The sequence below is a fragment of the Hemicordylus capensis genome, chromosome 4 (assembly GCF_027244095.1).
Source record: "Hemicordylus capensis ecotype Gifberg chromosome 4, rHemCap1.1.pri, whole genome shotgun sequence".
In the NCBI taxonomy this organism is placed as follows: domain Eukaryota; kingdom Metazoa; phylum Chordata; class Lepidosauria; order Squamata; family Cordylidae; genus Hemicordylus; species Hemicordylus capensis.
Window position 1 is genome coordinate 301,048,856 of NC_069660.1, and position 72,089 is coordinate 301,120,944.

Below are 72,089 nucleotides of genomic sequence, written 5' to 3' on the forward strand. Positions count from 1 at the left end.
ATGCAGTCAGATCCAAGTACTTAAACAAAAAGTAATCCCCTGACCTGTCTAGCTAAACTGGTCCCTATCCTTCCTAGTTAATTCCAGGTAAGGAACTCCCAGTTGCTTCCCAGCCCAAGGTTATTAGACTCCCTTTGTCCTATAGTAGTTGCTGATCAGACCTCCTCCAGAGGCGTCCAGAGAAGAACTCAACTCTCACACACCCCTCCCTTACTTCTCTACAGGCTGTTGTCCAGTAAACTCTGCCCCTCACTCTGGTTTGGGCACGGGGATTTGATTTTCCCAGGCTTTCTTCCTTATTTGGGTGGACCCACCCTCCAAGCACTTACTCTAATTGAGGCCTAGGCCTTCCTCAAGCCTGACTATCACTACACACTAGAAAAATCAAGTGAAAACAAAGTGCAGGACAAAGAAATTACTTGCACACTTCCCGTCCTGCGAGAAAATCCGCACAAAATCTTCCTTGCTCATGTATTAGCCAGAACTCTGCTTACATGAATTTCTAGATTTTGGCTTCTTTCATTTCCAGGCAGCTGTGCTGGTTTACTTCTAACCAATATGATCAGAAAGAAGTTAATCTTTTCCATCAGCTTGCATTTCAAGATGGGAAAGTGAAAGAAAGAGAGGAAGAGACTGCTGTAGAGAAGCAAAGCACAATTAGCAAGTTAAATACAATCTGAAATTTATAACTCGAAAAACTACATTTAACTTGGAAATAAATCAGATCCACCACTCTCATCTACATGTGGTTAGGACTGGGTGTAAATTTAGTAACTGGCATAAGAGAAGAATGGCAGCTGATTCAGGAAAGGGATTGGCTTATCTGTATATTTGGTTACAAAATTGATAAATACAGTCCCAACACAGACCAAGGAAACTGAGAGGCTGGGGACTATTTCTCATGGTGGCTCACTCACTTATGTTTATTATACACTAAAAGGAGGAATATAAGTAAATTAGATAACAATAAATAAATAAAAACACCATAAATGAAATTTCACAAGGGGACCCATGTTAGCCAAAGCAATAATGACTCCCATGTGATTTTTAGGGGTGTGCAAAGAGGTTCAAATCCGAACCGGTTGATGTTGAACTGGTTTGGTTTGAAGGTTTGCGGTCAAGCCAAACCACCCCGAGTTCGACTCAACCCTGGACAAATATCGCCGCCGCCCCCCCCAGTTCAGGGGTTCATCCAACAGTTTTTTTTAAAAATAAATAAATCTTTTTTTAACTTACCCCTCCAGGGGGCTTCTCCAAGGTGGTGATGGTGGAGTCCATGGAGGTTCCCCCTCCCCCGCCAGCCTTCCTTTCCCCCAAAAATTGCCTCGTTCAGGCATCTTTGGCCCTTCCCGGGCCTATTCCCCATTTTGAGGCTGCTGCACCAGTGTAGTGGGACAGGCCATGCAGGGTCCCACTGCACAGGTGCAGCAGCCTCCCAAATGGTCACTGCACTGGGGAGTAGGCCCAGAAAGGGCCAAAGTCTCCTAAACTGGGCAATTTTGGGGGAAAGGAAGTCTGGCAGGGGGAAAGGGAACCTCCATGGACCTCCTCGTCACCTTGGAGAAGCCTCCCCAGAGGGAGTAAATTTTTTTTAAAAAAAAAAAAATTTTAAAAGTTTGACAAACTCCCCCGCCCACACACACACACACGGTTGGCGATATGCACGGGCTGGCCTTGATGCACCAGCCCATAAGGTGGTTGGCGGTCTAGGCGATTGGCGATATGCATGGGCTGGCACCAGCCCATAAAACTACAGTGGCAAGGCTGCTCCGGTTGTGCAACAGCCCCAGTTGGTCCCTAATGCTGATGTAGTGCTAGCCAATTATCAAATGCTACTTCTTGGAGGAAACCTGAAATCCCCTTTCAAATTTCACTTTGATGAAATTTCAGTTCCAACCAGCTTTGAGGGAAGAGGAGTTTAGGTTGGAAGATTGTCCTGGAGAGAAAGCACTCTGTCCCCCTACCCACTGGGAGTTCTTTACCTGGAAGTAAGTAGGATGCCTCTATAGTTTTCTTTATAAGCCAATTATGAATAAATCTTTGTTGTCGTTATAGAGTGTCACCACTGGTGCGCCTAGGCAATTTTGGAGCCTAGACCTAAAGGCCTTTGGAGCCCCCACCACCACTTGAGGCTCACCCCTCATGGCCACCCTGCCACCCCTCAATTGCTTGGTTCTAATATTTGGTACTAATCAGAACATAAAGGTCCCTTGTGAAACAGATGACAGAATATTGCAGTGGTCCTTGTGTCAACAAATCTGGAGATTAATCTGCAGTGGAGCACTAAGCATCAAGTCAATGGAAGCCAAATTGGGCAGCACTACCTAGTGGTTTGCAGGCTATTTCATTCCAAGTAAATATCCATAGAATTGCAGGCTTGTTTGTGGTTCTGCAGTTTATGGTGCAGTTCCAAGGTATCCATCCCTTGATTGCCTATGCTTCTTGTAGAACATCTGGTGTTCTTCAGTGCAATTAGATTTAAGAGTTTGGGCAGGCACAGACCAACACAAACATTTTGACATTAGCAAAGATCCCACTGAGGTTATATGAAATCGCAAGCATTGTTTTGACTAGGTTTCTCTATTGAGCAGAGCGAGCAGGACACAGCTTAAAATACGAATGTTTGGAAAATGTCTGCCATTTCTGTTCAGTTCTAAACAGGAGGAAAGCAACAATGGCCAGTGCGGTTAGGTACAGATGTAAAGAGTAGGAGAGGTTTAAGATAATGTAAACAATTCAGTAAGGAGGCACTTTGGGAAATCTATCAAAATAAGCCAAGAGGAAGCTAAAAGGATATTGTATTTAGAGAAGCAAGGAGAAGCAGTCAGTGCTGAATTCTAGTGGATATCTCCAGCAGCTGCCGTGGATTCGTTATACATACATATATAATCTAGGGAGTAGTCCAGAGGGAACAAAAAGAAAATTGCTCCATTAAATTAGAAAACAAAAATAAAACAATGGCAGCAGGGAATCGAACAGCAGAAAATAGAAAGAAAACAAATTGTCCATTTTTCTTCCCTCTATTCCGACAAAGTCAAAAAGAGCCATAGGATTCTTTAGTTGGAAGACCCTCTAGAGGTCTTCTATTCCAGCTCCATGCTCAGTGCAAGACACTGCTATAGCATCTCTGACAGATGGCTGCCCAGTCTTTGTATGAAAACCTCTAGCAAGGTGGGAACCCTCCACTGCATGAGGCGGACTTCCATTGTTGAACAACTCTTACAGCTAGGAAATTCTTTCTAACATCTAGCCTAAATCTTAGGGATGTGTGGAACTGGTTCTATTCGAACCCAGTTCTATTCTAACTGGGCCAGTTTGAACTCAAAATGGCCCAGCCCCGCAAAAGGGGGCTGGTCCGAGTTTGTACTAAATCAACCCTAGTTTGAATGGAACTGGTTTGGAACTGTTTTGATGGTTCAAGGGATATGCTTGTAAAGGGGAATCTCCACACGTCTCTGAATTCCTTTCACATCCCCAATTTCAAGCATTATTCCAGAAACAGGCACATTTTTTTAAAGCCTGGCTTTTAGTAATTGTTTGAATGTTTTAAAATTGTTTTATATTGTTATTTTAATAGCTGTTTTGTGTTTATTGCATTTATTTGCGTGAACTGCCTAGAGCCTTTGGAGTCAGGCGGTATATAAATTAAACAAACAAATAAAGGTAGATACTTATCTTGGATTGTAAAGAATTCATGTGAAATCAAACAGGCATGAATGTGAGGAGTGGGGAATGGCATATCCAGTCCTTATCTGTGTTAAAATAATTTTTAGGGAGGTAGCCACACTTTTCTGAAGTTACTCTCCACATATTCATTCAATATATGGAGCAGGGATGGGAGATGGGTTGTAGTCTCTGTCCTTGATGACAATATTCTTTCCAACTCTGCCCCCTAACCGCCACACATTGGATGGATGGTCTGAAGGGCTTGCTGTGGCTAGCTGTGCACATGTAGCACGCCTTGCACACATTCAGCCACACATGTGGAGATTGGTGGCATGGCCATGTATGCGCCAATGTTGGCGTGGGGCCTGAGTGGAATGGAAATTCAATTGAATCGAAGTGTGGAAGATAACTTCTGAAAAGGGCTAGTGTCAAAACACAGGATGATGATGATTTATTTATTTATTTATTTATTTATTTATTTATATTGTTGAATTTATATACCGCCTTTCATTAAAAACAGTCTCAAGGTGGTTTACAAAAGTTAAAAAACATACAATAAAATGACAATAAGAATATTAACCTAAAAATATAAAAACAAACCAAATTTAAAATCTTTAAAATACAAGCATAAAAACTATAAACGGCTAAAAACACATAGAAGCAGCAATAAAAACAATCATGTAAAAGCCTGGATAAAACGCCAAGATTTAACAAGCTTTCTAAAAAACTGTGATGAAGTCTGAGGAGCGAATGGCCACTGGGAGAGCATTGCAGAGTCTGGGGGCAGCAACAGAGAAGGCCCTGTCCCGAGTGCATGACAGCCAAGCCTCTCTCATTGTTGGCACCCGGAGCAGAGCCCCCTCAGATTACCTCATTGAGCGGGCAGCAACCCTTGGGAGCAGGCAGTCCCTCAGATACCCCGGACCCAAACTGTTAAGAGCTTTAAAGGTCAAAACCAGCACCTTGAATTGGACCCAGAAATGAACTGGCAGCCAGTGCAACTCTTTCAGAATGGGTGTGATGTGCTCCCATCGGGCAGCTCCGGATAAAACCCTAGCTGCCGCGTTTTGCACTAGCTGCAGTTTCCAGATACGCAGACCCACGTTGAGCGCGTTACAGTAATCCAGCCGTGACGTGACTAAGGCATGGGTAACCGTGGCCAGATCTGCCTTCTCAAGAAAGGGATGCAGCTGGCACACTATCCGAAGCCATGCAAAGGCACCCCTGGCCACCGCCTCCACCTGAGCTTCCAAAAGCAGAGCCGGGTCCAGTTGTATCCCAAAGCTGCGTACTTGCTTCTTCAAGGGGAGTGCAACCCCATCCAGAACCGGTAAAATCTCTTCATCCCGATTGGCTCTCCTGCTGACCAACAGTACCTCCGTCTTTTCCGGATTCAATTTCAGTTTATTAGCCCACATCCAACCCATCACGGCCTCCAGTCCCCGATTCAGGACATCCACCGCCTCCCTAGGATCAGGTGACAAGGAGAGATAGAGCTGAGTGTCATCCGCATATTGCTGACAACTCAGTCCATGTCCCCGGATGACCTCTCCCAGCGGTTTCATGTAGATGTTAAACAGCATGGGGGACAAGACCGAACCCTGCGGGACCCCACAGGCCAATGGCCACGGAGCCGAGCAGTTGTCTCCCAGCACCACCTTCTGGACCCTCCCCTCAAGAAAGGACAGGAACCACTTCAACGCAGTACCTCCGACTCCCATACTCGAGAGGCAGCGCAGAAGAATACCATGGTCGGTGGTATCGAATGCCGCCGAGAGGTCCAGCAGAACCAAGAGGGATGCATTCCCCCTGTCTAGTTCCCGACGTAGGTCATCCACTAGAGTGACCGAGGCAGTCTCAGTCCCACATCCAGGGTGGAAGCCAGACTGAATATGGTCCAGATAATACGTATCATCCAAAACCCTCTGCGGCTGGGACACCACCACATGATCTATCACCTTGCCCAAAAAGGGCAGGTTAGAGACTGGTCTATAGTTGTCCAGGCTGCAAGGATCAAGGGAGGGCTTTTTAATAATAGTCTTACCACCGCCTCCTTGAGGCACAGTGACATCCTGCCCTCCCTTAATGAAGCATTAATAGTCACCTCCAACCATCTACCTGTACCCTCCCTGGCAGCTTTTATTAGTCATGAAGGACAAAAGTCAAGAGCACATGATGTCACCTGCCCAGGATCTTGTCCACATCCTCAGGCCGCACTAACTGAAAAGAATCCAACACAGCGGGACCAGGGGCGTAGCAAGGTTGGAGTGGGCCCACAGACAAGATTTTAAAATGGCCCCCCCCCCAAAGTCCAGGGCCTCCGCACACCCCAGGCCCCCAAGGATTTAAGTCTGATATTCCAAAATAAGTATGCTGCCTGCAAATACATTTCACTGAATACACACACACATCACAATATATAGTGATATACATTGAGTACTATACATTTGTATTACTTTTAATGCCTAGAACACACTAGAAAGATGAATTATTAAAATGGGCCCCTCGCTGCAGATTAGCAAAGGAGACTTTCAACCATGCAGGTGAACCTATGTTTGTTTTCCCAGAATTCTGAACAAATTCAGTCAAGTTTGATTGCAGGAGGTTTTTCACAGGAGGCTTTTAAAGCCCTTTAAGACACATCTCCTCTGGAATGGAGGTGCTGCATTCACATGTTGGCCAGATTTACTCTGAAGTCCCTGCAAGTTATTGGGGAGCAGTTCACACACAAGAAAAATAAAATAAAAGCACCACACATGCTTCACAATTCTCACTCAGACCTTCTGGGTTGCAAAACAACTTGAACATAAGTGCATTTATAAATGAATGAATGAATAAATAAAATTAATAAAATACTGTTCCAGAAGTTTTTGCAATTTTCTGCCATGAAACAAGCCACTTATTGGACTTTTTAGATAGTTTTTTTAAGTCAGCAAATTTTCCAAGCTGTTTCAAAATAAATATTCAGAGACTTCTCGGTCCCTCCCCCCCCCATATCCAAGCCCTATGGCAAGCAGATCCCTATATATGGGGGGGGGGGGAAGTAACCACAAAAAGGAGTTCACGCTCTACCTGGCAAATGCTGGTCTGGGTTAAGCAGGGCAGCAAGGGGTCTTCTGCTGCAGAGAACACTCTGGCTGCCTCCTCCTTCCTGGCTTGCTTGGGCCCTACTCGAGTTCAGGCTTCACTGCGGCCTACACGGAGGCCTCCCACCCGCCGATCAGCTGAGAGGCGGGAGAAAAGGAGCTCTTGGCAGCTTGCCTGCTGCTTCGATTGCGGCCAGCAGAACAAGCAGGAGAGACGGCAAAGAGGGCAAGTGGCTGAGAGGCTATGGGGCTGGGCAGGGGGCAATGGGGAGTCACATGAGGTGCCCCTGGGGTGCCCCTCCAGGCAGTGGGGCCCCCAGACAACTGTCTCCCCTTGCCCTATCATTGTTACGCGCCTGAGTGGGACCAGATGGTACCAGAGGCACGTCTGCTGGAACTGCCAAAACACTGGAGTCCAGATCAGCACGGATGTGAGCAACTTTATCAGCAAAGTGACAAGCAAACTGATCACAATGAGCTGTAGATTATTCCTCCCCCATTACCTGGGGGGATGTGTGGAGCAGTGTTTTTACCACACAAAACAGCTCTGTTTGTCTGCACTGAGCTGATGCAATGGAGGCAGAGAAAAAACATTTCTTCGCCACCCCCACCGCCACAGAGTAGTCCCTAAAATGGGCTCTAGCCCGTGTTCAGTCTTCCTCCAGTGTCGTTCCAGCCATCGTCCGAGTTGTTTCATCGCCCTAAGCTCCGAGGAAAACCAAAGAGCAGATCGGGCTCCACCAAGCCAGAGAGGGCGTTTAGGAGCAACCGTGTCAACAGCCCGGGCCGTCTCTGCATTCCAGAGATTGACCAGGGCCTCCACAGGGTCACCAGCTCTGGACACTGGAAACTCCCCGAGGGCCTTCTGGAATCCAACCGGATTCATAAGCTTCCGGGGGCAGACCATCCTAATCAGCCCACCACCCCTGCAGAGGGTAGACGGAGCAGTCAAACTAAACCCCACCAGATGATGATCTGTCCATGACAAGGGAGTTATCTCAAATTCCACCCCCCCTTCAAATCATTTATTTCCCTGTCGGCAAAAACCAGATCCAGAGTATGTCCTGCCACATGGGTAGGGCCTGATACCAACTGAGACAGGCCCATGGTTGCCATGGAGGCAATGAAATCCTGAGCCGCACCCACTGCGGGGCCTCAGCATGGACATTGAAATCCCCCAGAACAATAAGCCTGGGGGAACCCAAGGCCATCTCCGAGACCACCCCCGCCAACTCAGGTAGGGAGACTGAAGTGCAGCGGGGTGGTTGGTACACCAGCAGAATCCCCAGCCTATCTCGGAGGCCCACCCTCAAGGACAAACACTCAAAATTCTGAGATTGCCTGACTGGACATCTGGAAACAGGGAGGATCTCTCAATAGATGACTGCAACGCCCCCTCCCCGACCCTCGAGGCAGGGCTGTTGCATGATCTGGAAACCTGGAAGACAGAGCTGAGAGAGACTAACCCCACCCAACTCATCCAACCAAGTCTCCATCACACATACCAGGTCAGTATGCTCATCCACAATCAAATCATGGATGAGAGATGTTTTTGCATTGACTGACCTGGCATTCAGCAGCAGCACCCTAATCCTCGAGGGAGTGTTCTCAGAGCTCACTGGGGTCAGAGGGTTGGGAGAAGAGCTGGAAAAAGGAACAGGCCTCAGTTGCCTGGACCATTTCCCCCTGTAATGGCCTGCCCAACTCCCACCACCATACCTCCCTCTGCCCACTAACTGTGATATTGCTGCCCCCACTCCATCCCCACTTTTCTGCTCTCCCAGACACATCTCCCCAGCCTAACCAACCACACCTCCTTGGCTTGATTAAAGTAAAAAACCAAATCCAGACTTATGCAGTCTTGTGTTCAAACTATTTCTGACTTCTTTGTAGCAGGAAGGAAGGTCTTCTGGGCCCCCGGCAGCTCATCCCACAGCTGAGAGCCACAAGGACAAGAGTCCTTGTGCTCTCGCCAAGAGGCTTGCGCCCTTGGGCCAGCCTGCCCTATATAGGAGCAAGCCCCAGCAGCAGCCCTGAGGAGATCCAACACACCTGGAGGAAAGGTGGGGCAGAGGCAAAAACAGCACAGTCAGTGCCCCACCCAAGCTCATGATGATGATGATGATGATGATGATGATGATGATGATTTGTCCAGAAAGGATTCCCCTTTACAAGTAAAGGGCTTTTCCATAGTAAGTATGGTGTGTATGTGTTTGTGTAAAAAGGTATTCTTTACCTTAAAAACAAGCTGCCACTGGTGGGGACTCCAGGGGTGGTGGAGGGGGCTCCTCCAAGACCTCCCCTTGCCAGCCTCCCAAATGACAGGCCAGTCAGCCTGCAGCCTGTTTCGGGCCTCTGTGCATGTGCAGCTGCTATTAGAGTGACCTCTGCATGTATACAGAGGAGTGGTGACACAAATGACCTCCGTGCATGTGCAGAGGTCACTATAATGTCGGCTTTACATGCACAGAGGTCCGAAATGGGCCTCAGACTGATCTGCCTGTCCTTTGGGAGGCCGGCGGGGGGATTGGAGGTGCACCTGCCTGCAACTCTGCCATTCCTGCTGGCGGCGTCTTGTGTTTTTTTTTAAGGTAAATAATACCTTTTTCCTCACCCCCACACCCTTTACAAGTATACACCCTTGAGCCCCTTGAGCTGGATGCGAGTCGGGGTTTCAAGCTGGTCTTAGCTCAACTCAAACATGGACTGGCTCCCCTCTTCAAGGTGGTGCTTCAGTTTGAGTGTGAGCCTTCACACCAAGCCAGCTCAAACTCGCTTTGAGTTGGCCCGCACACTCCTATAGGTCATGCAATATGCTGAAGGGAGGACCAGAGAAAGAAATACCAGAAATCTAATCACATTTAATACATCATTCACGATAGCAAACATAATATTATTTTTTTAATCTTTATGTAAATTTTGGATTTTCAAAAGGGAGAGCTCAGACTCTGTGTATTTGAGCCAAATATGATCACTGACCGTTTTTTAATAAACATTGTGACAGAATAAAATATTAGCTTTCTCGCAGCTGAGAAAACTATATAAACCTATTACATCTTTCAAGAAATGTAACATTTCCAGTTAGCTTACAAGTAGAAGCATGTCTGGGGACCAACAGCTGCACTAGCAGAATATATTCAGTAAGGTAAATACATCTATTAGCATTGTTGAATCTTAGTATTTTGGAGTTATTTTTTCTTTCCTTGGGCAATAAAAAAAAGTGTTTGCTATTTTGTTCACATTCTACCAGTATGGTACTAGTAGTAGTTGAGTTTGTTGTTGACCGAGGAAAGTCATTTTGTGTAGATTACACTTATAGAAAACGTCAATAAATTGAATATATGTAATATAATTTTTCTATTAATGTGCTTACAAAAGCTAAGTAAAAGAACAGTTTGAAATTTGTAGAATTTCAACTTCGAATATTATTCATTTTATTGTATAATGAACATATATGGTAAATTTAAATCATAGTAAATTTGAATCTGAGAAAGATCTGCTTTTTGTGGGCATGATATCATGTTGAAACTATTGATCTGATTATTGAGTATTAAAAATCGATTCATAACAATAACAGTTAAAATATGGGGATTACATCCAGAATTTCTTCTTAAAAAAAAAAGTGTGAATCTTTTCCCCAGCATATTCTGGTGTAAAAAGTAGTGCATTCAGATAATTTATGTGGTAGGAATGATTTTGTAAAATTTGGTATCTGTAGGTAATTAGGAAGTATGACTTTTTTCCTCACAAATACACCCACAAACTCTTCAAAATTTGTTTGTTTGTTTGTTTGTTTATTACATTTATATACCACCCCATCTAAATGGCTCTGGGCGGTGCACAACAACAAAAACTAAACCCACAAATCAGTCCTTTAAAAACAATCCTTACATTATTTTAAAAACAGCATAAAACCATTAACAGTTAAAACATTTAAAACAGTTTAAAAACCCTGGAAGACCAGGCCAAACAGGTAGGTTTTAAGGGCTCTCCTGAAGGCCAACAATGAAGTCAAACTACACATTTTTGCCAGGAGTGCATTCCACAGCCCAGGAGTAGCTACAGAGAAGACCCACCTCTGAGTCGCCACCAGAAGTACTGGTGTAACTAGAGACAGACCTCCTCAGATGACCTTAATGTGTGGTAGGGATCATGCAGAACAAGGTGCTCTCTAATGTAACCTAGACCTAAGCCATTCAGGGCTTTAAAGGTAATATCCAGCATTTTGTATTTTGCCTGGAAACATATCGGCAGCCAGTGCAACTGTTTTAAACCAGGCATAACATGGTATCTCCAGGTCACCCCAGAGACCAGTCTGGCTGCTGCATTTTGAACTAACTGAAGTTTCCGAACTACGTACAAAGCAGCGCCACATAGAGCGCATTGCAATAATCAAACCTGGAGGTTACCAGCTGATAGAAAGCACTCCAGGCCATAGTCTCCACCTGACATACCAGGATGGGGCTTGGATCCAAGAGTATTCCCAAGCTTCCAGGAGGATGTAACTCCATCCAGCACAGGAAGATCTAACTCATCCCTCAAATTCTCATCTCCTACAATGGATTCAGTTTCAATATGTTATCTCATCCAGCCCATTACTGCCTGTAGGCAGGCATTTAGGGAATAAATGCCATTGGAGAGGAGGAGGAGGAGGAGGAGGAGGAGGAGGAGGAGGAGGAGGAGGAGGAGGAGAGATCTGGGTATCATCAGCATACTGATAACAACCTGCACCAAATCTCCTGATGACCTCACCCAGCAGTTTCATGTAGATATTTTAAAACACTGGTGGCAGAATGGAGCCCTGAGGGACTCCCTATTACAGCTCCTGTTTTGAGGAGCAACTGTCACCAAGCTCCCCCATCTGGAATCTACCTGAGGGATAGGAGTGGAATCACTGCAAAGCAGTGCCTCTATCCCCAGCTCCCCCAGGCGATCAAGAAGGATACCATGGTCAATGGTATCGAATGCCACTGAGAGACCCAGAAGAACCAGCAGAGTCACACTCTCTCTGTTGATTCCCTGGTAAAGGTCATCCATCAGGCTGAGAAGGTCATCCATCAGGCTGACCAAGACTGTCTCAACCCCGTAGTCAGCATAAAGCCAGTTTGAAATGGGTCTAGATAATCAGTTTCCTCCAAAACCACCTGTAGCTGATCGGCCACCACTCTCTCAATCACCTTGCCCAACCATGGAAGACTGGAGACTGGCCTATAACTATCCATCGCTAAGGGATCCAGGGAAGACTTCTTAAGAAGCTGTCTAGCCATTGCCTCCTTCAGGCACCCTCCCCTCCCTCAGTGATGCATTTATGATATTAATTAGGCCGCCTCCAACAGTCTCCCTGCTAGGTAGAAGTAGCCAAGTCAAGCAAGGAGTCAGAGAACAAGTGGTAGGCTGCACCACTCCAAGCAGTCTGTCCACATCCTCAGGAATCACAGACTGAAACTGATCCAATCTGACACTGCAAGAGGGATTGCTGGACACCACCTCCATAGACTTTGCAGAAATAGTGGAGTCCATAGTGGAGTCCTCCATAGACTTTGCAGAAATAGTGTATCGGCCCCAATACAGGAAATTTTAACCACATATAATCCATTAAAAGCATTACAGCAGAACAAAGTCTCTGGGGACTGATCTAAAACAGAAGGAACAGAAATTAAACTCCTCACAACCTGGATTAGCTCTGTTGAATGTGAACCTGTAGATGCAATGTGTGCAGACCAGAAGTGGTTTTTTTGCCGCACACACCGCGGTTGCATAAACTTTCAAATGGGTCCTATGCATGTCCTATGTCAAATTCAAGCCAAGTTCTCCTCCACTCGCATTCCAGTCACCTACTTTGCTGCTTCAGCCTCTGCTTATAATATATAATAAATGAATCTTCCTGTATTGTAATATAGCAAAGGTAGCCATTCCTCATGAGTAGGTGTCCCCTCTCCAGTATCCCAGGCTACTTGCCTGATAATCTGTAGCAAGGAGGAATTACTTCTAGCAGCCCAGCTTTTGTGAACTGGACAAGAATTGGTGCTCTTTTTTCTTGCAGGCTATCCATGTACCCTACATGACTATGCTTGTTATGTACGAGCAGGTAAGCTAAAAGACCTTGTTGTGGGCCACTTTTGTACATCTATTTGCAAGGCTTAAATTGATTTCCCATATACTGCAGTACTTAGTCTATCATTGTGGACTCTTCCAGTACATCAGAAATCAACTGATGTCAACTAATCCTTAGGTACGATAGTTATCACCCATACCATCTTAAGAAAACTCCCCAATATTCCCAGATGCTAAGACTTCGGAGAAATTGTATCATGCTTGTCCAATAACCTTTTTTTCTGGCAAATAGTCCACTTTCTGACTCCAACTAGAATTTATTTCTCTCTATGTTTATTGCCAGTAGTTCCTTACTGGCAAATAGTTTGTGTGAGACTTTGATTGGAACTTATTACTCTTTGTGCTTATTGTTAACCTTCAGGGGTCACATCCACATTGTATATTGGGTACTACTGTAGATGTATATAAAATAACTTTTTAGTATCCTCCTGAAGACTTTATTTTAATTTCTGAAATCTTCAAACGGGTGCTTGAATAAATAACATTAAGGCTATTCACATAACCGGAGGCGGGGCAGGTGGGTGGGCAGCGTAAAAGGCTGTGCTGAACTTACCTTCTCCCCAGACCATCTCCTTGCCCTCCCTACCACCTCCTGGCAGTGCAGCTTGGCCGTAAACTCAAGTGGCGCTCCCAGGAGCCACACAGCTTTCTGGAGGTCGGGACAATGCATCCCAGCCTCCAGGAATCCCACAATGCACCATATGATGAGCGCAGTGCATTGGGAGATTCCCCTGTCAGATGGGTTCTCTCGGTGCCTATCTCATTCTCTGCTCAGTCTGCAAGCAGCCCGAGCAAACACACAATCCTGGCCACTAAGTTAAAGATGCACTCGCCAAAAGTCAGGTCCAAAAGGTGAGTTAGACGCCATGGCAGTGTTGGGATCCACTTCAATCCTGGTGATGCACCCGAACAGCCTAACCCAGGCTGGGCTGCCCTAGCTTGGGTTAGGCTGCTCATACTTTATATATTTTGCCCTAGTTTTAAGTATTTTACCAGTTCTACAAAAGTTGATTTGGTCCATCAGCCTGTTTCTGATTATAGCCAACAAGGAGGAGAGGGGAGGGGTTGCAGCAAGCCAGGGGCCACCATTGGGTCTGTGTAGGCTGCCATTGGCCCCCAGGTTGCACAATGAAGAATAGTGCACTAGCTAGTTGGGAGCTTGTGCTCCAGACTAGTGTTGTGTTGATGCAACATGGTGCGCTAGCACAACCTGTGACACACGTCCTGCTATGGAACCTCATTGTCAGTCTATATGTGTTGCAAGGAATGATGCAAAGCTACCTCTCTTTGTGCAAGTGTGGACGGAGAGTGCAAGGGATTGAGCATCTTTGAGCATCTGCTCAGCTACTTCTTCTTGCAAGTGTGCATCTTTGTTCGTTGCACTAGTGCAGCCTTATTCTGGATGTCAGCCACTGCCACTAAGCATGGAAGTTCCATTTAGCTGTTCTGCCTAATGGCCTTAGATAGACCTCTTCTTCATGGATTTGTCGAAATCCTTTTCCAATCCCTCTAAGCCAAGGGGCCTCACCAAATTCTGTGACGATGAATTCCATAAGTTAATCATGCATTGAGTGAAGAAGTACATTCTTTTTTCTGTCCTGAATCTGCGGCTGATCAATTTCACTACATGACCCCAAGTTCTAGTAGTGTGAGAAAGCGGGGGTGGGGGGGCTCTCTCTCTTCACTTTCTTCACATTGTGCATCACTTTATAGACCTTTGTCATTTCCCTGCTGTATTTGTAGAGCTGAAATGCTTTAGCCTTTCCTCATATGGAAAGTGCTTCAACCCTTTGATCATTTTGGTTGCCCTTCTCTGGGGATCTCCTGCTATTCTTGTTGAGAGGACAGCATATTACTCCAATTAAAATCTTATGAATTTACTGACATCTCTGGCCCTTGGTTCTGGCTTCACGTCTTTAGTTTCTTATGAAAAATTGGGTGATGTTTGTCAACTCCTCTGTTTCTTATATATCTGGGAGGTTCAGGGTTGCATATGGAGGGGCAGTTTCCAAGGTTCACTCCTTGGCATCTCTAGTTGAAGCATTCTAGATGGACCAATGGTCTGACGATTCAGTCGAAGATGGCTTTATAGGGAAATGCTAGATACAGGTTGTTAGAATTATAGAAGCAGGGTTCAGCATTATCAGAAGAAGCGCAATTACCACTAGGCTCACTTAGTTGTAATTTCTGAGGAAGCAAAGAGAGTGCTTAGAAAATGCTGGTGATTATTTGTGTTTCTTTTAATCTTTGCCCTTAATGGCTCACAAAATCCTCCCCCCCCAAAAAAAGTATAGTCTTTATGGTGGCCTCAGTCATCCATCCAGGAAGACATTGAGGCTGTTCTCACGATCGGCTAAAATCGGGCTAGAGGAGCCTAGCCCAGTTTTAGCAGACCATGAGAACCACCGGGCTCGCAGGTGAGCCCGGTTGCCTCACAGTGGGTTGCGTGCTTCTGCAGCCCTCCCCTTAGCCCAGGTTAATGGAGGAATCACTCCGCTAACTGGGGTTTCTGGATTGTGTGTGGCTCATGAGGAGACCCTGGACTGGGAGGCTAAAAAGCAGCCTCCCGGCTCAGGGATCTCTCTAGCATGCTCTGCGCGCTTGGGCAGAGCATGCTCGAACTCCCAGAGGCCGCATGCCCCCCGAATCCTGCAGCCCCCACCAGCTCCTTGACAAAGTCAGCAGTCGTGTGGGCGGCTGGTCTGGCCACCCGGGGAGGGCTGAATGATCGTCTGCGGGGAGAGCGGGCTTAGTCCGCTCTCCCCACAAACCCTCTGGAGGCGGGTCTCACCAATCGTGAGACCTGCCTCATTATATTGCAGTCGAAAGAGGCTTTTAAAAAACCCTGATATGACTGTTTGGACACATGTGTATGATTTTAATTGTATTTATTTATTTAATGCATTTATTTAGTTTTAGTTTTAATATTTTTAATATTGGTTTTCAATATTTTCAATGATTTTAATTGTAAACCACTCAGAGACCCAAGTTTTGGGTGGTATAGAAATATTTTAAAATACATACATACATACCATCTCAGCTTGCATCTCTTGGTAGTTTACATCCTAAAGAAACATAACATTTTAAAACCAGCAATCAAATTTAAAACAATAATAAAAGCTTTTAAAGACAATTTAATATTTTTAAAACAATTTATAAATTGTAAGCTGCTTTGCAGAGGGAAGAGTGGTATATTAATTGTATGTGAACTCCCACTTAGGGGCGGGGGCATTGGCAACACATCTAGATAGAAGCAGATTTTCTTCCCTTTCCCAAAGCTTAGTAAGAGCACAGAGCATTTCAGAGTTCTGCCAGAATCAACTTTTCCTAGCCAGGCGCTTAAGCTGAAAAAGTTGCTAGGAAAGGTTGATTCTGGCAAAGCAGTGGGCTGCATAAACCTGTCAGCTCTTCCCAATGTGGCCAAAGTAGGAATGCCAGCCTTTCAGCTGCACTAGTTCTTCTCTTTCCTCTTAGCACTGGCAAGGCCACCAGTCAATCCCAAACCTACTAAAACAGACATCAGAAAATGTGCTTATTTCATCTTTGGAGGTTTTTTTTTTTTTTTTAGTTCTATGATGCTGGCTGGCATCACTTGCATGGAATTAGTTTTGTTTTTTACTTTATAAAGGGATTCTAAAGTGTAATAATAAATGCATGCTAACAACCATCATATACCTCCTAAGGCTGGATTCACACAATCACAAAGATCCTGGTTAAAAAGTTAATGAGGATTACTGTGGAGCTGATCCTGAGAGCCCAGAATTTCAGGGTAGTCTTGGTCAAACCACTCCAGTTAACCAGCAGTTAACCAGGATAGATTCAATCCTGATCATCTATCCTGGTTAAACATTGGTTAACCAGAACAGTTTGACCAGGATTGCCCTGAAATTCTGGGTTCTCACAATCAGCTCTGCTGGCCTCACTTAATCCTCATTGAGGTAATTCATACAATCAAAAACTGAGGCTGTTCTCACATGTCGCCTAGCCCAGGCTAGGGCAAACTAACCCGGGCTAGGCTGCCTGTATGGAGCACTGGGATCAGCGTGAACCCGGCACTCCCATCCAGTCTAACCCCACTTCCCAGCCTGGCTCTTAGCCAAGGTTAAGGGAGTGAACACTCCCTTAACCCAGCTGCCAGGATCATGTACAGATCCGTTTGTCCATGTGTTCAGATCTGTTTGTGTATATGCTATATAGATTGTCCATGCACTGAACATAATAGCCCAATTCAGACATTCTACTGTACGAGTGTACAGGTGTCTATACACTTATACACATGTTTGTGTGAATGACTATACCTGTGTGCATTTTAAAAGTGAACCTAGATATAGACCCTTCAAATGAATAGTACAGATAGGAAGTGTACTTTGGTACCTGCATTCAGTATAACATGTGAATGACTGTACCTGTGGATTGATCTGTACCTGTGTACACTGTACACTCATTTTATAAGTACTGAACATAATGTGTGAATGGGCCTAATGTATAGCTCTGTACAGACAATATGTTGTAAATATGTACAGACATCTGTACACATGCACATGATTTTGTTTGAATTACTGTACATATGTTTACTTTAACAGGAACCTAGGTACCGACCACATCAAATGCAGAATAGATATAGGAAATATACCACTGTATGTGCATTGAACATAATGTATGAACACTTTTATGCACATATATATCTCTGTATGAATGAACACAAATTGTGCATGCACTGAACATATTGTGTGATTAGGGGCCATGAAAAGGGCTTTTGTGGAACCTCTGTGTTCTGAGAAGTAGTATACAGTACCTCTAAACACCACTGTTGCAGGTCAAGACTTGAGCCATGGGGGTTAGTTTTGGCCTTCACCAGGGTTGTTCTTAGAGGTAGACATAGGAACATAGGAAATTGCCTTATACCAAGTCAGACCTTTGGCCCTAGGGGTATGCACAAAACTGGGTTGTCCAGTCCAGTTTGAATCTGGACTGGACTCAAACTGGACCAGGCATCATTTTGGCACCCCTGCATCCCGCCCCCCCGGTTCAGTTTGGTGGGGGTCATGATTTTTTTAAAAAATAAATTTACTCACCCTCTCGGTGGGGGGCGGGGTTGCTGCCGTGGCCCAGTTCAGTTTGGCGAGGGTCATGATATTTTTTAAAAATTAATTTACTCACCCTTGGGGTGGAGGGGTGCTGCCGTGGCCACGGGGTGGGGGGGTTTCTCCGGAGGTATCCCGTCCCCCAATGGCCTCTGTTAATGCCCAAACTGTGTCTTCGGCCTGCCCTCTATTGCGGTGGCCATTTTGGAGGCCACCACACATGCTCAATGGGCCTCTGCATGGCCGGGCGACCCAAACAGTGTGGGGGTGGGGTGGGGGTGTTGGTCCGATATCGAACCATTGAACTGAACCTGTTCGCACATCCCTAATGGGTCCATCCAGCTCAATACTGTCTACTCTGACGCTAGGGTTTCAGGAGAAATTTCTCCCAGTCCTACCTGGAGATTCCAGGGATTGAACCTGGGACCTTCTGCAAGCACAGCAGATGCTCTACCACTGAGCTATGGCCCCATCAAGGGACAATCAAGGGGTATCAAATGGACAAGCCAGTATGTGGCCCAGGGCACCTACCTGAAGGGGGTTCCAAGCTGATAAACTAACTGTGATAACCCTGATAAACTAACTGTGAGGTGGAGGGCAATAAAGGCATTCCTCACTCAGGGCACTATTTATCTTAGAGCTGCCCTTGGTCTTCATGCCAAGCTTGTCAGTTTTCCGGAGGCATCTGGATCTATATAAATATCATCCTCATCTAATGGGGCTGAACATTTTGGAAATGGAGTATACTTTTTGAATGAAGGAGTAAACCAAGGAGAAGGATGAATAAGTAACGTGCCAGGCTGCCTCTGCCTCCTTTCCTCCTTGCACAAAATGACCGGCTTCTCTAAACGAAGCTGGTGGTGGCTTTATGATTCCTTGCATTATTCTTTTAATGTCATGACCTTTGTGTCAAAGTGAGAGGCTGGTTGTGGATTTTTCTTGTCCTTGAAAGCTATACTTTCTCTTGAGACAAAGAGCCTCTTTTATATCAGTGTTAGGGTCTGCCATGAGGTGGGAGCAGCAAACTGAGCAAGTCTGGGCAGTGCGTGTGCTGACATTTTTCATTCCTCATGTCCCAGAAGTATTTTTCTTTCAACAGGCCTTCTGTGTGAGGAGGAAAAAGGAACTTTTTTGTTAGTTCTAGTCCATCTGAAAATTCCAACTAGGTTCCTAATTTCCCTTTTAAAAGCTGCTTGGGTCATGCAGAAATATTTTTCACACACTCTTCTTTCCTTTCCTTTCTTCTTTAACAGTGGAAAAAAAAATGCATTGTTCCTCTCGGCCTACCAACAAATAGGACCATTAGGAGAAATTTCTCCACTAGAGTCCAGAGAAAGCCACATAAGCTATTTTGCCACAAGAGATGGCTTATGGCCATGTACCTCAGCAATGCTCAAGTGGGCAGATTTGGCCCTTGAAAATGAAGGATTTTGAAGTCCCCCCCTCCCCTTTGTAAACACTAATGACCTATTCATGAAAAGAAGGGCAACAATTTTTCACAAAAGGAATATTCAGATGCCAATGTCAGCAGGAGAAATGATGTAAATCAGTCTGAGAGGAAATCAAAGACATTTTGAGGAAATAAAGACATTCTTAGCAACAATATGGAGTCTAATTTTATTACTTAGGGTCTTATAAAAGGTCTCCATGGGAGGCTGCCTGAGAACCCTATCTAAGCCACCTTGAGTGCAGTGGAAGAAAGGCAGGATATAATGGTAATAAAATAAATCTCTTAACTTCCTAAAGAGATATATATATGGATTTTGGACAGAAGAAAGCCCTGTCAAACAGCAGTAGATTCAAAGTGTGGACTATAACCTTGTTAGGTAAGTCATCTTTGGACATAACGTGGAACTACAGGTCCAATGGACCCACGGTTTTGCTCCCCAACTCCCCCTGCTCTCTCACCTGCATTTGGACGTCCTGGAGAGTGTCCTCTCTGCAGTCAGTGAGACTGCAGAGAGGCGAGGGACTGGCTGTATGGACTTCCTTCTTTTGTTAAGGACAACCCGCACAACTAATAGCAGCCTGAGTGAGGGAGGAGCTTCCTCCCTCAACTCCAGCTTGGGAGTAGGCTAACAGCACTGCCAGTGGTCGGACGTAACACTGGCACCGCCAAATCAGAGGTGGAGGCCAGGAAACATTGAGATAACTAAAGATACAGAATTGAATTTGGGGAGGGAAACCACAGATCCATTTCTTGCTGTAATGGTGGTTGCCTTCATTTGGATATATGGGACCTCCAGTTTCATGTTACATATTATTATTATTATTTATTATTTATTCAATTTTATACCCCCCTTCCAAAATGGCTCAGGGCAGTTTACAATTAAAACAAAACCATTAAAATCATTTAACAATTAAAACACAAATTATAAAACAGTATAAAACAATAATTAACAATTAAAACATCATAAAACAGCAATTAAACAATCACAATTTAAAAACCCTGAAAACATTAAAACCAATTACAACTATTTAAAAACCCTGGAAGGCCAGGCCAAACAGATAGGTTTTAAGGGCTCTCCTGAAGGCCAGTAAAGAACTCAAATTGTGGATTTCTGCTGGGAGTGCATTCCACAGCCCAGGAGCAGCTACAGAGAAGGCCCGCCTCTAAGTCACCACCAGACTAATCGGAGGTAACTGGAGACGGACCTCCTCAGATGACCTTAATGAGCAGTGGGGATCATGCAGAAGAAGGTGCTCTCTAAGACATATGAATGCGACTGCAGTGTCCCGTCTCCTTGTACCACTACGTAGATTCTTTGCTTGAAGCCGGGAACTGCAATGTGAAAATGCCCCACTTCAAGAACCAGCAATATTGACTCATGGTCCAAAACAGGGGTGACATTCTGTCAGTGTAATGTGGGCAGTTTTAAAGGCCCACGATGCTGTGGAACAGGGCTGGTTCACTGCTACCTAAAATTGTGCAATTGCACTTCCACGATGGGCCATTGGAAATATAATTTACACTTATATAAATTTATTCCTGTGGGACATTTTCCTACAAGTAGACAGGGCTTTTGGAGGGAGGGGGCGAGGTGTAAAAATGACTTCCTCCGCCTCTGCATCCAGTCCACTGCTCAAACAAGCCTTCTGTGCAGGGATGCTGAAGACGTCTGTGGATAATGAAGGCTGTGGATCATCAGCCACTGTCTACAATGTCAACAGAAGCACAATTGTGCAATTTTAAGTAGGAGTGACCAGCCCTGTTCCACCGCCCCATGGGCATTGTTTTAGATTCTCGAATCTGTGCAGGTGGTTCAGAACAGCCCACATTACACTGCACAGAATGTCTGCCAGTAGCTCCATATATTATTTCCCTGCATTATTAAGTTCTACAGAATTGGCCTTGTTCCTTGGACTGAACTTAAGTTTGTAATAGCCCAATTTTAATGGGAAATAAAACTAACCAAGCATGTTTGTAAATTAATATGCCTCATCCCCTGCCCCCTCCAACTGGGATGCTCTCTCTCCTATTGTGATTTACATCCTGCTCCATCCAGTCACCTCTGTCAGCTCATAGCGGATGTGTGTCCCCTTGCACAGTATACAATTCCATTTGTGAACACAACCCTTGCAAAATTGGACAATGCTGCATGTCCGGATATGATGATTCAACTCTGGAGAATTTTCTCTTGGCGATTGCACTTCTTGAAATGTCAGGATCTATAAGGACTGTTATATGGTATTATTACTAATGAAAAATAAACTTCAGAATAACATAGAAGAGCTTATGTCAGAAATGGGACATGATATTCTTCAGTTATGTGTTTCCTGTCTTAACCTCCAGCCCTGGAAGGTACTTGCATCCTGACTTGGACAATTACAATTTCTCTACAATGAAATAAATGTAAACTTTTGATTTGTGTTTTTATTGAATAATCTATCTGTTCTATATTGTAATGCATCCCCATTGTAGTGAATAGGAGAAACCACAGGGATGCAGCTTGTACAGCTGCCAGTTGGGGCAATAGCACCACTGCTTCTGTGTATACAGCAGAAGCTCTGCTGATGTCTTCCATCCCCAATAGTATTGCACATCATGGGGTCTTCCACACAAGCGAAAACTGTGTTCTACCCAAGTTTGGGAGCTGTGCATGTTCCCAACTTTCAGTTGTGTGGAAGCAAGGTAGGAGCAAAACCTGGGGAGAAGTGATTGTGGAAACAAAGTAAGAGGAAAAACTACCCAGGTTTCCCTCTTACCTTGCTTCCACACAATCACTTCTACTCAGGCTTTCCTCTTACCTTGCTTCCACACAACCAAAAGTTGGGAGCCCATACAGCTCCCAAATCTGGGTAGAACATACTTTTTGATTGTGTGAATGACCTTTATAATTGTGAAAGAAATAAATTAGCCTGGTCAAATTATGCATCTCCCCTGATCTGATCCATCAGTTGGAGAGCAGCAACTGTGTGTAGAGTGTCTTTTAGGCTCTGTACATACACCAAAGAGGCACCTTGAGCCCTTTCTCATGATCCGTGAGAAAGGGCTTGAAGGGGTGGGGGAGGAAGCCTCAAAAAGCTTACCTCCCCTGCAGGTGATCCTCACTGTTGTTCTGGGCACAGAGATCGCCTGCCTAGATGTGCAGCTGCCTCCTCAGGCAGCACGGAGGGTTGTGTTACTGTCCAGGCCTGATTTATATACCAAATATGCTCATTAGCTAGCATACAAAATTAGGCCTGTCCCATAGTGTCACCAAGTGACCAAGTTCTTTTATATAGTGACCATGTAGGATCTGGGCGCAAGGAAGAAAGGAGATCAAACCACTCCTAAAAGGATTCAATGGGCTTTATTGAGTATAAAAGAATAACAACATCAATCTAGCTGAGCAGAAAGCAGAACACTCTATCAATATTACCAACAGTATTTAAACAGAACATCCTAGCCAGTACAATATTCAACCAGTGTTCCTAACTAACATGTGTGTGTGTGTTAAATCTTCCTAAAGCCTAATATACTTCAGATATAGACAGGAAAAAGTGGGGGTAAGGAAAGCTGAGGACTGGCATGGTTTGGGGAGATCAGGAATTAGTAGAGGGATGAGGGGGAGGGAGAAAAAGGGGAAGAGATGAAGGGATCCAAGGCTAGTAGGGGCAGCATATTACCAGGATCAGAGGCGTTGAGAGCGGTAGATCTTTCAGCTGAAGGAGCGAGGCCTTTGGCTTTGGATCAAGCATGCAGTTTGCTCAGAGCACAGCTGAGAGTCAGAGCACCATGGCTGGGGAAGTCTTGACTTCTCACTGCACAGTAGAAGTCACAGACAGCTCCTGTCCATATTTGGCAGCAAACTCTCACTGCACAGTAGAAGTCACAGACAGCTCCTGTCCATATTTGGCAGCAAACTCTGGGATTGCTTGTGAGCAGGTCTTGCATGTAGGCACAAGATTGCTTGTAGGCACAAGACTCCCCATAGGCAAAAGACTGCCCATCTGCCATGTCCAGAGACTCCTTCTTATAGTAGTTCCATCCTCTGATGTCCATTGGAGTCTTCTGGATCACAAAAGGCATCTATCCCTGCTATCCTCTGAATATTGTCTTTTAATTATTCAGCCAGTCCAGAGAGATCTTAATCTCATCTTCTGTTAGCTGCTATCTTGAGGAGGGGACATTGCCCAAAGCAAATCTGCATCTCTGGGTTGCAAATGGGCCCCTTCTCTAGCCTGGTCCCAAAAGGTGTTAAAAGTCAGGAGTTAGTGAGAGAATTAATTCTATTTGTGTGAGACAGCAATTACATTATTTCTTGTGTACCTCTATCTAGTATGTAATTATAACAAGAGAATATTTAAAGTAACATAAAAAGGGGTACATGTGTGAGATGAGTTAATCAATATATTTGACTAAGGCAGAAGCATCCTGTCAGTGAGCAAAAGGGATAATTTCAGCAGTGTGAGACTGGTAATTAAGCCTGACCCATTGTGTCTCTTGTGAGTTCCACAAACACTGATAAACAATGCTAGATTACCCCTGCCTCTACAAATCATTTACCAGGCAGTCATGAGATCTGGGCATCATGTTCACCTCAAGTTCAGGCATTTAATTGAACTCTTAATATAAAATGAAATCAGACACAGGCCTGAACTCCACATACTTCTGGGTTGGTACCTTTAAGTCTAAAGTTGGGGTACATGAGCCCCAACAGTTGTGGGCCCAGAAGTGTTGCCCCAGCCCCTGGAATGCCCATAACGCACTACTCCATAATGCACATAATGTGCTGCAAGTGACCAGGGCTGGTAAATGATCAAAACAGGGAGCACTAGCTTTCTTAACTCTGTTTTAAGAGGGTTGCTGGCATGGTTTGCTGCTGAGGGGCTTGGTTTGCTGCTGTTTGCTACCCAAGCTGCCGAGGCGCTTGGTTTGCTGCCGGGTTTGCTGCCGAGGCGTCACTGGGATCAGGTGCGATCCTGGCAGTTCTCATGCGCAGGCAAGACTGCCTGGTTTTGCCTGCATGCGCGAACAGCCTCCTTGTGTGATTTTCACAGTTTCACCCATCGTTCACCTGTCTTTTCTTTGGAAAAGAACTGGGCCTTTACATTACCACTTTTCTGGCAGCTTGAGAAAAGGGCAGGTTCTTCTGGGAACGCAAGGCCTGACCAGCAGCTGGCACTAGGAACATTGCATGAGGTCCCTGCTTGGTGGGTTTACAGAGGGTAAGATTGCACATGGAAGTGGCATGGCTGCTTTCAGCAGTGTGTGTATGGGAAGTATTATTGTTTACACAGTCAGACAGGTGTTATTGACTGGTTTGTTTTATCCAGACCTCAAGTCCTTCCCAAGGACCTGGGATGCCAGAATTTTATTGTCAGTATTGTTTGCTGTTGTTATAGATATCGTCACAGAATATAGGCTGTTCCCAGTAAAGCTGCTTTTTGTAATTGGCTGATGGGGATTTCTGTGGCCCCTATGGTGTTTTGTTTGTTTGTTTGTTTGTTTTTGCATTTATATACCACCTTTCGTTAAAAGACAACCCCAAGACGGTGTTGAGGTGCTCTTCAAAGTCTTTTGGAACTGCACCCAGGACACCAATTACCTCTGGGATTATTTTGGTCTTTTTCTGCCACAGCCTTTCAATTTCAGTTTGTAGACCTTTGTATTTGGTGATTTTTTCTATTTCTTTTTCTTCTATTCTGCTATCCCCTGGTATTGCTATGTCGATTATTTTAGCTTGTTTTTCTTTCTTCTCGACTACAGTTATATCTGGTATATTGTGTGTCAGACGTTTGTCTGATTGTAGTCGGAAGTCCCATAATATTTTTACATCTTCATTTTCTTCAACTTTTTCAGTTTTATGGTCCCACCAATTTTTGGCTACAGGTAGCTTGTATTTTTTGCAGATGTTCCAGTGTATCATCCCTGCTACCTTGTCATGCCTTTGTTTTATTTTATTTTATTTATTTATTGTTAAATTTATATACCGCCTTTCATTAAAGCAATCCCAAGTTGGTTTACAGCAAAAAAAAATTTAACACAAGATGGTAAAAAAGACACAATTAAAATATTAAACAAATCTGATTTAAAAATTTAAAACAAAAAGCATAAAAGCAATACAGATTATAAGGAGCAGCAGCAGAGAATCAAATAAATGCCTGGGCAATAAGCCAAGATTTTACGTTTTTTCTAAAAGCTGTGATGGAAACTGAGTTGTGAATAGAGAGCATTCCAGAGTCTGGGGGCAGCAACAGAGAAGGCCCTGTTCCGCGTGCACAATTCTTAAGCCATTAAGAATGGCAACTTGAAGAAAGAAACTGAGGGTTTAATACTGGCTGCACAAGAACAGGCACTAAGAACAAATGCAATACGAGCAAAAGTAGAAAAATCCACAACAAACAGCAAGTGCCGCCTTTGTTGTTGTTATTATTATTATTATTATTATTATTATTTTACATTTATATCCCGCTCTTCCTCCAAGGATCCCAGAGCGGTGTACTACATACTTGAGTTTCTGCTCACAACAACCCTGTGAAGTAGGTTGGGCTGAGAGAGAGTGACTGGCCCAGAGTCACCCAGCTAGTATCATGGCTGAATTGGGATGTGAACTCGGGTCTCCCCGGTCCTAGTCCAGCACACTAACCACTACACTACGCTGGCTCTGCTTGGAACTTGCATAAAAACATTGCCCATCCCTCACTTTATTGCTCTATAAGAAGACCCTCCCCCTCCATCTAGGGCAACTTTCTATGTACTATACATATGTACTGTATGATACTTTGATCAATTCCCTTGAAATAGTAACATGTGTGAGCTGTGAGTGCACATGTCTTTCCCCCTCATTTTAAAGTAATATTTGTAGCATGTGTAGAGCCTTGGTCAAGGAATGGTGTCCAAGAGCACCAGGAAGAGGGAAAGACTTTGTGCTCAGGGCATACACACACATCCTTATAACATGAGGAGAGTTGGTTGGATGAAAATCCATCCAAACAGGCCCTATGCCAATTAGAAGTGCTGGATATTGTCAGAGACTCTGAGACCGAGTCTGCTCTGACTGGCAGTGGTTGTCTAGGGTTTCAGAAATGGCAGCACAGAGTTGGCTAACGTTGAAATAGGCAGAGGAATTTCCCCCTGAGATCCACAGCTTGTGGTGGGAAAAACAGAACTGGAATCTGCAGGTTACACATCACTCTTCACACTGAAATAATTAGTGGAATTGCATGCAAGTGCTGGAGCACCAGAAGTGTTTGCAATGTATAAGGTTCCTCTTTTGGAAGGTCAAAATCCTGGCTCATTTAGGGCCTTTGGGTGTTGATTGGTCCAAGGTTTGGCTGAAAAGGTCAAATTTGTTTACCGCTTAATATCAAATCCCAGTTCTGCTGAATCAATGGCAGGCCTCCCATGGACTCCTATGAGATTAGGATTTGGCCCTTAATAAGCAAAACTGCTCTTTTCATAAGTAAGGGGCGGATGCTATTTCTAAGTCCAAAGAAGCTGATTTATGTGTTGCAAATATTAGCGCAGGCTCCACCCTCAGATATGAGCCCTGGCTGCAATATTTATAAGGCTCTGAGGTAGAACAGCACGGGCAGAAATCACTGTCAAGACATGTGCAACTGGGGAGGAATGTTTTGATCAAGTTGTGCTATAGCTTCAAAGTAAACAACCCCATCACGTACAGTAGATCAAAGGGTTAATGATAAATTAACCTGATTTTTATTTTACCTTTTGGAGAGAACTAGCACCTTCAGGTGGAGGAGTTTGTACAGGCACCATGATTTCCCTGATCCTCACACCCTTTTCTAATGCTCCAGTTTGTGTGATAACAGTACTCTTTTTCTGTGCTGCTTCAATCTGTGCAGTTGTGGGGGCCTTGAGAATGAACAGCACTCGTGTGGAGTTTCCTGTGACACCTCTGCAAGAGCGCTACTCAGCTGGGATCCTGCTGATGACTTCGGATGCTTCACAGACCTCAGGTGCTCATGCGTGGGTGTCTGCAGAACAAATAACTTCGGATGACGCAAGCAAGTGAGCCAAGCCATATGTTGCAGAGGAAAGCATCCTTGCCTTCTCTCCATGATGGTTGGCCAATGGGACCTGTAGGTCCAGTGCCATGTGCCAACACCTCCTCAAATTTTCTCTCTTCCACTACTTTCCCCTCAGTGACACCAAACAAATTTCTGCTGACACACAGGATGGGAGTCTGACCTGCACCACTGGCTTTGATCAACATTGCAACTGTGAAAGAAGCTGCAGCCATGGCTTCTCATTCCTCTGCTGGTGGGCGATGGGACTGGGGTGGGGTGGAGGAGCAGCACAAGGGTCCCTGGAGTTGCATATTCTCATAGTCTAGGGAAATTAAATATGTGAGTGTGAGATGACTGACCTCTGGTTTTGACCTGGCAACTATATACCACCTCGCCCCCAGATTGGAGTATCCTAGGGATCGCATCATTGCAATGGAGTATGCCCTTATAAGCATGCAAATCACTTCTGGAGGTTCAAGCTGCTAGCAAATCCTAAATGTCCATATGATTAACAAAGGAACTAAGCTTTCTGCAGATGGATGCAACAGGCTTGCCTCACTTAGCTGCTACCTTTCCCCAGATCTCACCTCACCCAGCCTGAATCTGTATCCTTGCTTTGCTTTGTGTAGCTAATCCACTAATCCCTATAAGGTCTGAAAAGGAAATGTGGACTGACCCCTTCGCATGCAACTGGATGTCCAACTTTGGCCAGAGCAAATGAGTAAAAGGACCAAGACCATCCCCCATCCCCACACATCTTCATACTCCTCACTTGCTGGGGCTGAGGACTCCAGAATGTCATGCCACCTGTACTGGAAGGGAAGGGAAGGAGAAGGGAAAGGGAAGGGAAGGAACATTTCAGGAAACATCCAGTCAGCGGTTTTCAAACTTAGCTCACTAAACTATAGTTTAGCTCACTAAACTATAAACTATAGTTCAGTAAGCTACTGCAGGCTATAGTTTAGGTTAGTAGTCTTTAAACTCTCTCCTTTGAACAAATGCTTTCTATACCAGCTTGCCTGCAAAGGAAATCCTGAATGGCTGCTGCGGCATCCCTGTGCACTACAGAGGACTCTCAGACACACATTCAGTTCACATGGGACCCTGGCCAGGGCCTGTTGAGCCTTGCCCCACATGAACAGAGAGTGAGACCTAGAACAGGTGTAGGCATCAGGCTTGTGGGATCTACTTCCTTTTTTAGTAGAACCCCAAGACTCACCTGCTGAAGCTGGTGCAAATAGATGACTTGGGGGTGGAGCCAGATGCAAAATGGATGGAGTGGGTGGAAGCAATTACCTGCCACGTCCCTTGAGTCATACACTGAGATATTATTACTTTTTAAAATTATACTGCCTTTCATAATGCATCTCAAGGTGGTTTACATTATATGCATATACAAACACAAATCTGCATCTCAGTTACTACACATCAGGGATTCTGATTAATTTAGAAAGAAAGAGCAATGCTGTTATTGTTAAAAAAGAAATCCTTGCCAGTCTACTAGTAGAGCCCACCTCACCTATTGCCCATTGCTGCCCTAGAAGACTCTTGTTGCTTCCCTGTGTCAGTATTTTACTGGGGAAGATTGGTAGTAGTGGGCAATCTTTTAGGGAAACCTATTTGCCATTTGTAATCTTCTCACTGAGGAACACCTGGTTAACTTTCAAGGAATGCAGGGCAGAGCTGTCTCTAGTTTCGCAGGGACCCCCCATGATGAATCAATAGCGTTCAGGGCCTGACAGAACTAGAAGAGTTTCTGTTGTACAACAATGTGGGGGCCCTTGGAAGCTGCCCCCGCCCCCAGCTTTGGACATCCCTGCATCAGGGTTCCCCACAATAGTTCGAAAATCTTTGGTGGGTGAACAGAATGGTCATCTTGAACAGAGAAGCTAATGAGATTCAAGATGATGAGACGATGCATAGAATTTGTCCAGGTTTAGCGTGGAAGCGTGTTTATTCAACTGAATATCAATAGCCTCACTTGTTCAGCAGTTTTCAATATCCCACAGACAATTTTGGAGACAAAATACCAGTTTGTATACAGCTGTGCTAATAGCTGCTGCTTGCAATCAGGGGAAGTCTGCTTAGATTCCAACCATCTGGAAAGATTGCCGCCTGCAGCAAAATATCTTTCCCGTTTCTCATTGTGGGGGACAAGTAGCATGCTTTTCAGGAACTGTGCTTGGGGGAGAAAACAGATGTCCCCACAGAAAAAGTGAGGAGCATTATAGGCAAATGGGTGTCAGAATTCCATTAAAGAAGACTGGATCTACCTTGTCCCATCCAGAGTGTTCAAAATGTTAAAGCACATGAAGGACATCTAGTTACAAGCCCACTCCCCACTTTCCAGGGTGGCAGTGGCGGCCCGTGAATGCGCCCCGGGGGTTGGGGGCCTCAGGAGGCACCTTTAAGAGTAAATGAATTGGGTGCTTACCTCCACTCCCGCCGCACCTGAATGCCATTCACCTGGCTGCTGGTGGGGGCTCGGCTCCATGGAAGCCAGGTGAGCGGTGAAGGCAATTCCCCGCCGCAGGGGCTGCTAGGAGGCACGCTGCTTCGCAGAAAAGCATTCAGGTGCGGAGGGAGTGGAGGTAAGCACACAATTCAACTACTCTTAAAGGTTCCTCCCATTGCCCCTCCAGCAGCATGTTCACGGGCTGTCCCTGCTGAGTGGTGAGAAGTTCCAGGGGTACAGTGCTGCTTGGATTCTGCCTCCTTTAGAGAAAAGATCACTGGAAGCTTACAGGGTTTCTCTAATATTTGGTTTGTTTACAAATATACAAGCTGAGCATAGGTTGGAGATGAAATAGCAGAACACTCCTACAAGGATCTATCTATCTATCTATCTATCTATCTATCTATCTATCTATCTATCTATCTATCAAATTTGTACACTGCCCCAGACATTCGTCTCTGGTTAGTTTATATCAGGTAATTAAAGGGGAAAACCTGTACCCCAAGATGCTTCAGCTTCCTACCTTGTTTCTCCATTCCAGGCTCTCCAAAACTCAGTCTGTGCTTGTCATATAACTAGCCTGAAAGTTGCTGTTTCTTTCCATAGACCAGACATATACCTGGTTGAGGGTGGAGATGTGCTATTTCATGCATCAGTCCTTCCGACGAGGGGAAAGGTTGGCTTGCATCATGTTTTCTCACACTTGGATCCCCAGAGGTTGTTAGACTACAGCTCCATCAATGGCCTTTGAACACTGTGGCTGGGGATGATGGGAGTTGTAGTCCAATAACCTCTGGGGACCCAAGTTTGAGAACTACAGGCTTACAAGACTTCCCCCTCCAGGGTGATTTCTCAACCATTAGCTTACCTTAAGACCCATCAACTGTTCAATAGCTAGTGATATGTCTGATAAAAAAAAGAGTCCAGCTAAATTCATGATAGCAAATCTGCTGAAATATAGAGATAGATGCCTGTTTTCCTTAGAATGGTTTCAAAAAAAGCCAAGCTATTTTCCCATCCTGCAAACTGAGAAATGGTTCTGTTTATTCTAAACCAAATCTGAGTTAAAGCAGATTCTGTTCCAATCTGGGACAATCAAAGGCATGACGGGGTCCAGTCCATTCTCCCATCCCAATGAATGTGCAAATCTGCCTGTTTCCCTCACAAACACAAAGTAATCTTACGCAGATTTAACTAAGAGTTTATTCAGAAACAACTCCGTTTTATCCTTCTTTTCCTCCCTTTTCCTTTCTGACTCTACCTGCACCCACCCACCCCACACACTCTACAGGCTCCCCACTGGGATAAATTTCTAAATAACAAAACATAGAAGAATACTGGACAGAATACAACATGCAGCTCTGGCAGCACTGGCTGGAGATAATAAGGGAAGGAGATCTCTCTTGAATAGACTTAATCCCAGCCACTAGGCCTGTGAGAAGCTTCAGCCAAAGCAGATCACTCAGCACAACGCTCCTGGCATTATGCAGAGTTCCCACAATAGCACTGCATGGTGGGAACACTGAGAGGAAATGGAGCCTTCTCAAGCCCCAGCGCCATTTTGGAAGGCATCCAAAGAATGCTGGAAAGGGTAGACCTTTCCAGAGCCTTTGCCATAGAGCTCTATGGGGAGAGTGCTGGTAAGGACTGCATTTCCCAGCGCTCTGTGCATGCCTTCCAAGATGGTACCAGGGCTCGCGAGGGCTCAGTTTCCCTTAAGGTGCCCCCACAACTGATGTTGGGGAAAGTGCAGCACTGCACAGTGGGAACAGTCATCTCCATGTCATGTAGCTGTGTAGAGTATTCTGCTTTGGCTGAAGCTTCACACAGGCCTACCAGCCTCCAAATGGAAGTCCAAAATTATGTGGATAGATGGATATTCTTTATTACAGTCATCAGCCAAATAATCATCATACAGTTTGCAGAAGACAGTAAGAGCCTACATCAAAGTAAGCATCTCTTTGCGTATTTTACAAGCTATAAAGCAAAATTTAGTAACTTTTAGAGAAATGAAATCTTTGTAATCAGACAAAAGGTGCTGTAGATAAAACATAGCATGGCTGGGATAACTTAATTAAAAAGATGAGATAAAACTATTTCGGATATCCTTATAAAATGAACAGTAGAGCAAAATATGTGCAGTTGTTTCAATGGCACCTGTGCCACAAGGGCATAGCCAAGCAGTATATGGTATTTTCTTAAATTTCTCATCTAGTACCATGGTAGGGAGTGTGTTAAAGCAAGTGTAAGGGTCATTGCTCTCCTGAATTTCAAAGCTGTTAAATGGTTGAAATAGCTTGCAGGTCTCGGGGTGGGGGTGGGGGGGTTGATTGGACAGAAATACACCTTTTAGAAGATTGGCTAGATCTAGATTTCCCTTTATAGGAACATAGGAAGCTGCCAAATACTGAGACAGACCATAGGTCCATCTAGCTCAGTATTGTCTACAGACTGGCAGTGGCTTCTCCAAGATTGCAGGCAGGAATCTCTCTCAGCCCTATCTTGGAGATGCCAAGGAGCAGCAGCATAGCTATAACTGAGCGAAAGGGTTCAAAGAACACGGGCCTCCAGCTCCTGAGGGCCCTCCAGCTCCACCCTTCCCTATTTTCTTCATTATCTCCCTCACTCTGGGGGACCGCCAGAGAGGGGGATGAACAGGGCCCCCTCTGCCCTAGCTACGCCCCTTCCAAGGAGGGAACTTGGAACCTTCTGCTCTTCCCAGAGCAGCTCCATCCCCTAAGGAGAATATCTTATAGTGCTCACACATCAAGTCTCCCATTCATATGCAACCAGGGTGGACCCTGCTTAGCTAAGGGCACAAGTCATTCTTGCTACCACAAGACCAGCTCTCCTCTCCTCCTTCAACATCCAATACTCTCTGCTTAAGTGTTCTTTTGGCCTGATCAGGGCTCATCTTAAGTTCTTCCTGTCAAAATTATCAACTAAGGAGACTAACCCTACTGGACGCAATAATAGCCTTAGCCAGTATGCAAAGACACACAGACAAAGCTCAATCTCTACTCTAATTACCCCAGCTTCCCGGAAGACTACACTGGGGACACAGCGCAGAACCTGGTATATAGAACTTAAAATTTTAGATTGAACTGATTCCAATAAGCTACAGTTGTTATAAGGGCCAAGCTGAGCTCCATATAGGAATTGTGCCCTAGATCTGGCCAAGAAATTATGTGGGGGAAACGGAAATAAATAATTTCAGTTATATAAATAAACAATAAGTTGGGAATTTAAGGTTCGAAATTTGACCAGCAAAATATTGGTCAAACACTAGTCAAGCATTTAAAGGAGGGCTGTCACATACAAAGCCCAGGAGCCCTTATCAGACCTTTGGAGGCCCAACCACACTGATATTCTACAGCAATTAATGAACCACTGTGCCTATGAAATGATGCTCTTAGCAAGGTAAAGGAACTGACAGCAGCTGCTACATTATCCTTCCTCCATTCCACAGAAATTAGCAATGCAGGCATCAAGGAGTATGGAGAGGATTTGCCTGAAGGAGTGTGGGTGGACTTGTATCCTAATCAGCTTTCTTTTGGGACTACTTTGTGCATGACTTTTGCTTTGCAGACATGGTCTAATTAGCATGCTTGTCCCAAAGGAATATCTCTTCCATAGGTTTCCACTCGTTATGGACAGAAATCCCCAAATATGCATAAACCATGTAAATTATTAAACAAACACATACACACAATATTAGTAATTAAGATTTGGCCTTTCCTTTTCAAAAATGTGTGGAAGGAGAATCACATCACATAAAAACTTCCAAATTCACTGTTCTGGGATCTATTCATTTTTCCATTGCTAAAACTTTCCGTGGAAATGCTGGCCAATATTTTGTGTTTTGGACTTTCTTCTGCTTCTGCTATATCCAGCTTTGGGTAGTTTGTTAGAGTGGGCATTTGTTTGTCAGTACCTTATACAGTTCTGACCTATAATCACAAAGACAAAATAATAAAATAGCATCCATAGATTTGCTTCATCAATTCCCCCTTCACCTGTATAAGTAAAGATTTTACTTCATGCAACAAATTTTCTCTTCAGACATATTTTACGGCCAAACTAGATATTTTGTAAAAACTCTGTGTTGGCAACTTCTGATGTCCTTTTTTTAAAACCTTCAAAGCAGCCTTGGATGGAATTCAGTTTGCATTGGGGCTGAGATGTAATGCGAACTGGGTATAAATTTTCCATGTCCTCTATTCAAATCACCCCTGGAATTGGCTGCTTTTGGCTTTGTGTTTGTGGGGGGAACTTATTGGTATAATTTTGTTCCTGGGAATTACCTTCTGTGGCTAATAGCAACTATGGGGAATGTGTGAATGATTTGGATCAGGTCCATGATGTGAAGGCAATGCTGCCATCTCGACAGCCCTTCCTGCCATTTGGAGCTGCTGTGGAGAGGAAGAGGCAAGAGCTATAGGCCTCTTTGCTATGTGCAGCCTAGTGGAGGAGAAGCCCCACTCGCCTGTCACTGTCATCAACAGCTGTCTTCCAGGCAGCCATTTAACAGGAGGTGCTTTTGAGGGTGAAGGAAAATACAAAATGAGATCTGCTCATCATGTTTGGTCATCTCAGAAAGAGAGCTAAATAATGTTACTGTTTTATAAGCCTGAGCACAGACCAGAAGTCAGAGTCGGGTCCCACCTGACCTTTTCCGACCCCACAAATGTCAGTTCAGGGTTCTTTGGACCCCTATGAAAATTGGGGTCAGGTTCGGGGTTGGGGTCAGGATTGGGTCAGAGTCAGGACAAGCAGCATTTAACAACAACAACAACTGTGCATACTCACTGGAACCTGGAAGAAAAGTAACACAATACCAGAGAGTTGCAGAGGAACTGATATAACAACCGAGAATACAAGAGGAAGTGATGCAACTTCAAAAAATCATGTGAAATACCTGGAAATTGACTGGTGCTCGCTGACAGTGAGTTAAGAATGGGCCAAAAATTTTTTAAAAAACCTTTTAAAAAATTAAATATGCATGGGGCAGGAAGGCAGGGCAGAAGATACCCCCCTCCCACCCAGTTGCAGCTGCGACCACAAGTTGGAGGGGGGCACCTCGCCACTATTTGTTGCTCTGGAGAGTCCCAATTTTTTTCTGGAAGCAGTCGGAAAAGTCTGACCTGAACTGAGTTATTTAAGTTCAGATACAGACTCTTTCCAAACCCCTCCATTTCTGGTAAAATCCAATAAAATGTCCAATTTGACCGATCTGACTTTGCACAGGCCTGCTGTTTTAGTTACTTCTTGTGAGCTGCCTTGAAGAATTCAACGGGTGGAAAAGAAAGGTGGGATGCAAATGCCAGCTGACAGAATGAGGAAAGTTACTCCAAGTGCCTCTATTCAACGCCAGCGCAGAATTTCCTTCATTGTCTTTGAAAAAGGCAAATCCGATGCTAGGGATTAGGGGTGTGCAAACTGGTTTGAGCTCAAACTGGGTTCATGTTGAACCAGCCCAGTTTGATTGGTTCGGGCTCAAACTGGCCCAGCCCTCGAAAAAAAGGGGGGGCCGTTGGAGTTTGGCCTGGTTCAACTTGTAAAGGGGAATCCGGTAAGGATTCCTCTTTACAAGCATCAGGAGAATCCTATCGGGTTGAATAAGGTGGGGGGCAGGGGGAGGTTACCATATGTACTACTGTGGTAGCATGGCTCCTTGGCGGTGGTGGGCCAGTGGCAGCACCCCAGGCCCCACCAAGGCTCCTCCCATCAGTAGGGGCCGGCGGGGGCCCAGTTTGGGGTCTCTGTGTATGCATGGAGGTCACTCTAATGACGCAGAGGCCTGAACTGGGCCCCTGCCAGCCCGCACTGATGTGGGGGGTGGCGCCGGTGGGGCCTAGGAGTGTCGGTGGGGCCTAGGGGAGCCGCCACCACCACTGAGGAGCCATGGCACCACCACGGCGCGTAAGCTCCCGCCCACTCCCCCACCTACCCTGTTCCAACCCTGTAGTCTTCCCCCATTGCTTGCAAAGGGGAATCCTTACCTTATTTCCCTTTGCAAACACTAGAACCCGGTTGAACCAGTTTGAACTGGTTTGATCTGGTTCTAGGCATGAACCGAACCACCCAGAGTGGTTCTGTGCACACCCCTACTAGGGATCATTAGGAAGGGGATTGGAAATAAAAATGCCAATATTATAATGACCGTATACAAATCTATGGTGCTGCCACATTTGGAGCACTGCGGACAATGATGGTCACCGTATCTTAAGAAAGACATCGTAGAAAAGGTGCAGAAGACGACAACCCAGATGATCAGGAGGCCTGGAGCACCTTCCTTATGAGGCTAGGCTACAGCATCTGGGGCTCTTTACCTTGGAAAAGAGGCGATTAAGGGGAGATATGATCGAGGTGTATAAAATGTTGCCTGGAGTAGAAAGAGTGGACAGAGGAAATTTGTTGCTCCCAGTCCTGGCATTCACCCCTCTTCCTCGTCTGCAGTACACCTAGAGATTTGTTTGCTGCTGCAGGCAAGGAAGAGGTGGATAACAGGGCTGGGGCCAGGAAACGGATAGGACCAATGTTTCCCAGGGGAATAGGAACTGTCTGATTAAGGAGCTTAAGAGGCTATTTGTCAATAATGATGCACCCATGCTGGACAGGAAGCAATGGCTGCAAGGAGGAAGCTGCTAATTAAAGACACAGAGGCCCGGAAAAGCTGCAAAGGTGTTTTGCTCAGCTTGGCACTGCAGGTGCATTTTATGTCGGGAGTCCCAAAATGGCCACATACCAGATCTGAAACAAGACAGGAGGACAATGCGGGAAACAGGAGAATGTAACTGACTGGCAACAATATGATCTTGATTCTCCTAAATGAATGAAGGATAGCAATTCCAGAATAAATAGCTTGTGAGAAAGCAGCCATAATTTAAAGGGAGAGGGAAAACCAGGAGATTTTGTGTTAATTATTTTATTTATTTTTTATTTTTTACATTTATATCCCGCTCTTCCTCCAAGGAGCCCAGAGCGGTGTACTACATACTTGAGTTTCTCTTTCACAACAACCCTGTGAAGTAGGTTAGGCTGAGAGAGAAGTGACTGGCCCAGAGTCACCCAGCTAGTATCATGGCTGAATGGGGATTTGAACTCGGGTCTCCCCGGTCCTAGTCCAGCAGTCTAACCACTACACCACGCTGGTGTTAAGATGGGCACATTTATAAACTTTAACTTGAATTGATCAATTTTTTTGTTCATGCAAGCTCATTATTCTTGTACCAATCTCTAAAAGGGATATTTTAGAAAAAGAATAAATGAATAGATAAATGAATGAATGAATAATGCAAAACCTATTCTGAGCATATAAGCAGGATCATAAATAGTTGCAGTCCTATGCACACTATATTTATTTATTTATTTATTCATTCATTTAACAAACATATTTTTATACCGCCAAAAACTTACGTGTCTGGGCGATTTACAACAAAATAAGAACAGAAAGTAAAACATTAGTTAAAACAGAAACAAAAAGTTTAAAACTTTTAAAACTTTGAGAGTAAATCCTGTTGAAGTCAATGGGAGGACGTACTTCTGAATAAATACACATAGGCCTGGGCTATTATGAACTCAGGGAGAATCTGAATGGTGTGGGCATGCCCAGTGGAAAGTTGAAATGGGTGAAATCTTGATCTATGGAACTCCATGTGAGCATCTCTGAGCTTCCTAAAGAGGAGTGGGATATCATGGGGCAAACAAATGAATGCAGCAATACCACCATTGAGTGATAGTGGAGGAATTCTTTCCGGTTTGGGAACATTGATCATATCTTGACATTTGTGCTTATTTTTTCAAGACTGTTCTAAAACCGACAGTATGTCTAAATATGGTCTACAGTGTAATTGGCACTTTTAAATTCATGTTCACCTCACAGCCTTATTCTAATTAGCTCTTTAGTTTAGTCTGCTGGAAAAGTTTAGATGTACTGAAATGAACTGCATGATTTTCAAGTCGCAGTTCATATGCTCCGACAGTCTTTATTTTGGGGGAACAGACCCTAGTTTTTGAGCTCTTGTCTCTGCTAAATCACTATCACTGTTTTCTTCCTTAAAGAAAAGAAACATTTTGGGGATGTCTTGTTAGCCTGTTCTTAGTATAGGTTGCTGGAGTTGTCATTCTGGAGCACCCTCCCCAGGGCTTCTAGAAGGCAAATATTGGTCGAGAGGGTGGATACCCCTTGTCTCTAGGGCATCTACTTACACAAAATTCAAGGCATCAAGAAGCACACAGCTTGCTATTTCATCCACTGTAGGCGCTGAAGTATATATCGAATTGCAATAGAATATCATCCGACAATGATGTTTTTAAAATATATCTTACACACACAGACACTGCCTGCCCATACGACTGCTCACAGCCCCAAAGGTGTGCAAGCCACGTACCCATATGACCAGCATTGCCAGGAGTATGGATCAACAGAGGCCAGGACACGTGGCCTCCAAGTATACCACAGTGCACCGCATGCTGAGTGCAGTACACTGGGGGCTTCCCCCAGGGGACGGGCGCTCTAGGCACTTGTCTCTGTGTCAGTGCAAGCTGTAATCTCCGTGAGCTATTGCAGTCTCCACGGGTAATTGCAGTCTCCTCAGTGCAGGTAAATAGAGGCCGAGACTCATTGTCCCGGCCTCTAGAGATCCCACAATGCACCTTGTGACATGCATGATACATTGGTGGATTCCCCCAAGAGACAGACGTCCTAGGCGCCTGTCTCTCTGTGAGGTGAGGCTGCTTGCACATGAGCAAGTAGCCCAGGTTAAGGGAGCACTCACGCCCTTAACCTCGGCTAACAACTGGGCTAGGCGGCTCTGCCCCGCCGGGATCAGGATATTGAGAACAGCCTCAATATCTTGGTTTTTAAATCAGAATAGGATACCTGATGGTAGCATATATGAATACAACAGACAGGTTAAAGCTTAAGCAATCCCCAAGCAGTCCCCAAACATTTAACTGATTAATTAGGGGACTGGCCTACGAATGTGTAGGGGGGCATGGCCAAGTAATCTAGGAGGTATGGTGTACAGTTCTGGCTGCAAGATTGCCAGAAATAGAAAGCAGGTTATATAACGTGCATGCAGATTATTCCAGATTACCAATTCAGACGAGCCAAGGAAATCCTCAGGCAATGGTCTTTGGTATGTGAATAGAGGCCGTTGCAAATATGTTGCTATTTTCAACTATTTTTGTGGAATTCTGTGATCCGTTCACTACGACCACCTGCTTCCAGAGACTGTTAACCCACCCCTAGCTATTGCTGATCTATTCAGAGATTTTTCTTCTGTCAGTGTACATCTTAAACATCTTTAAGAATATCCACAGAGCACTAAGAACGGCCAAGACTAATTCAATAAGGCAATGGCATATGCAAAGAAGGATTTTTAATAAATCCTGCTCTTTATGCCTACATATTTATCAAGCAAGACAATATCTGCTGGGCTTTTCATTGGAACTTTGTGCTGAAACTAGAATGCCGTGTAGCAGCATTTAATAAAAGTCACAGCATGATCCTTTTAACACAAGGGCTTCAGCTTTGCACGCATAGACAATGCAGGTCAGTTTCAAGCTGAATTAAGCAGCTCTTAATGGCGCACTCTTCCACCAATGCATGCATGTTCATACTATTAAAGTTCACTATTTTCAGGATTTGGGGATAAAATCAAATTTCTTGGCTCTCGCAGGGTGGATAATACTCTTGTAGCAAGGAACAATTCCATAAAGGAGGGCTTCCCACTCTTGGGTGCCAAGATGTTGTTGGAGTTAGACTACTACTCCTGTCATCCCCAGGCCAGCCACAATGGCCGAAGGGAGTTATAGTGCAACATCTGGGGGTCCAAGGTTGAGAACCCCTGCTAAAGGGAATGCAAGTGTTCTGGGTTGCTTTCAGTACCATGTCTCTGTCTTGAAGTCTGTGAAGGATAATAAAGAGCAGAGTAAGCACAAAAAGAATTTTTGTGGCACCTTTAAAGGCAAGCAGATTTATTGCAGCATCAACTTCCATGGACTAGAACCCACTTTACCAGATGCATAAGGCGTTATCTGCAGTTGGCAGATATATGCACAGATATAGAGAGAATCTGTAGTGATGCCAGAAGGACGTGAAATGCGGTGCGGTCTGTAATACTTCTCTGCGAAGCTCAAATGTACACAAGGTAAACACAGCGACCGTTCATAACAGTGTAGGCTTTCTAGAGAGTTGTGAATGGTTGCTGTGATGTTATAATTGTATACTGTACTTCTCAGCTTTGCAGAGTAATATCACATACTGTACCTCTTAGACTGCAGAGCCTTGTTGCCCAAAGTTTTTGTTGGCCAACATGATGGGCAGTGGTGCAATGCACAGCACTACCAAAAAGCTCAAGGCAACTTTCCTGGATCTCCTCCTCAGAGGCAGGATGCCTCCAAATACCAGTTGCAGGGGACTAACAGCAAGAGAGAGGGCATGCCCTCAACTCCTGCCTGTAGGCTTCCAGAAGCATCTGGTGGGCCACTGTGCGAAACCGGATGCTGGACTAGATGGGCCATGGGCCTGATACAGCAGGGCTGTTCTTATGTTCTTCCCTATTTATTTTCACCTTTTCAGGTAGGCTAGGATCAGAGAGAGTGAATGGCCCAAAGCTACCAAGGGTGTCCACTAGGGGGCATAGCCACCATTGTGTGAACGGGTTCAAAGAACCCGGGCCGCCAATGAAAAGGGCTGCTGAAGGCCGCAGTAGTGTGTGCCTCGGGCTCCAAAGGAGCCCAGAGCGAACTACCCCCTCCCAACCCCGGGCTGCCAAGAGCCCAAGCAAACTTTCTGTTTGTTATTTCAGGAAGTGCTGGCTGACATCACATGCAAAAAGGGGCGTGGCCTGGGCTGCCGAGAGCCCAAGCGAGTTCTCAGCTTGTTATTTCAGGGAAAGGGGGAAACTGCCTATTGAGCAGCCAGCGGTGCCTGAAATAACAAACAGAGAGTTCGCTCGGACTCTTGGCAGCCCAGATGAGGGGCGGGGGGAGTTCGCTTCGGAATCCTCTGGAGCCCGAGCCACGCCCTTGTGTGCATGACATCACATGCACGGGGCATAAGTGGAGGGGGCTGCCAAGCGGGGCCAGACCCAAGCCACCGTTCAGCTGACTCCGCAGCTGGTGTTCACAGGACATTTTTTTGTCGGGGGGGGGATCCTATTGGGAATTCTCTCTGGTAGGAGAAACCCTTTTTCATTATAGCAGAGTGCACAGAGGCACAACACAGCGGAATTTAGTTAGGCATGTGTGTATGCTGAGAGTAAAGTAACCTGGAGCCAGTTCATAGTTTCAAATCAATATAAATGATATTTATTAGAGAACTCCATTCTAGATAGGAAAGTGAGGAGTTAGGATCTCTAATTTATCTAGCTAGCTGGATGCAGATGGATTCTGCATCTCTGCACACATGGTGCAGGGAGAGAGGAGCTTGCATGTTGCAAGGTAGAAGGAACAGGAAGAGAAGAGAGAGAGGAAGAAGGAAGTGGCTGGAAGGAAGGAAGTGTCCCCAAGAGTAGCAATCTACATTCCAAAGGGATAGTGTCAGAGCAGTAAAGAAGGGATGACCAATGTCTTGACCCTCTAGCCCTCTGACTCATTAGTCTGTCCTCCACTGTTTTTGAGACAAGAGACAGCACAAAGTCCTTCACTTCCAAACATCCAGCAATCCAATACCCCCCTCCCTGAGAGTATGCCCCATTGAATTCAGTGGTAATTGGCTGGATCCGGGGGGATTGCCCTCCACTCTGGATGCCCATGAAGGCTACCCAGAAAGCTCCACCAGGCTTTGAACTTATGCCTTTCCACTCTGGTATTTTAACCAAGCCACCATGCTAGCTGTAGATAGGATTAGGGCAGTCCTGTCTCAGAAGACATTCTACTCTCCTTATGGGTAGTTTGGGCCTGAGACTCAGACCAGGGACTCCACAAACCACAAGTGAAGGCCAATGATGCTGGGGCCTTGTTTAAACCGGCAGCAAAATGGCGGTCGCATGCTACAGCAGTGGAACAGGCGGTGCCACTTCAGACTATGGGTGGGTGACACATTTTTGAATGCTTTCCTGTATTAAAAACATATTGCAAGAACAAAGATCAGCTCGGCCAGGATAGAATCATTCTCTTTGCTGTGCTGGCTGTCTGTCTACCTCCCTCTTTTTTATGTGGAGAAGCATCTAGAACTAGAATCCATCACCTGAGTGATGCCTCCATTCTACAACCTCAGCATTTTGCCGCCTGATTCTCACCCCCTTCTCCAGCACATCCTGGCCTCAGTTCCCACCCTTTGGGTTGGTGTTTAGATCAGGCAGGGCTCATTGCCAGGCGAGAGAACTCTCAGCAGTTTCCTTTGGCATTTTGCAAATACCAATTACTCAGACAGAGGATTCCAACAGAACCCACACAGTCTGGGTCAACATGAAAAGCCAAACGTGTGCTCCACCTCTGGGGCTGAGTTTGAATAGAGGCCGTATATTTTAGCTTCACAACTGATTACCTCCTCCTGAATACCCTGAAAAAAGAAGCCCTTTCCCGAAGATCTGAATATCAAACTAGCACACATACACACCCCACAATATATAGGTAACACAGGACTACATTCCTGGGTTTTTGTTAGCCATACAGAAGGTAGCTGTAAGCACTTTGTTTCTTCTGCCTTAGCTTCTTCCGCCAACAAAACACAATATGGAGATAATAAGACTAGACTATATTGTGTCGGCAGTAGAATCCTTAACATTACCTGGATTCAATAGTGGTGGGGGGAGGGTTTAATGATGGGCAATGCACATCTAATTCTGCCCACTCCCAACTTCAAGGATGCTGTCACCACTATTTCTAATAGTTATGCTTGCAGCATTAAAAAAATGGACAACAGCAACTTTTCAGTACAACAGACTAGCACTATTCACACATAGACAATCTGTGTATGGCATATGTACATATAGGTCTGTATTCATGTACAGTTACTGATGCATTATGTTCAGCACAGTACAGTAGGAAATGCGCAGGGTTCACTTCCTAGCTGCACCCTGTATTTAAAGTGACCTGTACCCAGGTTCACTTTTAAAATAAATGCTTGTACGTTCACACACAGAAATGTACATCTATACAGGCACCTTAACATACATACGTCTGAATAGGGCTGATCTGTCTTTCACATGATGGACACTCAAGATGCAAGCAGCCAGAATGTGCAAAGTTTTCTAAAAACTGAGGAAGAAACTATTGGCGGAAGAATGTCCTGAACATAAAGCAGAGGATAAACTACCACATCCAGCCTTTCTTTTTGTTAAAACCTTCTTTATGTTGAAACTTTCTACTTCTTTTCTTATTTTTTTCTGTAGTTCAGTATGTCTTGTAGGGATGTGCGAAACGTTTCGGATACAAAACGTTTTGTACCCAAAACAGCCTGTTTCGGGTGTTTTGTAGATAAAACAAAACACCCATTTTCCAGATCCAAAAGTTTGTATACAAAACAAAACGTCCCTGTTTCGGCTACAAAACAGTTTGTTGTTTCGGACCTCCATTTTGTGGTGATCTCTGAGTCAGTCTCCATTTTGTGTTTGACATCTCTTTGAATTTCCCACCCTTCCAGCCTTCTGATCGGTGACCTAAATCATGGGCTGACCTGCTGACAATTCCCTCCTTGTTCCCCATTGGCTCTTTTGCTTCTTGCCACTCTTTACTGACCCCACATTGGCCAGGGGAAGGGTTGCTAACCCATGGGGTGCTGGGTTCTGTTGTTTCTGTGGTGTTCTGAGTGTAGATTCTCTGGTAGCATATGAGAGTGGATTCTTGGTTTTCACTGAAAATCTCATATACTACCAGAGAATCTACAATGAACACCTCAGAAACACAAAACCCAGTACCCCACAGGCTTGTGGGTGTGGGGGTGGTTGGCACCCTATGTGCACTACACAACCCCTCACTCTGGGCAACCCCAGTGCCCCCCAAGTGGAATTAAGGGGTTGCTGAAACCTCCATTATTCCCTATGGGAGAAATCTTAAAAGACACATAAACTTCAACAATTCACAAAAGATTTGCCCAATGGAGAGGAGAACTGGTCTTGTGGTTGAGCATGACTTGTCTCCATAGCTAAGCAGGATCTGCCCTGGTTGCATATGAATGGGAGACGTGATGTGTGAGCACTGCAAGATATTCCCCTCAGGGGAAGAAGCCGCTCTGGGAAGAGCAGAAGGTTTCAAGTTCCCTCCCTGGAAGCATCTCCAAGACAGAGCTGAGAGAGATTCCTGCCTGCAACCTTGGAGAAGCCGCTGCCAGTCTATGAAGACAATACTGAGCTAGATAGACCAATGGTCTGACTCAGTATATGGCAGTTTCCTATGTTCCTAATTCTTTTGAGATAATTCTGGAAGTTTCCTTGCCCCCATTGGGCACTACCACCCACCACACTCTGCTCTGGGTCATCCCTTTCCCCTTGATTTGAAGCGATACATTTGCTGGAATCCCCATTATTCCCTATGGGAAAATTCTTAAAGATGTGTAAACTTAATAAATTCACAAAAAATCAGCCCTTTGCCTAATTCCTTTGAAATTTGGGTGGTAGCTTCCACCCATTGGACACTACCAGCACCACCCACTCTTTTTGCCCTGGTACCCTTTTTAAAAATCCAAATAGATTCGGATTCAGATTCAGAAAATTCAGCTACAAAACAAAACAGGGCTGATTCGGATTCAGAAAATTTGGGTACAAAACAAAATGGGGGTGTTTCGATTCAGATACAAATTGAAACAAGAAAATTCCAAAATGCACACCCCTAATGTCTTGCTGATCATGAGTGCATGGAAGGGAGTGTGGAACTGTAGTTTCTGTCACCAATCTACAGAAGACAAAAGCTCTATTCAGACATTATGTTGAACGTTTGCATGACTGTTCAGTGTACACAGCTACAGATCTCTCCATAAGTACAGTTATGTACACATTATGTTGAACACAGGTACAGCAGGACACTTCCTACCTGCACAATCAGGCCCAAGCTGAGGGAGGGGTGACCGATGCAATCACCCCAGGCCACATGCTTGGACCAGCCCCACGATGGCGCCAGCAGCGGCTTGCTCGGCAGCTTTGCGCCATGTGCCTGCCTCGGCTCCTGGTGACAGTAGCACTGCAGCAACTAGCCACAATGTATGCTGGTGGGGGGAGGAGCGGCTGTGGGGCACAGCACACCAGCAGTGGCCAAGCAGGTGGCGAGCACCTTGCCTCTCCACTCATTCGGCAGCCTTGTGTTGCTGCATGCCCACCTCAGCTCCCAAGGCTCCCCTGTACCGGCAGGCTGAGGAGCTTGTTGGTGGGGCGGGGGCTGCTGCTCTCCTCCCTCTGCTGATTGGCTGAGCCGGGCTCATGTCCTCGCCCCCCTCCTACAGCCTGCCAGTGAGGAGAGGGGCAGGGCTTTGGGGTGAGGGGGAGCAGCATCTGCGTCCTCCTCCCTGCTTCATCCTTCCCTCCGCTCAGAGCTGTTCCTCACCTCCCGCTTCTTCTCCCTTGTGGGACCGACAAGGAGGAGGACGGGGCAGGGAGGCCAGGTAAACAAGCTGTGGAGGGGGAGCAGCAGGAGGAAAAGGAGGAGGAGGACCCACCTCCAGCGGAGCCCTCCTGGGGCGGGGGAAGCAAAGCTGAAGCGGGTGGGCAGGAAGGCAGGCAGAATGTGCCCTACGTGGTTAAGAATCGGATCTGCTAACCTATCCCACGTAAGTGTTTTGGAAGCCTGCTGCAGCCCGTGAATGGCCCTCTGCTGCAGCCCGTGGTGAGAGGCCCTCTGGGTGATGGTGCGAGGCTCCTTTGCTGTTGTCCTTTTAGGAGGAGGAGAGTGCCTTTCATATAAAGCATCTACCCTAGCAAAGAAAGTTGTGGGCCAAGGGGGAGGCGGTGTGCAGCTTCTCGGTGCCCCCCCCTTATAGAGGACCTTCCTTGTGCGCTCCAAGGAGTGCATCCCCAGAGAGGTTCAGCTGTGTGCCCCGTGGGTTGGCGGCCTCTCCTCACCCTGCTCGCTCTCGGGGACTTGGCTTTGACCTCAGAGAAGCCCTGATTTTGTAGGAGCGAGAGGGATGGAGCAGGGTTGTTCTTCCCTAAATGTTCCCCATCCATTTCACTGCCCTTCTCTGCTTCGGGCCAGTTTGCAGAACCAATTTGGATCCACCATTAAGTGAACTGTTTGAACCATCCTGTGTCTTTCCTGTTAAGCGGGTCTCTTGAATCATGGCAAATGTGTTTATGTTTGTGTGCCTGCCACCTCGTTGCCCCCATTGGCCGGATATGGCCGCAAGTCCCCAATGTCCCTGTGCGTGCTGGCATGTGCACGTGCACATCGCCGGCATGCACGTGCGCATGTTGCCGGCATGCACGCATGCACGTTGCTGATGTGTGCAGGCGCATCAAGGACTTCTGGCCATATCTAGCCAACGGGGGCAACGGGGCAGCAGGGAGGTACGCTGCCACCCCAATTAGCTTTCTAAACAAAGGACACCGGTGGGGGGAAAGCGGTGGGAGGGGTAAGTACACCCTCCCCCATTCTTAAAGCGGCACCCCACTGCCTTCGAACCGGCCAAACCGCCGGTTCTTTGAACTGGTTCGGAGGCCCATAAAGGGCCTCCGAACCGGTTCCATGCACATCCCTATTTATAGCTACGCCCCTGATCCAGCACTCCTAATGGTAGAACTGAGTCTCTGGGATTTAGGACATGTTGCTGAGCATCAGATGAGTTGTGGGTCCTGCAGTTTGGATGGCCTCTTGCCCTTTCGTGCTTCCTCTCAAAATGAGCCCACTGACAGAACCAACCTCTGTGTCACAAACACGGAGATAAACAACCCATGCTTCTCAATTGTGTAAACACGCCTTCATTTAAATGATGGCTGGAGCCCTAAATATCCAATGTGACAGACTCTCTCCCTCTGAAAATAGGGTTTAGATCTGAAAGACCTCAATTACAGCAGCTTTTAGAAGAAAACAGTTTATAGAATGCTGTGGGGTAGCGAGGGGAGCAACCCTTGCAAATGTCGGGTGAGCTCATACTCCGACCTTCATTCCAAGTACTTTTGCACTGTAATCAGGTATATTGCATAGCTCTTGCTGCTGGCAGTGAAGAATGCCACAGGGTAGAAGCTGTTAGATAGCAGCACAAAGAGTGTGAAAAAGTCCAGTTAAAATTAAAAAAAAAAAATTGGAAGACAGTGAATATACTTTGGCAAAAACAATTAAACTTGGGTGTGCTCTTATGCTTGGATATGGAGCTGAAGGAAAGCAAAATATCTTCTCTTTTTCAGTGAAATGTGCTATTTGAAATTGCTCATGTGTTTAGATTGTTGGCGCTAATGAGATCTTTTTGACAATAGGAATTGTGAACTCTGACATAATTTGGTACGTTACTGGAGAAACTGGACCAAACCTTCATGAGGTTTTCTTTGTTTGCTGTGGAAAGAAAATGTGCCAGTATAGAGTTACCCAGGGTAGGAAAGATACTGTCATGGCCAAGTTGAAGCCTTGGGTGGGGGTAGCCAACTCCTGGCCTGGAATGTGTGCTCTCCTACCTGAATCGCTGAAGTTCAGTACTTGATCTGAAGCCTAAAATGCAACAGGCAGAAGAAGGACACCAATTGAGGAGCAGGGGGGTGTAGCTTAGTAACAGAGCATCTGATTTGCCTGCAGGTTCAATCCTTGGTATCTCCAGGTATTTTTTCTTTTCTTTTAAAAAACATTTATATATCACTCTTCCTCCAAGGAGCTCAGAGTTATGGGTGGGAGAAGCTCCTGCTTGCAGCCTTGGAGAGCTGCTGCCAGTCAGTACAGACCAGACCTGCTCAACTTAGGGCCTCATCTGTTTTTGGACTACAGCTCCCATAATCCCCAGCCACAATAGCCAATAGCCAGGGATTATGGGAACTGTAGGCCAAAATCTGCAGGAGGGCCAAAGTTGAGCAGCCCTGGTGTAGACAATACTGAGCTAGATGGACCAATGGCCTGACTTGGTATAAAGCAACAGCGGCATAGGGAGGGCATGGGCACCCCATGTTCTCATGGGCAGCCCTCCCATGGTAGCAGCAACCTCTTTACCCTGGAGGTGGACTCTCCCAGTAGTGGCAATGGTGGTGGCAGGCTCCTACTACCTGTGCTACAACCCTGAGGCAGCTGGGAATGAAAAGTGCATTCATGCATGCCCTTGTCCCCACTGGCCTCAGGACCATAGGAGGCCCAAGTGGCCGGGAAAGCAGCAGCAAACTAGGGATCCCTATTGCAAATATATGAGATAAGTTGCCAACACCTGCACAGAGCCTGAATCCAATCAAGAAAAGTTCGTAAGACAGTACACTAACAGGAGAGGTGCTATTAGAATGGGACTGGTCATCAGCTCATGTGATAAAGCCATCTTAATCTGAAAAGCATGAACCTTGTTTCCAACTTCCCTTCCAAGTACAGTTTGGCTCATGAGTATCATGTTTTATGCAGAAGGGCCCATTTTCATTTTCCACTGAGGTAACTCTGTCCAGGCCATGTGCACTGAAAGAATGACCAGTGTTCCTAAAGTAGGCTATCAAGTGAAGCATACATGGTGGGTTCCTTCCATTTGGCAAAGGCAGAGGTGTAGATGGCCTTCCTTGTTCATAGCATTCATGAAAAAAACATTGCTCCACTTGTCCACTGCAGCCAAACTGCACAGAGTAGCTCTCAGCATGACAGTAAAGAAGATAAATCAGTCACAATATTTGGAAATAACAAGAAGGGACCTTTATAATATTGCACACAATGAACATTTTCCAACCCGGGCCGACACACAGATGCACAATGGACTATTTGTTATGTTTCTAAAATATGATTTGGAATCTCTGAATAAATTACTTTCTGCAAGGCAATAAACAAAAAGAAAGACGCACATGGGATTGATTACCCCCCTGCCCCCCTGAAATGCTTGCAGATTCTTGAGTTGGCTGCTCCCTGGCAACTTTCGTCGCAACTGTGCCAGCAAGGACCCAGATGGCTTGGCAAGAGCCGCCATGTTGGGCTGGGGCTGGCATATGAACAACGGACTCTCTGGCAGAATTTGGGCTTGTTCTTTTTGTTAGTCAGAGCTTTTAAAGCAAGAGATAGGAAGCAATGGCAAATCTTTTTGGTGCGAGTGGGGGCTAAAGGGGTAGGACAAAGATGACAGGCCAGGGAGGGGTGGGAAAGATGTCGAGAGATGACCCCCAAAGAAGCTAAACCTATTCTAAAATTGGAGGCTCAAGTGCTGGTAGTCAATGTTTGCTTACTTGTTTCTTAATTCGCATTTATATGCTCTCTCTCGCTTTCTTTTTGTTTTGGTCATGTCATGAACCTCAAAGCGGCTCGCAGCCAAATAATAAAATAATCAAATAGTTCAAAAATAATCAAGGCCATTAAAAACATACAGCATGATGAAACAGCAACTGGAAACCACCGAAAACTACAGCTGCAGGAACCCAGACATTATAAATTAGTCTAAACAATTAGTTCTAAGGAACTAACGGAGCCTACTTTCCACTGCTTTCAACATCGAAGTCAAGTTTGTATCAGAGGGTAGACGCATGAGTTCTAAAGGGGTGGTGATTCTAATTATTATTATTATTATTATTCTATTTCTATACCGCCCTTCCAAAAATGGCTCAGGTCATTTGAGTGGTCCTTATCTGGACCAGCAAAGTGTTCTGCTGTTTTCCAATTCAATCCAATGCTCAGCTTGTGTGCATTTTTGTAAATCAGCCCAATGTTACAAAGACACCATAAGATTCCAGTGACCTCTCTCCTCCAAGATAAACCAGAACATGAGCCATGCTGCACCTGTGGAACTTCCCACTGTTCAAATTCGATTCGATTTTAAACTACTATGGTTTAATAAAGTACTAGTCTCTCTTCCATCCGTCCTTCTTCTCCCTCATCCTAGATTGCTGAGCTACTTCAATTAGAAAGAATGAAAGCAGTGAATGCTATAGAGAGAATGAAGGTAGTGAGGAAGAGATGAAGCTATCAAAAAATTATTAGACCTCCTGTTATTAATAGACCACCCAGCATGGCCTACAGACAGAAAGAACAACTATATGAGCTGTCACCCTAGGAGAAGGGGTGTGTCCTAGAAGGTACCAGAAGCTAGTAGCCACCAGCCATAAAGCCATTAAGCAAGCATCAAGCTACTCAAAAGCCAAGAGAAAGAGAGAGTTCTCCATGCATTTTACACAAATATTCCCATAACAACATTTAGCATCTGGGAATGAACTATTAATGTAGAAGGCCACACCTTTCAGTGTTATTATTTGTGGTTAAGAATGACAAAGCAGAGCTTTTTAGTCCCATATTGACAAAGTTTGAGGATTACATAGTTTAATTGTCAACATACTGTACATATTGTCTGAGAAGGACCATTACAATTTCTCTGGAATATGCCCATCAGTGCTTGGCAAGATCTGTAAGAATATTCTCTGTTTAGGGCTGCCAATGTTCACAATCTAGCTAATAATTTCTGGCTTTTGTTTTCTTTAAAGTTTCTGCAGTTTGCATTGTGGGAATTTCAGCACTGATTCACTTAACTTATGTTAAGAACACTCATGCCGTTTGCATTTGGGGCTGGAGCATTTGGTTCACAAAGGGCAGATTTTGTATGAGAATAAGAAATGTGCCCATAAGTGTACACTGGGACCGAAGTCAAATGCTAAGAAGCTAGAGATCAGCACAAACAAAACAAGCAAAACTCAAATTCTCTTCCATCTTCTTCCTCAGCAACAATATATATATTTGTATTGATGCTATATTTTATTAAATTTGTTTTCCATATTATATTTTACTGCTCTCTCGGGAAGACAATAACATTACAGAAAAATGTGGTGTAACAATAGGAACCAATTTGGCTTATAAACCTGTATCAATATATAGACCACCCAGCACAGAACCAAAATGTTGTGCAATGAGATTGACAAATACAAGCCAAGGAAGAAAGGGCGGGGGGGACGACCACCCTAGTAATGAACCAATCAATCTTTGTTTCCTAGCACGGAAAGTTTTACTCTTCTTCTACTGTTCTTACTAGCAGTAATAAAGCACAACGTTCTCTAGAGAGAATAATGTTCTGAATAGAGAACTTTCAGTTCAGATTCGGGGTGACACAGCAAAAAGGTGCCCTGAAACTGCTCTTCATATCACCTTTCCCCACTGCTGCTGCCTATTTCTTGATGATAATGCTCCTCCCACAGGTTGTTGGCTGCCACAACCTCCACAGTTGCTCTTTCACTACATCAACAGATAGTATAATTGAGAGGGGAATTGTGGGGAAATAAAAATGGTAGTTGCCAGCTAGCAGGAGAAATGCCAGCCAGTAAGTACAGCCGTAGGGGTGTGCATGGAACCAGTTTCTGCAGTTCAGTTTTAATTTGAACCAAATTCAAACTGGACATGGGTTCAAGAACTGCTTCCATTGAACCAACTGCTGGTTCGGTTCAAAATCGACCTGAATTCAAACTGGTTCTCCTATAGGGAATAATGGGGAACTCAAACTAGCCCATTTCCCCCCTTGGGTAGTGCCTAGGAACCCTAAAGTGGGTTTGGTGGTAGGGCATGATGGGTGCTACCTACCAAAACAATTGAACAATCGGATGATTTTAAATGATTTTTTGAAAATGATTCAGGGTTGACCTACTGACCCAGATTTTTTTTAATCATTAGAAATCACCCAGTTGCCCATTTGTTTTGTGGGTTGGCTAGTAGGTAGCACCCATCATGCCCTACTACCCAACCCATTTTGATGTCCCTATGTGCTACCCATAGGGAATAATGGGCTGGCTCAAGGCCCCCATCATTCCCTATGGGTGAAACAGCGTACAGCCACACAAGTGAGAAGGGAATCTCCCAGCACAGAACACAACACACAGCACACAAAACACAGTCCAAAAGACAAACACTGACCTAGACTCTGCCAGCCACAGTGCCAGGTGCCCACACTGCATCATTGGCACAAGTTGCTCTCTCACATGCTGACACACACACAATTATGACTCCATTGCAGGAACAACAGCAGCAGAAGAAGCACCCTTTGCAAGCATAGCCATAAGCTGAGCTCAGCTAGAACAAGCTCTTCAGCGTCAGCCACATTGTTGTCCGTCTGAGTACACCTGACCTTGCAATGCAGATTGCAGACCAACAGAGAGCAACTTCCAGTTCAGCCACATTTCAGTTCAGCTCTGGGCACCACCCAGAGCCTTTGGATGGGGCGGTCTAGAAATGCAATAAATAGATAATAAATAAATAATGCATTTTAAGAGTAGTGCACCTTGCAATGCTATTGCAGAATCAGATTGCAGAGCCAAATCACCAGACCAGAGTAGTGAGTGAAGCACAAGGCCAAACATGGTGCTTGCAGCAGTCACCAAGACAGCTCACACAGAGAGAGCTGCCATTGTCCATTTCTCATCATCTCATCCCACAAACAAACCCAACCACCACAACTCAAGTAAGGCAAGCATCCAAAGTTCTGCCTTTCTCCATCTGAGATCCAGCAAAACTAGCAATAAGACTGACTAATAAACAGTGTTGAGAAAAGAAAAACCGCAATACTTCCCTCTGATAAAAAGTCTTCTTTCTTCTCTTCGTGTCTGGAATAGGTTGTCCTCAGATTGTCTGGGCCCTGGCTGTGCTGACAGCTTGTCAGGCTGACACATGTCAGGGCACCAGTCCACACTCATCATGGGAAAAGCAGCCTGCACTCATCATGGTCGGAAAGCAGCGTGCATCCCACTACAGCTGGTCTACAGATCTGTAGTGAAGTGCAGACCTGTGTCAGGCCCTGCTGACTCCAACAGCCCTGACACAACCTCCCTGCATGCCCAGTACAGGGAGGGCACCACCTGCCTACTGAAGCTGGTGTGTGAGGAGAGCTGGTGGAAGCTGGCATTCTCGACCATCTGAAGTGGCTGGTCATCCAGAGTCATCATCTCTCCAATGACCCAGATAATAAAGCATGACTCACACACACACACACACACACACACACACACACACACACACACACACACACCCTATGTGCCACAATAGAAAAAATTGCAAATTGTGGACGATGCAAGTCATTCAATGGTACTAGAGAAAGACATGCTGTTCTGGTAGCTCCAGGTCTTAACACTCACATCACTTTCGGAGGATGAATGCAACTGAAGGAAACCCGGGCGGGTGTGCGGCTGGGGGAGTCAGCCATGTGACTTGCCTCTGCCCCCCCCCACAAGGCAGTGGGCTTCCAGACAACTGTCTCCCCTTGCCCTATTATAGTTATGCCCCTGCTGAGGGGGGGGGGATGGGGGAGGAAAAGGAGGGATTTTCAAAGTGTATTTAAAGCCAGGCAGTGACTGCCTGGCTTCACTCTGCCTCTGGATTCTGGAGGAAGAGAGAGAGCTGCTTTGCCTTGCTGTATTGCTGCTGCCTGGCTTGCCTTGCTCTGCTACTGCTGCTGCCTTGCCTTTGCTGGACCCCGGCTCTACTGATCCCCTGCTCTGCTGATTCCCTACTCTGATGACCCCTGAGCCTGCTCTGCAGCTGTACCCTCTTGCTGCTGGCTTAACTTGATGCTGGACCCCCGGCTGTTCAGTGCCAGTGTGTGCTGCTTGGCCTGATTGCCCGAGCTCCCTCCTGGTCAGACTACAACTGAAGACGTCGGACTTGGACTCGGATTGGAAGTTCCCCCTCCCCCACCACAGAGTTTGGTCTTAGGTTAGAGTACTTTCTTGTAAATAGGGCCTAGTTTGAGGGAAGGGATGTCCTCCAGGAGGGTGTAGGGCAGAGCTAGGAGCAGGTTCAGAGGGAGGGGTGAGGCTGGTGCGGGGCGAGGGCAGTGAGGGACCTACTCTCCAAGTCGCCACAGTCCCCCGAGAGGCCGTTGCACTCAGGCTTACCTCTCTGGTGCCACCTGCTCGCGCAGCACAGCCACCTGTGGTGGCTGAGGTAGAAAGCAGGGGCAAGACCTGTCAGGGAAGTATCTCTTCCCTTGGTGGAAGCAGAGGAGGAGGTCTCGTCAGCTGCAAGCCCAGCAGCCAGATTGCTCTCTCCATCCTCCTCCACACTAATCCCCCTTCCCAGAGCGACCGCCGCCCAGTCTAAGACTGAGGAGGAGCAGGAGAAAGTCATTCCTCTTGCACCTGGACCTTCTCAGCCCTGAACGGAGGGCTGTGGGTATGGTAGTGGTGGCCTCCAGCAGGAACCAGCAGGCCCAATAGTACCACCACCACCAAAACAGTCCAGGAGCAGCAGCAGCACTGTGTGGGACCACTTTGAGCTCTGCCAAGGTGATTCTACATATGCACTTACTGCAGGGCACATGTCAGTTAGGGCAAGGATGCCAAGCATCTTGGGATGGCGTCTATGTGGAGGCACTTTGAACAGTGTCATCCGGGTGTCCTTGCTCCGGCTAGCAGTGCTAGGCTGCCTGGTGTGCCCTTGGCTAGCAGCTGCAGGGCACATGTTCCTGCTCCTGCTCTCAAGCACAGGAACTTGCCAGTCATGCAGTGGGTGCAGTCGGTGGGCAAGCGGTCTGGTCACCCAGTGTATGTGTGTGTATGTAAATTTTTCTATGCTTTTTGTTACCACTATTCAGCCTCATTTAAGATTTCTTTATTTCAGCTGAGCTTCGGGGGGGGGGATTTTAAAATATTGTCTCTGGGCCCACTCCAACCTTGCTACACCCCTGCCCCCCCAGCCAATGGGGTTGGAGCTGCCCTGAAAACACTCTGATTTGAATGATAACAAGCTGACCAGGAGAAAGGGGTTCATTAGCCAATCGGAAGGCAGCGACAGAAAACCAATCAGCAAGGGAGAAAACTTGTAAATACACCAGACAAAATGATAGCCGCCATGCTGTTAAAACCATTGAACTGGTTCAAACCGATTCAGTTCTAACCAGGCTCAAGTTTGAACCAGTCAAACTGGCCCAGAAGCCGGATTGAATTGATGTGGTCCCGCACACTCCTATACAGCAGCTCTCACAACCAGCTCTGAAAACCACCAAAATAACCTCCCACTTTCACTTTCTGCAAATTGGGTGACAAAATGAAGGAGGCATTTCAGCTCTGCGCTGGTTGGAACAGTTTATCTCAGGGAGCACTTGCTGCCATATGAAGCTCCCCACAGTTTGAGATCAGCCAAGGAGGCCCCATTTCAGATTCATCCTACTCAGAAAGCAGATTGGCCTTCATGAAAAGCAGGGCCTTCTTGGTTGCTGTGGAACAGCCTTCCACAAGATATGCATTTGGCTCATTCCTTGGTGGAATCCCTTGTGCCCTGAAGGGCAGCATGATCTGTCTTCTGTCATCAGTCAGGGCTTCTGGGCTTTCTGCCTAAGTCTGCTGTTTTAGGAGGAGTAGGAGTTAATTTGTTTTATAAGTTGTCTTGAGGATCATTTGATCAAAAAGTGAGGTCTAAGTCTTCTAAGCAAAGAAAATTGTGCAAATTGAGTTTGTGCAAGGTGTGAGCATGAAATGCTCGTAAGAGAATTGGTCTAGAGTAACCCAGGCCAGATGACTCAGAGAGAACTTGAAGGTTAAGTACAGAGGTGAAATTGGTTTACAATATCCAGCACTTTACATATCCATCTGTTACTCAAGGAAGATTACTATGCAGGAAATAATCTATGCGATATTTAGGGCTGGTTCACACAGTTGCAGAAATGTGGATCCCTGCGGCATGCACATTCACATGGAGCGATCAATCAAACTCAGAAAACCTTATTGAACCCTGACTAGTGATGCACCAAATCCACATACAGCCAACACTGCCAAGCCTAATGAGGTCTAAGATTACCAATGTGGGCTTCATGTGGGTTTGGCACATTGCTAGTCAGGATTTGAGGGAAATGTCCGAGTTCACACAATCACTATCTGAGTGTGTGCCATGAAGATGTCTAGATTCCTGCAGAGCCCATATTCCCACGATCGTGTGAACCAGCCCTTAGTATTTTCTATTGTGATTAATATCTTCTGTACTTCCTGTGTACATGTGCTGTGATTTCTCTTCTAAATTATCAGCATATTATGCAATATGAATCCTTCTCCTGGTCTAACTTATTTCTAAACCAGCTAGAGAGTGTCATGGTTAAAGCGTGGAAGTGCTGAATTTGAATCTGCGACATCTGAATCTATAGTCCGATGCATCGCTTGACCGATGGATTATAACAATTATAGAGCCACAGTAAAGTGATTTTTTTTGCAGAAATATCAGTAAGAATAACAATACAAGCTTGGGAGAATATATAGTGCCTAAAAGTAATCAAAGCCATTACCGATGTGGTTGGGTTTTTAACCATGTGGTTGCAGTGCTGGAAACATGATGTGATTTATTTTTCTACCACACATACTAACATGTGAGGAAGGTCGGGGGCTTTATCAAGTGGCAGTCTTCCCCACATTTCCCATGTGGTTGGTTGGATGTTTGCCTGCTGATTAGTAATCTGTGGCTGGTTGAGTGGGTAAGGTCTATTCTCAAGCTACAGAGTTTCATCTACAATCTACAAACAATGTGGTCTTTCATACCACCTCGGCTGGGAAGGAGGGAGGGCTGGGGGGAAGGCAGGATCTCACCCGCTTCCCCCCACAGACAAGCAGTGACGATCTGTGTCCCAGGTACGCCATGCACCCACACAAGAGTGACAGAGTGAAGGATGTAGCTGGGAGCAGGAGGACGTCCCCACTCCCACATTCTAGGGAGTGCTCTGCCTTGAGAGCACTGGTTGCTCACATTAGAGCAGCTGCCACTCTCGGCACAGCTGCTCCTCCCTCACCCCGGCTCACTGCAAGAAATGGTGGCGGGCCGTGGGGAATCCTTTTAACCTGGCAGCGATGATCAAGGTGGTCACCTGAAGAAGGTTAAGCGAACCACAGGTTCCCTTATCCTCAGCTAAATGCTGGGGTTAAAAATCAGGTTGGACAGGCAGGCAAGATTGGGCTCGATCCCGGCGCTGCACACGAGCAGCCTAGCCATGCCTCAACATGTCTTCTGTGAACAGCCTCAACCTGTCTTCTGTGCTTTTTCTCATGGTTTTCAGGTCTTAATTTCAGATTTTTCTGTATTTTGAAAAAAATAAATATTTGTAGTTATTGCAAGGTTTTCTTTTCTTTTTTTAAAAAAATTGCTTTTGTCTTTTGAGGTTTGGGGTTTTTTTTAACAGTAAGGAACCCCAGTCATTTGTATGATGTTGCAGCTCCATGTGTGTGGAATGATGATGGGGCTAGGTTGGGTGTGTGTGTGCAATTGGGTGTGTGTGTGTGCAAGTGAACATCATAGGTTTCTTTGCATAGAAAACACATGTGGATAATTTAAAATTAGACACCATAGAGAACTTTGCAGGCGTAAAAGTAATGCAATACTCTTTTTAAATATCCAGATTTTCCCCTGCCCAAAGAGAAAGAGAACAACTACAAAGAATGAAAAATGTGTTGCTCTTTGAAACAATGCCATTGTAAGTAAGAATAAACTTTTAAGACAATGGGAACAGAACAGCCCATCCACTTCTGTAAACTAAGAATCAAGAAGGACAAAACGCTGTAGCAGTGCATGGAGAGATAAGCAGGACAACTGTCTTCACTCTATGGCCACCTTCAGACATAACGCGGAATCACGGGTCCAATAGACCACACTCCTTCCTGCTCCCCCTGCTCTCCTGTCCACATTTGGACAAAATGAAGAGCTCCCTCTCTGCAGTCTTGCTGACTGCAGAGAGGAGGGGGAACTGGCTGATAGGGATTCCTTCTTTTATGAAGGACAGCCCAGGCAGCCAATAGTAGGTGGAGCGAGGAAGGAGCTTCCTCCCCTCAATTCAGATTGTAGAAGGGGGAAACTAAGGCTCCAGTGTTCAAATGTAATGCTGGCACTGCTAAACTGGAGTTGAAGGTGGTGAAACCTAATGATAACCAAGGGTACAAACTGGAGTGCAGGAAGGGAAACGGTGGGTCCATTTTTCTGCTAAACTCTGGTTGCCCACATTCAGATGTACGGTTTCCAAAACTAGAGGGGGAACATAGGAAGCTGCCATATACTGAGTCAGGCCATTGGTCCATCTAGCTCAGTATTGTCTACCCAGACTGGCAGCAGCTTCTCCAAGGTTGCAGGCAGGAATCTCTCTCAGCCCTATCTTGGAGATGCCAGGGAGGGAACTTGGAGCCTTCTGCTCTTCCCAGAGTGGCTCCATTCCCTGAGGGGAATATCTTACAGTGCTCACACATCAAGTCTCCCATTCATATGCAACCAGGATGGACCCTGCTTAGCTAAGGGGACAAGTCATGCTTGCTACCACAAGACTAGCTGGACCTCCACTTCCATGTTAGGTGCAAATGTGGCCTATAGCTACTGAAGTAGTCTATATCTAGGAGTGGAGCAATAGCAACCACAGAATACCTCAAAGCCAGCCAATGTGATCAGAATTGTTGCACTTCAGCATATATTTAAGAAACAAGCACACTTCCCACATGGAAGCCACACCAATGAATAGTTCATTCGACCCAAAGCACCCAATAAATGGCTCAGAGCCCTGAATCTCATCAGCCAATTCCTTCTTGAATGGAGGATGGATGATTGCCTCTGCTGCTGCTGCTCCAACAGCAACCATCACTCTCAACTATCGTCACACGTTATGTTCAACACTCGTATAACAGATGTACACAGGTACAATCATACACATGTTATACTGAACGCAGGTACAGAAGGCATTCACACAAACACGTGTACGAGTGTACAGACAATGTCTGAATTGGGCTTTGTTTTATAGCTGTTTCCCTCACAAACACAAAGTAAATTTATGCAAAGATTACTGGGTAGAATACAACACGCTTCTGCCTCCTCCCTAAAAGATGCTGTGCTGGGGTCAAAACACAAGCTTTAGACCTCAATATAGCACTTCTCTCTCCCCAGTTCTCCTTTGGGGAGGAGTCAGGTGTAATTTTTCTTGGGGGAGGCATGATTTAATTTAATTATCAAAAGAAGGCTGCGGGCCCAGGGCCCAGAACGTTTAGGTACCTAGCAATTCCTCTGACATTGCATGTCTGTACAGGAACTCCCCAAGTTCCAAACACCCAACTTACAAACACACTAGTGGGTCTGGGAGCAGATCATCCGTGCCTCTAGTTGGGCCCAGCCTCCCCGCCCCCATGCCAGCATTCCCGGCTTTCTGGCTGGCTGGCTGGCCGCTCCCCCTCACTTTCCACCCCCAGGTCAGGCCATCCTTCCACCACTGGCCAGGCTAGGCTGGCCCACTGCTGCTTCCTCCATGCGGCCAGGAAAGGGCCCGCAGCCGCATCTCCCAGTGGGTGGGCCAGGGCCAGGGCATCCCGCCACCACCACCTCGCACCTCTTCTTCCTGGCTGGTGGGGCTTCACCTGCTGGACCGCTGTCTCCGCCTCCTGGCCACCGCCATTATTCCTCTCCGCTTCAATGCTGGAACGCTCACGCGCTCTAGAGCACCTGCATGCTAGTACTTGATTGCCCCCCTCAGCCCTGCCACAGCCCACCTCACCTCAGAGATCTCCCCAACCTCACCTGAGCTGCACTCCTGCTCCATCCCATTGCTTCCATCCCCCTCACCCCTCTTGGTCATGGCTGCAGCATTGCTGCTGCCTATTGGCCAAGCTGCAGCCCCAGAGACCTCCCCACCCTCACCTGAACCCCGCTCCTGCTCCTCCCCACAGGAGCAGCAGCAGTGGTTGACCGGGCCGTTCCTTGCTGCTGCCACCACCATGGCCGCTCATTCCCCTCCGGCCACTGACAGGCCTGGGCCTGTCCCTTGCCAGCCTGTCTCTGCCAATGGCCTCGGTAGCCCCAAACAGCAGCAGTGGTTGACTGGGGCCTTCCTTGCTGCCAATGCTGCCATGGCTGCTCATTCCCCTCAGACTGCTGACAGAACATCTTCCAACCACTAATAGTTGCATTCCAACTGACCTTAACCATCACAGGCTCCTCCTCCCTATCTGCATATGGAATCTCCACTGCCCAATCACCACAGTGCCACAGGCTCCTTCTCCCTATCCGCATACAGAATCCTCAATGCCCCATCACCATGGTGCTTCTGCTCTCACAGGCTCCTTCTCCCTATCTGCATATGGAATCTCCCACTGCCCAATCAGGTGCTTTAGCAGGGGCGTGGCTTGCCACATCCCCACATATCCCCCTGGTCCATCTACAGGAATTAATCATATAGATATTCATACAAACAAAGCTCCATGACATATTACATGCAGGAAATCCCCAGCATACTAATGACAACCCTCACATACAAACAAGTCATCACTCTTGGGAATTATATGCATTCCAAGTTACTAACATCCAACTTACAAACGGACTTCTGGAAAACAACCAATTTGTAAGCTGGGGACTTCCTTTATTAATCTAAAGTAGGCTCCAGTTGAGCCACCTTAAGTGGGGCAGCGGGGACATGCTTGACTAACAAGCAGAAGGTTGCCGGTTCGAATCCCTGCTGGTAATATATCAGGCAGCAGTGATATAGGAAGATGCTGGAAGGCATCATCTCATACTACATGGGAGGAGGCAATGGTAAACCCCTCCTGTATTCTACCAGAGAAAACTACAGAGCTCTATGGCTGCCAGGAGCCCAAATCGACTTGATGGCACACTTTACCTTTAGGCTCCAGTTGATTATCCCTTCCACAACTAGAGCATCACCACAGATAAGGGCCTGTCTCTGGTTACCAGATGTTAACTACAAGAGGCAGGAGCTCCTGAGAAGGGCCTCAGTGAAGTTAGTAGGTAACTGACAAGTTCATATGGGATCAGTTAGCCCTTAGGAACATAAGAAGATGCCTTATACTAAGTCAGACCATTGGTCCATCTAGCGCAGTACTGTCTACACATACTGGCAGAAGCTTCTCCAAGGTTACAGATAGGAGTCTTCTCTCAGCCCTATCTGGAGATGTCAGGGAGAGAACTTGGAACCTTCTGCATGCAAGCAGGCTTATGCTCTTTCTAGAGCAGCCCCATCCCTAAGGGGAATATCTTACAGAGCTCACATATGCAGTCTCCAATCCAAACCAGGGTGGACTCAGCTTAGCAAAGGGATAATGGTAGCAATTCATACTTGCTACCACTAGATCAGCTCTCCTCTCATAAACCTTCAGATACCTTAGTCCCAAGCCATATACTTACAAATGATTTTGGACAATTTCATTTCATTTCTTGCTGCACTGTACCCACCCATTTATTAATGTCAGTAGGGCTAGGTGTTGGCAGAGCACAAATTTACAAGTTGATTAAAAAACTCAACTTTCACTGGCTTCCAATTTACGTTGCATCCGGAAACGAATGGGAAGTCACTTTTAAAAACCCAAAAGAAAACAGCTGCACCTGCCTCTGATTGTCAAGTGATTCAGGTTTCCTTGAGCCAGCGTAGTCACTGACCTAATTGTTTGACCTTTCCCTTGGTTGGGAATTTGCTAACATCGAGCCCTACTAAAATGGAGAAATGGGTGGGTACACCAACACATGAAATAAAATCATTTACTCAAGGGGGCAATCTGTATAATCCATTGGGTCCCCACCCCGTTCATATGAAGGTTTGTAGAACAAAATGGAATTGGCCAACTTTCCTGAAAGAGCATTTAAGGGCTGGATAAGAGATGTCAGCTTATCCCTGGGAAATATTTTACTCCAGCCTTTTGGATAAGTATAAACATATTGTTGGATAATTAATGAATCCAGATGTTTTCACAGTTCAAGGAAACCCATTGTCTGGCTGATTCTCGTCACTGGGAATTGACAACCCCATCCCTGCCAGGAAAAGGGAACTCTGTGAAACAAGGAGGCGGGAAGTGATCTCCCAAATCAAATAGGTTCGGCTTCCAAAGATATTTGCTCCCCAAGTGGCTAAAAAATCTGTCTTGGAAGCATAAAAGACTCCCAGAATTTTCCTTTGGACTCAATCATACTCCAGTAAATTGAAATGATGAAGAGATCATGCAGGGAATAGCATTTTACCAGTATGGACCCATAACAGAATGTTGCAGTATATCCCTGGTGTTTGTTGTTTTTAAAAGGTGAATGTTGTGAATTTATTGTGTGACTATAGGCTCGTTCACATGAGTGAAAACTGAATAGGTAGGACAAGCACCGGCAGTGATCATCACCTAGCCTCCTGCATGGTAGGAGGGCTTTTCCCTCCTGATTCCAGATCAACATCAGATCAACATATTCAGTGTGCAACTTTCTCCATTATTCCTCAAGAGATATTTCATATGCAGTTATTTTTATATTGGGGGTGACCTCCCACACCAAGGGCTTAAAGGTACCAAACCTCTTCCCCCAAAAAACACAAAGCTGTGAAATGGATGGTGAGAAAACTAAGGTTTTAGACACGTTACCACCCTCAGAAGCAGGAGGGGTTGTGATTGTTTTGAGGGAGTATTTTTTAAGCTGAGAAATTTCCCACTCTTTTTGTTCAAGTCCTCTTTCCCCTCCCTGCTATCAAGTTCCATTAGCTCCACCCCTCTGGATTCTGCTGAGTGCCCTCTGAGAGAGAGCCCACAAACACTCTGCTCCATTGAGTTACATTGGGACAGTTTGGGGTCTTCTGTCCCCTTAGGGGGATATTTTGGGTCAGATTTTTGTGAAACTGGTGTCTGTGAATATGGCAGTGGGTGCTCTGAACCAGGGTTTGGAGGCTGTTCTGCACCGGATGGGGGCAAACAAGCTGAAACTTAATCTAAATAAGATGAAAGTGCTCTGAATTGGTAAAAACTGATCATCCAAGCAGCAAAGTAAATCTGATCTTGGATGGGGTCACTCTCTGTCTGAAAGACAAAGTCCGTAGCTTGGGGGTGTTTCTGGACCCGACGCTGTCCTTGGAGGCACAGGTGACAGTAGTGTCTAGAAGTGCTTTTTACCAGCTACAGCTGGTACGCCAGCTGCGACCCTACTTGGAGAAGTTGCATCTGGCCTCAGTCACTCATGCTTTGGTAACATCCAGACTGGATGACTGCAAATGCGCTCTACATGGGGCTGCCCTTGAAGACAGTTCAGAAGCTTCAGCTGGTCCAGACATGCTCCTGCAAGGATGCTTGTTGGCGCAAGTCACCTCATGAGTGTCACACCCATCCTGCAGCAGCTTCATTGGTTACCAGTTCACTTCCAGGCTTGATTCAAGGTGCTGGTGGCCACATTTGTTGGACCACATTTGCCCATATGAACCTGCCAGGGCCCTCTGCTCAGCATCTCAGACCCTGCTCATGGTCCCGCCACTAACAGAGGTCCGGTTGGTGGGGACTAGAGCCAGGGCCATTTCAGTTGTGGCCCCTCGGCTTTGGAACGCCCTCCCTCAGTGTTTTTTTAAAAAAATTAAAAAGACATCTTTTAAAAGAGGCCTTTAAATGTTTTATCTGCTGCTTATATCTGGTAGGTTCCTTAGTTTTTATAGTTCTCAGTTTTCAGCTTTTTATTAGTAACTTTTAATTTGAAACATTTTTTTTAAAAAATGTAATTTTAAATGTCGTTTTAGCCTGGTCATTAAACTTGTTTAACTTTATTAATCTTTTATTGCACCTTTTATTTTATTAATGCTGTGAGCTGCGCTGAGCAGTAGTGTACTGGAGGGATGGGGTATGAATGTTTTAAACAAATAAATAAATACATACATTTGCAGGCTAACCGGGGTCTGCTGGTACCTATCAGCCACAGGAGTTGCAATTATGCTTTGATAAGGATCAGAATATTTCCAGCTCTTTTGGAAATAGATATAAGATTCATGCCTTACACTTTTCCCCAGGATAATAATGTAATGAAATCCTCATAATTTTGTTTAAAACTGGTGATGGAGGGGAAGCTTCTAACTTCCAGGCTTCCCTGCTTACTTCTTCAAGCCTCTCACCTGGGCTGGTCATGTCTTTCATCTTGGTTGCTTCCGCACTAGACTGCTTTAGGACTGCTGAGGTATTGCTTTTCCCCAATCCGCTGGAAGCAGAATTAAAATGGGGGCACCACATCGCAATTAACATAGCACTGTATCATCTAATAATGCCGTCCCCCAGGGCCAAAGATCTTCTGTCTCACTAATCCTACTAGTCTTACTCAGTAGTCCGGTTCAGAAAAGATCCCCAACAACACTAATTGGTAGCTTTCTTCTTGCAGTTTCTACCCTTTTTATTGTTTTCTGTTCAGAACACCTGGGGTGTTATTAGTTGCCCTTGAATTAATCAGCTTCTGTTCTAAGTGTGGGCTTTAAGTCCTGGTTTCCATTAATAGTTTCCCCCTCCTTCAGGTGCGGAGCGGGGTCAGTAGCAGCCCGGGTTTGGCTACCGCCGCGGCCCCCCTAACACCACTCCCTGATGTCAGACGCTTGGGAACATTTAGCCACGGCCCCTACATCTGACGTCAGTTTGGTTTAGTTCCCAAATGGGGCCGCGTGGTCATGACTCAACCATGCAGGGTGCCACTGTGCATGCACGGCAGCCTCCAAAATGGCCACCATGCTGCGGAATAGGCCCGGAAAGGGTTGGAGAGGGTTGAATTACCCAAACTGGGCAGTTTTTGCATAAAGGAAGGCATGTGGGGGAGGGAGAACCTCTGTGGACCCCTCTGCTACCTTGGAGAACCACCACCCCCCAAGGGGATACCTTAAAAATATAGATATTTGTTTGTTTGTTTTTTTGACGAACCCCTGCACAGGGCGGGGTGTGTTCGGTCTGGGGTCAAGCTGAACCGGGGGTGGTTCAGTTCGACCCTGAACGTGTGAACCAAACTGGTTTGATATCGAACCAGTTCTGATTCAAACCTGTTTCCATACCCTTGGTGTAAGACTATCGATCCGGTAGATTTTAAAATGAAAACTTAACTGGTGTTATTTGCTCTCCTAATTGAGCATCACTGAAAGGTACTTGTGTGGAAACTGATCCCATTATAATAGGCCTATTACCTGCTTCAGGGAAAGGCCAATGCATTGCATGGGTATTAAATATTCTTAATTACAGGTTCACCACATTTCAGGTTGGGCTTGTGCTCATTTGTTCTGTTTTGCATGAGTGTTCAGTTCTCTGCGATGCATGTCGTTTGGACTAGAAACTCATGATATCAGTATTTCCCATCTATAAAATAAGCATTCTTTCTAGTACCTCTTCAGGCTTAATCTGCTTAATCACTTTGGCACCATTGCTTAATATGAGATAAATTTGGCAAGATTGTGATGACAGCACCGGTCAGAAGAGTGAGCCGACTCTGAGGGGCCGGTATGCTTGAGCAGGCCTCCCCCACTAAAAAAAGAAGCAGCTAGCCAGGCAGGAGTTGAACCTGCAGCCTTCTGATCTGTAGTCAGATACGTTATCCATTGCGCCACTGGTGCTATGGAACTTTCCTCTTCCCAAACCATACATCACCTCCCAGGAAAAGAGGAACAAGGCTCCAGAACCAAGACAAACCAACCAGAGGGGGCAAGGTGTCTTGGACAGCACACAAAGAGACCTTGTAATTCTGGCCACCGGCTTTTGCTTTCATCCTTACTGTGTGGCTCCGCCAGGCAGTTGAAGCTTTCCTTATGCGTGGGGTTCCCGGCTCAAGGCTCCCTTCGGAAACTGGTGCCTCTGAAATATTTCTGCCTTTTGCAGTATCGGCTCCTGTCAGTCCGGCAGTTCAAAAGGGGCCATGCGTCTGCAGGCTCAGTTGGGTGGAATGGAAACCCCTGTCTTCAGCTGGAGTGGACCTCCTGGGAAAGTGGAGCTCTGGCCAACTAGGAGTCCAGTACACTCTCCATTGTGCCACAGAGCCAACCAGGTTGTTTCCTGCCTCACAGGGAGACCCCTTGGGCACCTGTAGCTGTGACAGCAGAAAAGAGAGCTGGCCTAGCGGGTGGGCAGCAGTGTGCTCGAGCAGCCCTTCGCAGCCACAAAAGGAAGCCGTGAGCCAGGCAGGAGTTGAACCTGCAGCCTTCTGATCTGTAGTCAGATGCATTCTCCATTGCGCCACTGGCCCAGGTTGCCTGCTTCTGCTCAGGCCACACCTCACCTCCCAGGAAAAAAGGAACAAGGCTCCAGAACCAAGACCGTCCCTCCACAGAGTTTAGGGTGTCTTGGACAGCATACGAAGAAGCCTTGTGACTCTTGCCATTGGTTGTTGCTTCTGCCATGGCTGTGTGGCTCTGTCAGGCATTGAGGCTTTTCTCACGTGTAAAGTTCCCAGTTTGAAACTTTCTTCATCAGTCCCAGGAAACTGACAAAGCTGGCATCACTGGGGTGGTTGTTGTTGTTTTGCCTTTTGCTCTAGTCACCACTGTCAACCTGAGAGTGCAAAATACACCAACCATGCCCGGCAGGCTAAAACTGACTCTGGTGGAATGTGAACCACAGGCTTTGACTACCTGAAGAGGGCCCCCAAGAAAGTGGTGCTCAGGCCGATTAGGAGTCCAGCAGGGTCTCCCTGCTTGCACCAGAGAGCCAGGCAAGCCGCCTGCCCCATTGCAGGATACTTTGAGGATTTTTTTAAGCTTACCACCATGCTTCCACACAACTGAAAATTGGGAGTGCACACAGCTCCCAAACCAGGGTTGAACACAGTTTTGGATTGTGCGAATGACTTCTCTGTGTGCAAGCTGGAAGCAAGAGCTTCCTCTGCCTCCACACAATCCTGCAGGCTCACATTTTCTTTCCCTGAAGGATCTCGTGGGTTGGTTCAGACAAGGTCAAAAGAGTGGGGGAGGGGGCAGGACAGCTATTTGGCCTGGGTCTCAAGCTCAAAGGGGGCTTGAAATGTAGACACTTAATTTTTTTGGCATGGAAAAAGCCTAGAAAACCATTTGTTAAATTAAAAAATATTAAAATTATGTATTTTGGTGCCTCATTTTGTGTTCATGTGTCATCATTTTTCTTTTTCATTTTGGCTAGGGGGCCTCAAAAGCTAGAAGTGGCCCATCCAGTCCTGCCTAGTTCTCTGAGAGGTCCTGAGTTCAGATGGCCAGCAGATGCCCAATGGGCATCTGTGTGGCCTGAGTCATGACCCTGCCATGCAGGGGCCCATTGGGCATTTGCAGCGGCCTCCAAAATGGCTGCTGCGACAGAGGGCAGGAACAGACCAAAGACCACCTGAACCGGGTGATTTTGGCAGTAATGGAGGCCGTCAGGAGGAGGGGAAACCTCCAGAGACCCCCACTGCCTTGGAGAAGCCCCCCTGAGGGGGAAAGTTTCTCTCTCTCTCGCTCGACTCCCCCCCCCCGAACAGGTCGGAGGGTTCAATTAGATGCCGAATTGAACCTGCGGAGGCTGGGTTCCGTTCAATATCGAACCGCCGAACAGAACCAGTTCAATGTTGAACAGGTTCAGTTCTAAACCTGTTCACAAATCCCTATTGAATACTGTACCTAGAGAGGCCACATGAAAGAGCAGTACTCAGGTCAACTAGGGTTCCAGTGCGTTCTCCATAGCATGACAGAGCCAGACCTTTGGCACCTGCATTGTTCAGAAGAGAGAGTTGGCTTTCAGGTCAAACAGCTCTTTCCAGCTACAAAAGGAAGCAGCGAGCCAGGCAGGAATCGAACCTGCAGTCTTCTGATCCGTAGTCAGACGCGTTATCCATTGCGCCACTGGCCCGGTGATGCTCTCCTCTCCCCAAGTCACATCTCACCTCTCAGGAAAAAAGCAATGAGGCTCCAGAATCAAGACAGAACACCCCGAAGGTGCAGGGAGTCTTAGCATATGAAGAAGCCTTGTGACTCTTGCTGTTGGCCTTTGCTTTCCTCCTTGCTAAGTGGCTCTGCCAGGTGTGGTGTTTTGGGTTAAACCATTCCTTGATCAAGGCCAGTTCTTGAGTGGTGCTTTAGTTAGTTCTTAGTCCAGTCCTGGACTAGAGGCAGGCGGGGTAACAACAAGCAGCTAGAAAGCAGCCTGAACTTGCCTTTCTGTACATAATACCGATTTCATTAAACTATTAATATTCCTTCACTGCTTGGTCCTTGTGTGCCACAACTCCTTCTTCTGGATTCTACAGTCAGGCAGTTGAGGCTTTCATCGTACATGTGGTTTCCGATTCGAGGCTGGTGAAGCTGGTGCCTCTGAAATATTTTTGCCCTTTGTTCTAGGCACTACCATCAAAAGGGTACCAGCCAGGCTTCTGCAGTTCAAAAATGGACTCTTGTGGGATTTGGAAGCACAGCCTTTGAACAGCTGGAGAGGGCCCCCAGGGAAAGTGGTGTTTGGGCCGGCTAGGAGTCCAACATGCTGCCCATGGTGCCACAGAGCCAGCATTATTGCCTGCCCCCTCCCAGGAAGCGAGACCCAACATCATTCAGAAAAGAGCCAGCATTCTCAAGCCACTCTCAGTCTACAACCACAAAAGGAAGCCAGGCAGTAGTTGAACCTGCAGTCTTCTGATCCAGAGTCAGATGTCTTATCCATTGCACTACTGGTCCCAGGGTGCACACCAAGTCACACCTCACCTCCCAGGAAAAGAGCAATGAGGTTCCAGAACCAAGACAGTCTGCCCAGGGGGTGCAGGGGGTGAGTCTAGGACAGCACACGGCAAGGGCCATGACTCTTGCTGCTAACCTTTGTTTTTGGCTCTGCTCTCAGACAACTGAGGCTTTTCTTGAGTGTGAAGTCCCCAGTTTGAGGCTCCTTTCAGTATGTCAGGAGGCTGGTGAAGGTGACACTTCTAGCCTTTCTTTCTCTCTTGCCACTACCACCATCCTAACAGTTCAAGAGGGCTGGTCTTGTGGTGGCAAGCATGACTTGTCCCCTGAGCTAAGCAGGGTCTGCCCTGGTTGAATATGAAAGGGAGACTAGATGTGTGAGCACTGTAAGATATTCCCCTCAGGGGATGAAGCCGCTCTGGGAAGAGCAGAAGGTTTCAAGTTCCCTCCCTGGCTTCTCCAAGATAGGGCTGAGAGAGATTCCTGCCTGCAACCTTGGAGAAGCTGCTGCCAGTCTGTGAAGACAAGACTGAGCTAGATAGACCAATGGTCTGACTCAGTATATGGCAGCTTCCTATGTTCCTATGTTTACCTGGGTGAAAAAGCCCCTCCAAATTCTGCACCTCATTCTCAAACAGCGGATGTGTTGGTTGCATTTTTGCAATTATTCATGGGGTGGGGGAGAAACTCTACAAAGTGGATGGAGCTTTTCAAGGGAGGGGCTGGCCCTTGGTGACAACAGTGGCTTGTTTCTATACTTTTCCCCCACCTGTGGGTGAAAAACCAAGCCACTATTTTTTCTGTGGGTTTCACCTCCTCTGATCACCACTTTCCCCTCAGAATGCCCCAGGACAATCCTATACCCACAATGTTCTGGGGATAAAATCAGTTTCTGGGAGGAGCTGTGTTGCTGTTTTTTATTGTTTGCCAAAAAAGTTCTTTTAAATATGAAAGATAAGAAACCTCACTGCTGCAGGTAACCAATGAGTACCCCCCCACGCCCCCACAATTTTACCCAATATTTTATTAATAATAACATACCACTTTTAAAATGGGAAAGTTCTCAAAACACTTTACATAAAAAGAATAAGAATAAGATGATCACCTGTCCCCAAACGGCTCACATTCTAAAAGATGTTGGAGATCCAGCTCCAGATGACATCGACCTTTTGCACCAATAACCCTAATGACCACTGGGGCATTGAGCGTAGTCTATCCTTCTCTTTCCTGTATATCTCTGCCCTATGACCTCAATTGATAGGGTGTACTCAGGAACTTCTGGGGATGGGTGTGTGACCTCCTCCTCCTCCTCCCCATCCTCTCTCCCCATCCTCCCCAGAATGCTTCTATAGGTCTCTCTCTGCCCACCATTTAAAGGTCTTTCCTGTCATCGTATACTTCTAAATAAATTAGATTAATTTAACCTTAAATCAGTTTCCATGCTTATAATTTATAAGCTGTTGCCCCTGAGATCCTGTTCACTTCTGCTGTAATGAGAGTGAGTTAGCTCCAGAAATACTTTGTGTGTGTGTTGAAGTGGCCTGCCCATAAACTAGGGATGTGTGAAATGTTTCGGGTACAGAAGGATCTGTACCCGAAACGGCCAATTTCGGGTGATTCAGATCCGAATCGAATCACAAATTTTGGCCCCCAAAATTTTTCGGAGCCGAAACAAAACACCCCCATTTCAGCTCCGAATTATCTGTTGTTTTGGCCCTCCATTTTGTGGCCAATAAATGCCTTCTTCTTCCCCCTCCATACTGAGCAATGACATCAATTTGAATTTCACGCCTTTTTGCCTCCCATTGACTTCAATGCAAAAAGGTCAGATGTGATGTCTACTCGATTTTCGGGTCCCAGGGCCAAAAGAGTGGGTTGGGGTGGTAGTTCCTAATGGGTGGAGGCTACCACCCCAATTGCAGAGGGATTGGGCAGAGGGCTGATTTTTGGTGAATTTCTGAAGTTTTAGTGTCTTTGGGGCAGATTGGGGGCATAAAGTGGGATCTGGGGCAGAAGAGTGGGATGGGATGGTAGTGCCTAATTGGTGGAGGCTACCACCCCAATTGCAGAGTGATTGGGCAAAGGGCTGATTTTTGGTGAATTGTTGAAGTTTACACGTCTTTAAGGTTTTTTCCCATTAGGTATAATGGAGGGTGTATCATTTCACGTCAGGGGGAAAGGGGTGGCCCAGAGTGGCGTGGGGTTGGTGGTAGTGCAAGATAAGGGCAAGGAAGCTACCAGATTTTTTTTCAAAGGATTTGGGCAGAGGGATGATTTTTAGTGAATTGTTGAAGTTTACGCGTCTTTAAGGTTTTTCCTCGTAAGGTATAATGGAGGTTTCAGCAGCCCCATAAGTGCACTTGGGGGGTGCTGGGGTGGCCCAAAGCGAGTGGTGGTGTAGTGCACATAGGGTGCCAACCACCCCCATGGGTTTCTAACCCATGGGGTACAGGGTTCTGTTGTTTCTTAGATGTTCTAAGTGTAGATTCTATGATAGCAAATGAGAGTGGATTCATGGTGTCTCATTGAAAATCTCATTTGCTATCATAGAATCTACACTCAGAACACCTAAGAAACAACAGAACCCTGTACCCCATGGGTTAAAATTTGTGTACATCCAAATGCATACATTTGTGTACATTTCATGTACATTCTGACCAAAATTTTAACCAAATTTTAATATTGTCTGGATAGCTATAGAAATGTATCTGATTATGGCTCTCTAGGGTCCTTGTTGGAATGGCAGGGATCCAGGCTGGCCCTAGGGTTTTTGGTGCCCTAGACAAAGTTCGGCTTTGGTACCCCTGCACCAACCAAGTGTGGAGCCCTGGGTTTCACTTGAGCTGTGCAGGCTGTTCTTTCGTGGGGTCGAGTGACCAGCCCGTGTGGATGACCAATGAACTATTAGCTCAAGCTGGTTTGAGGATATAGTGGGAGAGAGTTTTCAGTGTATCATGGGGACAAACCTCTGACACTTCAGAGATGAGAAGATGCTGCTGCTAATTTGGAAATCCAGCCTGAGGCCATTTCTTTTTGGAAATGAATGCTGAGGCAGGCAATTCTATTTAAGAGAGGGAGTTCAGCTTATGAGACTAGATGTTTATTGGGGGATGAGGTTCAATGAGCAAAAAGGCCTATGTATTGTGGGGTGCAGAACGTACAGGCCCTTTGGGGAGCACGATGAAGTATTACACGTTAGATCCTTACACCCATGTGCAGTACTTCAGGGATGCAACATGAGAGGGAGAGAAAGAATAACTGGCTGTCCTATATTCTGGAACGTGAAGCGATACACCCTCCATTATTCTTGTCCCCCAAGAACTGGTGCCCTAGGCAACGGCCTAGGTCTGCCTAGTGGATGGGCCACTCCTGGCAGGGATCCCCTCAAGAACATTGCCTCCTGCAAGCAGGTCTTCTTGCTCAATTGCATCATCGCACTCTCTGCTTTGCTCTTTTTCTTCACAGTGACTTGCTCTGCCAAGACTCAGGCATTTCCAAGACATCCCAGCTGTTTGCTGAGTCAAGTGATTAATGCTGTCTCTCCCGGATGTTTGATTAATCACCGTAACCCTCATCTACCCTGAGAGCAATTTAAGCATGTCATCTTCATGCACATAACAACCCCATGAATCTACTCCCATTCTGAAACACAATCAGTGCCTGCAATCATGAATATTGCAAGCTGGTATCCCAGGGGTTCTCAGCACTGGCACCCCAGAGGCGGATGGACTACAGCTTCCATCATCCCCAACCACAATGGCCAAAGGCAACCCCGAGGTGGTTGGATTACAACTCCCTTCATCCACATCCGCAATGACTAAAGGCAACCCAGAGGTGGTTGGACTACAACT

At 46.1% G+C, this 72,089-nt stretch overlaps 1 long non-coding RNA gene and 3 other non-coding genes across 4 annotated transcripts; 1 reads left to right on the forward strand and 3 right to left on the reverse strand.

The window, feature by feature from the left end:
• The first annotated feature begins 1,889 nt into the window (after positions 1-1,889).
• Positions 1,890-28,216, forward strand: LOC128323452 (uncharacterized). The gene is made up of 3 exons (XR_008306268.1): positions 1,890-1,988; positions 12,796-12,840; positions 27,242-28,216. It is a non-coding gene; the product is annotated as an uncharacterized LOC128323452 (long non-coding RNA).
• A 36,895-nt stretch (positions 28,217-65,111) lies between these two features.
• Positions 65,112-65,186, reverse strand: TRNAC-ACA (transfer RNA cysteine (anticodon ACA)). Its single transcript has one exon. It is a non-coding gene; the product is annotated as a tRNA-Cys (tRNA).
• Positions 65,187-65,737: 551 nt separating this feature from the next.
• Positions 65,738-65,810, reverse strand: TRNAC-ACA (transfer RNA cysteine (anticodon ACA)). Its single transcript has one exon. It is a non-coding gene; the product is annotated as a tRNA-Cys (tRNA).
• A 1,537-nt stretch (positions 65,811-67,347) lies between these two features.
• On the reverse strand, positions 67,348-67,420 carry TRNAR-ACG (transfer RNA arginine (anticodon ACG)). The gene has a single exon. It is a non-coding gene; the product is annotated as a tRNA-Arg (tRNA).
• Between the last annotated feature and the right edge of the window lie 4,669 nt (positions 67,421-72,089).